Source organism: Pagrus major, chromosome 11 (genome assembly GCF_040436345.1).
Source record: "Pagrus major chromosome 11, Pma_NU_1.0".
Classification (NCBI taxonomy): Eukaryota; Metazoa; Chordata; class Actinopteri; order Spariformes; family Sparidae; genus Pagrus; species Pagrus major.
In genome coordinates this window covers 32,109,252-32,181,340 of record NC_133225.1, presented here as the reverse complement: position 1 = coordinate 32,181,340, position 72,089 = coordinate 32,109,252, and the positions used below count along the sequence as shown (strand labels likewise).

The 72,089-nt window shown below is 40.2% G+C and overlaps 1 protein-coding gene across 1 annotated transcript; it reads left to right on the top strand.

Annotated features, from left to right (window-relative positions):
* Positions 1 to 33,550: 33,550 nt before the first annotated feature.
* LOC141004314 (desmoglein-2.1-like) lies at positions 33,551 to 64,333 on the top strand. The gene is made up of 16 exons (XM_073475745.1): positions 33,551 to 33,741; positions 33,862 to 33,947; positions 37,820 to 38,007; positions 50,519 to 50,647; positions 52,681 to 52,836; positions 53,046 to 53,187; positions 53,636 to 53,816; positions 55,690 to 55,813; positions 56,022 to 56,207; positions 57,885 to 58,234; positions 58,351 to 58,493; positions 59,364 to 59,585; positions 59,774 to 60,016; positions 61,879 to 62,003; positions 62,187 to 62,432; positions 63,353 to 64,333. Exons 1-16 carry the CDS (start codon positions 33,551 to 33,553, stop codon positions 64,331 to 64,333), a joined length of 3,693 nt encoding a protein of 1,230 aa, XP_073331846.1.
* The last annotated feature ends 7,756 nt before the right edge of the window (positions 64,334 to 72,089 follow it).

Here is a 72,089-nt window from a genome sequence, read left to right as displayed (position 1 = left end):
TGGGGTAAAATCAAGGTCATGGGAACACCAATTCAGAATCTTTATCTCTTCAAACAAACCACTTTTGTTCATAACATTTAACAAAGTTTTCAGATATAAATTAATCCATTTATTACCCGTTTCCATGGAGTATTCTTAAATACAGAAAAAGCTCTTGAATTTCTAAAGATATATCACTTTATGTAGAAATGTTCTATGATCTGAAGAAGTGTTGTATGTTTTTTTCTTCAGCATGAAATAGTTCATGTTATCAGTACTATGAATTATGTGATGCTGCTGCATTGAGCTGAGCTGTCATCAGTGACAGTCTGACCCTGCAGCCCCCGCAGCTCAGACTGCTTAAAATATAATCAAATCAGATATGAGTTGTAACAATTTTGATGATTTTGTGACCACTTGGTCTTGTGCCATCGTCAGCTGTTTGGGAATTTTCCACATGACACAACTGTACTGTACTGTAGTAGTGACCAAAATAGTATAATATGAAGACATGAATCACATGCAGGGTTAAAAACTGTTTTACACATAACTTCTAACAGCCCTCATTCAGAGCTCAAGGCTCAAAAATACAACAATTCTACTTTAATTTATGCAATACACACTTTAAAGGATGGCATATATAATATTGTCACCCTGTGTGCTATTATGTTTGGAACAGCTCTCCGATTTTGAAAAACAGCCAGGGGGTAAATTCATATTCACATGAGAAAAAACAATGAAAGCCTGCAGAGGAAGTGTGATTAGAGGCATTTTTCACTGTCCTCAAACACATCATCTCCTCCCAGCTCCTGATGGAGGTCCTGACTTCATGAGCAACATTTTGATCATTTATACCCTTGTCTTTCCACACATTTACAGATACATCAGTTCCATAAATTCAGGAAAACAACACAAACAGGTACACAAAATGTGAATAGTTACTGAGGAGCGAGTGAGGAATCAATCAGGAATGACTTGAAAGTCAATGAATCGTTAATAAGTAATTCCTGAATAACTAACTGTTCTGGACTATATAGTAGATAATGATGAGTTACTGGAGATACTACTAAATGATTCATTAGGTAATAATCTGTGAACCGACATACTGACCACTTTCTTCATGAGTCTTTCCTGATTAAGTATCAACCACCTGCTGATAGGCAGTATTTATGACTCATTAATTACCAATTCCTGAATCAATAGTTACCATTTTTGTAGACAAGACATAATATTGAGAAGTCACCCATTAGACTCCTTTAATACTATGTGTACCTTCAAGTAAAGTGAGAATATACTGAAGAGTTACACAATAGACTCATTAAATAATAATCACTCAATCAATCGTTACTTGTTTTTCCTGTGAGTTATCCCCCTTGTTAGACAACTTCCGGGACACTGCTCTTGTGTTGACCAGTGGCATAACGAGCAGCTTTTTTTAAATCTTTCTTTATGTGTTTTATGTCGTTTCTAAAGATTATTCTGGTGTACTGTCAATGGCTTTTTGTCCCTTATATCTTGGACAACTTGCGCCTGTGTAAGTGACAGAAGTTTGTCGTGTGCTGTTGGAGGCTGTGTGAAGCACAGAAGCTAACGAGGCTAGTGCTAACTCCGTCACACGGAGGATGGATTACACTAAAATCCTGTGGATTTCGGTGTTCCTGCTGCACTTTATGGACTACTGTCTCTGTCTATCAAGCGGATACAGTCTTCCGGACACACAGCGGATCACATATTCCAGGGGCCTGCTTCTGCAGCTGCGGTTGCTGTCCAACCAAGTTGTTTTCACCAAGAAGCTGCCATAGGTGTTACAACGTAAACACATGCCTGGACATTCAGACACGTCATAACACAAAAAGAAGGTAACACGGAGGGGGAAGAAAAAGGCAGGAGTCATAGCTAGACTGAAGCGTGGGAAAGTGAAACTCCGGACTCTTCCTTCAGTTATTTTAGCTAACGTACGCTCACTTTGCAATAAGACTGATAAGGCTCCACTGGATCGACTGCTGTGCAGCCACTGATTTGGACTATATCCCTGCTCCTTCTCCTCTGGGGGTCGTTGCTCTCCAGACAGGTTCTCTACCTGTCCCCAGAAGAAAAGCTGTAAAAGCCAAAAACTAAAATAATCAATTAAAAGTAAAATGTATATTCAACTAAGCTAAATATAGGCCTGTCACGATAATCAATAAATCAATTAATCGTACGATAAATTAAAATGAGCTTGATAATTTTGCCGGCCTCGATAATTTCCATTTGCATGCTTGTTTGTTTTCCTCGTGTCAGTCACTAGCCCCATTCACACTGCCGTTTGCATGCGGGGATCCTGCGCCAATTCTCAGCATCCGCCTTTGTGTGAAAGTTTCAGATGTGGCGAGGGGTGAAATTTCGCTGCGCCTCCAGAGGTATCAGAGGCGCAGTATTGGCGAACTGAGCTGGCGGCGCAGAGCGAGGGTGTGTCGATCTGATGGTGTTGGTGTCTGATAACTGTACAGATCCTTCACTCAACAAAATAAAGATAAATGTCCCACAAAGCAACGTTACAGGACCAAACAACAGTAACGTAGTAACTGGTCGTGTCTTTGGCAACTTATATGAGGCAAAAAATACCGCAGTTATTCGTGGATAAGTGTCTGTCAGCCTGCCGGTCCGACCGACTCTTCGTCACATTTCTGGCCGAAAAACAGCGTCTGTCCCCGGCAAAAAACTTTAACTCACCAAGTGTTTGTCGCAGTGAAAAAAATCACTGCGATGGTCAGTTACTGTTGTCATGGTGACGGTCAGCCCTCCCGACCAAGACTTAGTGAACTTCATGAACCCCACAAGTGAAATAGTCAGACAGCATCCAGTTTACTGATGGCGATTATGTAATTATGTAAATTATAGAAAAACGTAACTTTGTCACTTTCCAGGATGTTTGGTGTGTCAGGATCTCAATTACAACACATTATAACAGCATCCATATAATTATAAACAGACAGCTGGTACATGTTTAGATTAACAGGAGGACACCGGGGAAACACCTTGAAAAAAAACATACGTCATCATCATCACGTGTACCGTCACGCCTCCACATCACTACAGACAATGGTGCTAACATTGATGCTGCAGTAAGGAACCGTGGCTGGCCATGGCTTAATTGCTTTGGCCACAACCTCCATCTTTATTTATTTTGGATATTTAAAATGTCTTCTTCACATTCCAATATTAAATATTCTTTAGAAATAAAGGTTTATTGATCTTTGAAAGGGTGTACTTGCATTATTTTGCCATTATCATTATATTAGTTGAAAAATGGTCTCAAAGCGACAATATTATCGTTTATCGCAATAATTTCTAGGACAATTTATCCTCCAGCAAAATTTGTTATCGTGACAGGCCTATGGAGGGGACTCTCCAATTTCATTCAAAAGAAATAGGATGTAGGCAATTTAATTGTTGTTTTTTAATCTGTGGTGCACACTATTTGAAAATTGTTTAATTTTTAATGAATTATTCAATTGTTGTTAGACGCAAGAACATTTTATTCCCTGGAGAGGAAAATGATGACGATGACAATGATGATGAGAATGATGAGAATGATGAGATGAAAGGCATCAGGAACATGACAAAGTCAAGAAAAGGGTAAGAATCATCAATCCCTATTTAAATCATGATCTATTTTGTTACAACGGATAGTACTAAGATTTGATTTGATTTTTTTAACAGATTGGATTCATTGCCCAATGCTCCAATGATCCCTGGGCATATCCACCCCGCTGGCACTCATGACCTCCATCCAAGCAGCCGCAGCACTCGTGCCCTCCATCCAAGCAGCCTCAGCAGTCCTGACCTCCATCCAAGCAGCCGCAGCAGTCCTGACCTCCATCCAAGCAGCCGCAGCAGTCCTGACCTCTATGCAAGCAGCCGCAGCAGTCCTGACCTCTATGCAAGCAGCCACAGCAGTCCTGAGCCTGTGATCCATCCACACAGCCGCACCAGCAGTGAGATCCATGCACCAAGGCGCACCAGCAGTGAGACACATACACCAAGGCGCACCAGCAGTGAGATCCGTGCTCCAAGGCACACCAGCAGTGAGACACAGCAGACATCCAGCTTGCAAACTTGTGAGTATTCACACATGCTTTCTCTGCTAAGATTAGATAAATAGATTATCAGGTCATCTGTAAGAATGGTGACACTATTATCTTGTGTACTATATACTTCAGTAGATTGCATTAGATTGAACATGGATTTTATACTATGTTTAATCTGTCTTTCTTCCTCATTTTATCCACAGCCCTCTTGTGTAATATTTTAACGAAGCAAGAAATGATCATGGAGCAAATGAGAATCATCTTTAAGACCCTATAGGGCATGAAAGCCACCGATGAGGCTGAGATGGGCCTTGATCGAAATTTGCTGCCACTGCCAGATGTTGGTTCTCTCCAGAGTCTGGAGGAACAACTACAGAGTAGCCCCGACCTTCAGAAACAATTGGTATGTTGACCACATTTCATTGAACTGACACGGCTTCCATAAATGCACTTTCTTATCTTAAAACTTTAACAACTTTTCCAGTGTCTTTATTTATTTCTCTGAAAAAAAGAAGAAAAAGTTAATAAATATGGGATGATATGATTTCAGGTAAACACACTGGCTCTCAAAGGTGGAGTGGACATTCTGATCATGCATGCAATGATCACAAACTCCCTGGCAAGAACTATAAACATGAGAGGGATAAATGGAAAAATTGGTTTCCAGCGCTTACTGATAAGAAATGTTGTTATTGGTAAGTTGGCCTTGATACCTGTAGTGTCATACCTATGTTTAATTAAAGAGTCTGATAGGATTTTCCTAAAATAAAAAAATATTGACTTATACAAAAGAAATCCTGTTTAATCATCAACTATGGGCTTCTACTCATGTGTGGTGGCGACTGTGTCTGTAGAGCTCCCCCCTCTGCCTGTATTTTGATGTTTTGGTGTGTTTTCCCCAGCCAATGTCAGAGAGCAGGTAAAGTTGGGTGTGTGGCACTGTGGCCTTGCATAAAACAGTGACTGGACGCTGTCAAGCGTATGGCAGATACACACTTACCATTGAAGGAAAGGAAACACAGTCGGAGTGAGCTGCTGGAATGTTGGGCCCATACACAGACGTCACTGGGAACAGGAGCCTCAAGAGCTATGCCACAAGTAGGAGGGCTGCCACGGTGAGCACAGGGCGTGGGCCCTACTCGTCGCAGCGTAGCCCAAGTACGAGCCCATCACTCCAGCACTGCACTCAGACTGTATTTCCTTTTCTCCGCTGTTAAGACTGTACCTGCCATTTCTCCCGGCTTCATGGCGAAGTAGAAGTAGAGAAGGGTTTAATATGAACAGCAGCTGAACATGGGTCAGTCCTGACAACTGCTGTCAGGGGCAGGGGGGGTGCACAGTTGAGCCAGAGAGGAGGGGCTCAGTTTGACTGTTGTGTTTACAAATTGCAATGAACAAACCTACAGACTCTATTTTTAAGAATCTTAGAGTTATTTTTATTGATTACATATTGATATTGACTACTCACAAACAGTTTGTGCACTGTCAATCCTTGTTTTTACATGTACATAAATTACAAAAAAATGCATTGAAATTTCTTGTACAAAGCAGTAGATGTAGGGGAAACACTTGAGATCTGACACCAGAATATTGTCATCAGGATCAGTTTTACTAGAATTACAGTAGCCATATTACCTAATGATACAAAATGTTAATTTCAAATCATTTGTGCTTTCTGCATGTATGTTTCAGCTGCTGTAAGGTGTAACCGCCTAACATCTGGGGCCACGGATCAGGAAATTGACTCAACCATTAAAAGATGGTTACAGCTGGCTCCAGATAGAGATGGTGGCAGAATGGAGAGGATGAAGCGAAAGCAGGGAATGGATAGCACAACAGGTTAAACTCCTGGTTCATGGACTCACATAGTGAGTGGACTGGAATGTGCAGAGTCCTGGTTCATGCACTGACGGTGCTCATAAATGTGCAGAGTCATGGTTCATGGACTGACAGTATTTAAATGTGCAGAGTCCTGGTTCATGCACTGACGGTGCTCATAAATGTGTAGAATCCTGGTTCATGGACTGTTTTATAAATGTATTTATAAATGTGCTGAGTCCTGGTTTATAAATGTGCAGAGTCCTGGTTCATGGACTGACAGTTTTTAAATGTGCAGAGTCCTGGTTCATGCACTGACGGTGCTCATAAAGGTGCAGAGTCCTGGTTCATGGGCTCAATGTTAAAAAATGTGCAGGTGTGCATGTGTACTGCGTGTGTTGACATGAAATAAATAAACATTTGTACTTGTACTTGATGAAGCTTTTTTTGAAATCTGGATCAAATATGGCACATAAATTAAGTGGCTGAGTTAAGGTTTAATCAAGGCTGATATCAGGAACCACTTCTGAAAATTGTTTGGTCCAACATAGGGCCAGATTAGGGCTAGCTCTGGTTGTACAGTTTGGCTGAGTTATGGGCCTTATGTGGCCCACATTTTGGATGCCAGATGTGGACCACTAAAGGACCGTAATTCATTGCTGTATGTGGGCCAAGTGCGAGTGGGTTATGTGGCCCATCACTGGGCCAGACCAGTTTTGCTATGTGGGTGCCTTGCATTGCCACGTCTTAAAGCCCAGTACCTTTTCCCCGACAAACTGCCACTGCTGACAGACAGTTTATGGATGGAAATAAAAGAGGAGTATGGTGCGTTGATGCTCAGTGCTGACACTGCAGACGTGGAGCTGAATCTATGGAGGCAGCACAACAGGCCGAAGGATGACACACCTGTCACCTGAGTGTGACATTCTCCAAGTTCTGAGACTAACTGCAGACTTCTATCCTAATGTGCATACTGTCATGAAGGTTCTCCTAACAATGCCCGTGTCCACTGCCAGTGCTGAGTGTTCATTCAGCTGTTTGCGTCGCTTGAAAACATACCTCTGGAACACCATGACAGACAAGAGACTGAGTGGACTTGCCCTGATGAACATTCATCATGATATTCCTATCGATTCTGAGGCCATTCTGTGGGAGTTCAATGTGACAGGGAGGCGTTTCTCTTCCCACTGAAGGATCTTCAACCTGCACAGGCAGAAGAAGAAGCACTCACTCTAAGTAATCAAACTTGGTGAGCCGAGAAGCCCAGACACTGTTTGGTGCGATAAGCTAGCTAAGCTAAGCTACGTGCTATGGCTACCTCCGTGCCCCCTGGAGATGACTCTCAACTCGAGATAGCACAAAAGAAGATTGCTAACCTGTTGGAGGACATCCACCGCCTCTCCGATGAACTGAAGAGCAAAGAGGCCCTCACTCTCAGCAGCCCTCCAAGACACCGTGCCCTGGGATCCCTCCGGCCCACGGCCGTCCTCCTGCTCCACTCCCCACCTCCAGCGATCATGGGCTGAGGTGGTTGCTCACGGCCGTAAGAGGACGTCACTCAGGGCCGGCTCGCCTGCCCTCCGCCTCTCCAATCGCTTCGAGGCTCTATCGCAGCTTGGTGAGGACCCGGGAGATGGTCAGCGCTGGAACTCGGACCTGGCTCCAGTGGCTGCTGCGGCTCCCTCCGTGCCACCGATCGGTGCGGTCCCTGCAGCTCCCCGCTCCGGTGACCCGTCTCCCACGGGCTCCACGGCTCCATCTCCACCACCGGACGGCGAGGCGGCTGCGGCTCTCCACTCAGCCGGATTGACATCTTCACTGCTTCCAGGTGGTGCGCGGAGTTGTTCCGCTGGAGCCCCGGATCAACAGCTGTCCTCCCGGACCACGACTTCTGTCTCGCGTCGGAGGCTTCTGAAGGAGGCAGTGCTGAGGCGCTCCGGGGGTCTCCTCGGCGGGCGGGCTCATGACACTCCTCTCGGGGATGAGGGCGCTCCTGACTCCGGCGGCCGACACCGCCCGGAGCTTTCGGGGTCCCCTTCCCTCTCCCCCGGCTCGGCCGCTGCTACGCACCCGCGGGGCTCGTCTACCTTGACGCACACCGTGGAGGGTGTGTGTGTGAGCCATGGGAGACCGCGACCACTTTTCCCACCCTCCGCTGCAATTGTAGGAGACTCATACACCCGAGATATGCGCTTCATAAACGCCATCACCCACTGCCTCCCTGGTGCTACTGTCCCATTAATTCTGGACAAACTCCCCGGACTGCTGCGCTCACTGCCATCCTCCATCACCCGGGTGTTGATCCATGTAGGATCAAATGACACGGCCCGTCACCAGTCCGAACTGACAAAAAAGAACTTCAACAGCCTTTTTAGTCTTTTAAAAACTTGTAACAGGGCCGTCTTCATTAGCGGGCCCCTCCCGGCGCGTATCCATGGATCCGAGCGTTTCAGCAGAGTCCTTGCCCTCAGCACCTGGCTTCAGTCCGCATGCAGGATCCACAACTTTGGTTTTATTGACAATTTTAATTTGTTTTGAAACCGCCCGACTCTTTTTAGCAGAGATGGAGTCCACCCCAGCTCCTTAGGTAGCCAGATGCTTGCGGCTAATATTCAGCACGCCGTCCAAACAACTCCACATGCGTGACTGTTTACCTGCCAAACCCCCTCATCACCTTCCTGTCCCCGTCATCCTTCTTCTATGGTTCTCTCCCTCTGTACTCCCTCCCGTAACAGCTCCCCCTACAGGCACCAGCAGCCCACTTCTTCTCACCCAGCATCACTTTCCACCACAGACCTCCACACCGCCGCATCTTCTGTTTGCCATCCGCCACATAACTCTTTCCCCATTCCCCCCATCATCTCCAATAGACTCCAACGGTACCGGACTGGCGGTGTGACCAGTAAAAATCTGGTTAATATCAAACCGCAGACATCCATCACACCATCATCCAAGGACCCCAAGCCAACACAGACCATTAACATGGCACTTCTGAATGTGCGCTCTCTTTTAAACAAGACTTTTATTATCAATGACTTGATAGTAGATAATAAGATTGACTGTCTATTTTTAACAGAAACTTGGCTGGGCACTGATGCACCGGTTTTTCTCACTGAGGCCTCTCCTCCTAATTTTAATTTTTTATTTTCTACCAGGATGGGCAAAAAAGGTGGTGGTACTGCCTCAATTATTTCAGGATCATTAACATCCAAGGAAATTTCACTACACCACTACACCACCTTTGAGTACCATGCCAGTGTTTTTAGCAGACCTCCTATTTTATGCCTCACAATCTATAGGCCACCCAAGCATTCCACTGGTTTTATCAGCGAATTCTCTGACCTACTATCACTTGTGCACCCTACATACAACAGAATCATTTTAACTGGTGATTTTAACTTACACATTGATAATAAGTCGGACTCCATTTCAAATGATTTTTTAAACCTTCTTAACTGCTTGGATTTTAAACAACCTGTTTCACAGCTCACTCACAACAGAGGACACACCCTGGACCTGGTCATAACACATGGTGGCCTGTCCACCAGTGTGTCCTCTGTTGTTGACTTGGCTGTTTCCGACCACTACTGCATCTTTTTTAATGTCACCAGTTTTAGCCATGAGGAGGCCCCAGTGAGAACCGTGAGGAAACGCTATCTTACTTCTGAAGTGGCTGCAAATTTTATTGAGAACATACACAACTCCCCCGCTGTCACTGTACCTGCAACCTGTGATGTTATTGTTGACCATTTTAACAGTAAACTGAAGTCAAGCCTTGACTCAGCAGCTCCACTAGTAACTAAAACAGTTAAACACAAACTCATACCCCCGTGGAGAAATGATGACATAAAACAACTGAAAAGAAAATGCAGGAGTGCAGAAAGGAAATGGAGAAGCACTAAGTTAACAATCCATCTTGAAATATTCCGTGAACAACTCAAATCCTACAATAACACTGTCAAACAGGCAAGAATATCCCACTTTTCAAAACTCATTACAGACCACCAAAACAACCCCAAAATTCTTTTTTCCACTATTGACCTTTTAACCAACCCTGATTTTAAACAGTCCTCTAGCGTCCCAACAGTCTCTCTATGTGAGGACTTTGCAGACCACTTCAGAAGTAAGATCGGTTTTATCAGATCCAATCTTTTATCCCAACAGAAGACAGTGAGTGACATTTCTGAACCGTTCTTTTTACCTGAGGAAACACTGGAGCGTTTTGTCCTGGTTGATGCAGGGATGCTTGGTAGAGTTTTCTCCCAAGTTAACCCAACAACCTGCCTTTTAGATCCCATTCCAACATCACTTTTTAAGACATTTTATGGATTTTTTGAGGCTGAGTTGTTAACCATTGTGAATTGCTCTCTCCAGACTGGTGTATTCCCTACTGCCTTCAAGACAGCAGTGGTGAGGCCCTTTCTGAAGAAGAGTAACTTAGATCCCAACACTCTTAACAACTACCGACCTGTATCCAACTTACCTTTTTTGTGGGGTCCCCCAAGGCTCAATTTTAGGCCCAATACTTTTTAATCTATATATGCTTCCGTATGGCGACGTCATCAGGAGACACGACGTAAATTTTCATAGTTATGCTGACGACACACAGCTCTATATCGCCGTGTCTCCTGAAGACACGAGGCCAGTTGACATTCTTCTTAACTGCATTTTAGATATAAAATCATGGATGGCAGAGAATTTCCTGCAGCTCAACCAGGACAAAACAGAAGTTTTAATCATTGGTCCTGAAGCCAAGAGAGAGAAACTTTTACCAAAACTACAAGACTTTAAACCTTCACAGTGTGTCAAGAACCTGGGCGTCATTTTTGATTCTGAGCTTGATTTTATTCCTCATATTAAAAATATTACAAAGATAGGGTTTTATCATCTCAAGAACATAGCCAGAATCCGCCCGTTTCTCTCTCGGTCAAACACGGAGGTGCTGATGCATGCTTTTATTTCATGTCGCATTGATTACTGCAACGTCCTGCTTTCTGGTCTTCCCATAAAGAGCACTTCCAAACTCCAGCTACTGCAAAATTCAGCCGCACGTGTGCTGACGAGGACCAGAAGGCAGGAGCACATTACACCTGTTTTAAAATCGCTGCATTGGCTCCCCGTGCGTTTCAGGATCGATTTTAAGGTTCTTTTGTTAGTTTTTAAGTGTCTTAACGGTCTTGGGCCTTCTTATCTATCTGATCTGCTTTTACATTACCAACCCTCGCGGACCCTGAGATCCTCCGGCTCCAACTTTTTAGTCATCCCAAGTGTTCAGACAAAAACCCACGGTGAGGCATCCTTTTATTACTACGGCCCACGTTTGTGGAATGGCCTGCCGGAGAGCCTCAGCGCTGCAGAGACTGTTGATGTTTTTAAAAGCAGGCTCAAGACACACCTTTTTAAGTTAGCTTTTAATTGATTTCTTCTTATCCTTTTTATTAGTCATTTCTGGCATTTTACTCAGATCTTAGGTTGTTTGTTTCATTTATCTATTTACTTATTTATTTATTTATTTTTTAAGGACCTTTTAGAATACAGTTTTAAGAATGGTATTCTTAGCTTTTTCCTTTTAGTCTCTTTGTTATTATTCCTAACTACTTTTAACTTATTTTAATTTTGATTTTATCCTGTTTTCTTTTTATCTGCTAGCTACAGTGTTTTCCTCACAGGGGGCCCTCCACGTTGGGAGTAGTTTGATCCGCCTGTGGGGGTGCTGCCCTGGGGGCTGTCCGGGCCTGGAGGGATGGGGGTGGCACTGCACCACGGCCATCTCCACAGCTGTGGTGTGGGCTCCTCTGTCTGTCCTGGTTGGGCAGTTCCTGTGGCGGTGCCCCCTTGTGGCCACATATTTACATGACCTCCCGGCGTGGATGGCTCCCCAACGATGCTTTCCTCACCTGGATCCTCAGTGCCCAGCCATACCATGTCTTAATGAGTGTATGTTTGCGGCTGTGTGTGCATGCCTAAGTGAGTGAGTAGGTGCGTGTCTTGTGCGTATGTGTGTGTGTGTGGGGGGGGTCGGGTCGGGTCGGGTCGGGTCTTTTAACCTGTAAAGCACTTTGTGTTGCATTTCATATGTATGAAAGGTGCTATATAAATAAATAAAGTTTAAGTTTAAGTTTAAGTAGGCTTTATTTCAAATAGATAGGAACATTATAAGCCTAGAGTGTGTTTTTACCATGTGTTTCTGGTGCGCCGTCACCATAATGTTTTGCTGGGCTGTTTTCACCTGTGTTTCTGTGAAGTGACTCAATAAAGCCTAACTTGATCTTCATTTTTTCGTTGAGTAAAAATCTACTTTGAATTATGGAATTGATTAGAGTCGTTTCTTGTTGATATTTTTTTTTGTTTGGACTTTTAAACATCTGTAGTCTGTGTAATTTCCCTCTCCCTCTTCTTAGCGGGAAAGCTATAGCCTGTATCCCTCTCTGCACAGAGATGCATTTATTTTTCCAGGAACAGCGCAAAAGACGCTTCATCTGAAGGGCCCCATGGATGATTCACACACAAACACTTTGAGCGTGTTTCCGTGTCCCAGTGCATTACAGGCGCACACAGTGACAGAGAAATACAGTACGTAAACTATTAGAACTCAGTCGCGGGCCGGATTGGAAGGTTCGGCGGGCTAGATATTTAAATTATGCAAATCAGCGGGTAACACCAAACAACGTCTGCCCAAGCAAGTCAGAGCTTTTCTTCCTCTCACACAGTGACCTGGAGAGACGCAGCCGCATTTGAGTGGACGATCGCGCGTGTGTGCGCAATTGCGCATATCGTGTGTTGCCCCTTCTCCACTACACAATACAGCTCGGCTCTACTCGAGTCAGTTTAGGTGCTTTTCCATCACAGTTGAGTTCTTCATAGTTCCTCCTCAGCAGGGGCGATGTCGTCATATCATGGCGGCTACAGTCGCGTCATATCATTCTTTTCTCTCCTCTGGTCAGCTCCAAACTCACTCGTCTGCACCGCGATTACGGACCACAGCGTGGTTTTCCACACAGCAGCCATTTAACTCGTGTCAGAATAACCACAGTCTCACAGATCATGTGAGCGCTGCAATCTGTTATTTCACTGATACTGAAAACATTACATTTTGTCTTAAAAAAGTATTTTTCCATTTGTTGTATTTGCCGTTTCTGTGCATACTTTGAAATTGAATCCTGGCGGCGCCACTGCTGCAGGTGAGCGTGTGACAGCAGCTCCAGTAGTGGAAAGATCCGCCCAGCCTCTCGATGCACCTCTGTAAGCACAAAACAGAAACAAGAAACCAAACAAAGTACCAAAATACCCACCACAAATATTACAGGACATGACATAGACACAAAATGTCTAACAGATATTTTAAGATGCACAAGATTAAAACTTTTGTTGATCTACACAGATTTTATTGTGGAAACACAGTAGAAGCTGCAGCTGGCGTGTGAATGGGCTGCAGACTTAGCTTGGGATCCTGGTGCAGGTAGATGTGACTCAGGTAAAGCTCGGACGAGCGTGCGGTGTGGAGGGGGATCCGTAAGGTGGTTTGGCTGGAGGCTCAGGTGAAGATCGGGTGAGCATGTGGCGAGGAGGGGGATCCGTGAGGTGGCTGGTAGCTGAGTCGAGTGTCTGAGTGGTGGAGGCACTGGAGCTCATGGTAGCAGACTCTAGAAATGACGAGGCAAAAGGTACACGTTAGTCCCAGAAAGAACAAGGTGAATCTTGGAAAAGGTTGCTAGAGGTAACTTGAAGAGTGAAGCCATCAATACCACTACGTGGAGAGATAAACAGTCTAGCAGTCAGGGAAGAGGAGACTACCTCTTTTGTGCTGGCGCTGATGAGTAGATGAGTGTCAGTCTTGCCAATAGAGGTGGGGTGGGGAAGAGAGCACAAAATCATCAAATTATTGTGAATAAAAGCAATTAAGGTACAAGTGGACTTCGAGTTGTGATTGTTTTGTCAGACTTAGAAATAGAAATAGCTGGATCAAATCGATAAGTTTTCAGTCACCCACTATTTTCAGCTGCGACACATCATCATACTTTAACAACAGAACAGACAGCCATCAACTCCCAAAACGACATATATCACGGTTCACAAAACAACATGACCACTGTGGTGTACTAGCTTCAGGCCTTCATTGTACATTTAAAGTTTGGTTAAGTTTAGGCAAAAACATAAACAAACAAAACTTGGTTAGCAGAAAACTTGTCTATTGCCAGTTTAAGTTATGCATGTACGTATGTTATATACTTTGTGTCTAGATGGACACAAATACCGGTCTCCTGATTTAAAGAGAGTTAACTTGACCTCCTCCTTTGCAGCTGTAATTACTATGCCCACTAGAGGTTGGAATAAACAAGAAAGGTAACATGAAACTTAAATACGAGTCTTAATAGAGTGCCACAGGAATGAGTCCTAAAACCCAGAAATATGTTTATAGAAATATATTTTTCCATTTCCCTCGTCTCAAATTCAATTGGTTTGTTGTTTTCAGTTAACTGCCTGAAATATAGTGCAAGCTAAAAAATATTTCATGTTATGTTCTATGACATCAAATATGCCAGTTAGTACTCATGTTTGAATACTTTCCTTGTCTTCAAAAAGGCGGTTGCTAAGAAGTGACTAAATGACATTAAACGTCATCAAGCCGAACTCAGAGACTCCTACTCATTCGTCGATCTTTACAGACGGACTTTAGTTGCAAACTAAAACTTAACAACTTGTAGATTGATCAGATGATGGTAAAGTGTGTATAGTATAGTATAGTATAGCATAGTGAGATGCTTAATGGTGGTGTAGTGTGTAACATTGCCTTTTTACTTTGGCAATATCATATACACTTCAAAATCATAAAAGTGGTGTTCATATGTGAAGATTATCTTGCTGAACAAAACATGTAAATATCATAAACTCATGTTCACCACAAAGCTTATTTTCTGCAATAATCCAAAATATAATTGAAAAATCCTACAGGCTTTTATCAAGGAAACCAGGGTGATGCTAGCTTTCGGGCTAGCCTACAAAAGTATGCATCCGTGCAGCACTCTGTAAGCTGCTCGCACAGTCGACCTACAGTATATGGTTAATTTACTGTACAGGCAGTCCACAGTATTCAGAGTTTACTTCCTTCTGAACTTAAATGCATTCATCATTCAACTAATGTCTGGATAACCTTGATAACATAGGACCAGGAAAATGGTGAAAATGCATTGAGAGATTAATAAAGCCTCTTTTCCACTGTTGACCTAAAGCCTTTTTTTTCATTATTTCTGTCACAACTGCTAGCCCTGCTGCTCTTTGTTTAAACTCATCACTTTGCATGCGATTAACAGTGACCTTTGTGGTGTGCGCTCAGAAACAAAACTCTAAGAGCAAACAGATTGAGCTGCACACATGCCAACAACCATTTCAAAGAACGATAAGTAATCCAGCTCTGTTAAATGAGTTATGCTTACTCCGATTACAACCTTAATGCAAGTAAGATAACCAGGTGCTAACTTGAGTTCCAATAATCACAGTATTGCCTTACTGTGGTTGTAATCAAATTATTTAAGGGCACACTGTCTGACTCTGTCTGATAAGCCTGCTGCTAGGGGCTGGGGAGTGTGGAGAGCAAGCTTCAAATTTATGAACAAATCACACCACATGATTTACGTTAATGGTAGCATACTGCTGAGGCCAGCAGTTACACACACACACACAGAGAGAGAGAGAGAGAGAGAGAGAGAGAGAGAGAGAGAGAGAATACAGAAGGATTAGTCAGATGCATTGGGTTGATATTTTCCCTAAATGAGAATGGAACGTGGTCCTGTGTGATATGACAGACATGGGTTTAGAGGTCTGCAGTCTATTGTAAAGCCTTAAATAATAAAAATCAATGATTGTTTATTGGAACTTATTTTATTTTCATACCATCATTTCTGTTGGTTATAACATTGTACATACCAAATGAATTGCTGTAAGATCAGGGACCTTCAATGTCAAGCAGGTCAGAAATATGCAGCACATCCTCATTTCTAAAGAACTGAAAAGGTCAGTTGCCAGTGACTTCTGCAAACTATATATCACCGTTCCCACAACAACATGACTGTTGCAGCATACCAGTGAGAGGCGAACCGGACCTTCATTGTACAGTCTAAGTTTGGTTAGGTTAAAGAAACCCTAAACACGATAGTCTGGGTTAAAATAAGAGAACATTACTTATGTAACTTCAGTTACTTAAGTCACTTTATGTACGTGGTCTAATTAATTTATTAGTTTTTTATTATTAATTATTATTTTATTTATTAGTTAATTTATTAAGTTTTTAAAACTCGTTGTTAACTTGTGGTTACACACTGGACACAAACAGTGGTCACCTGTGCTTGTTTATCTCAACTTACCATCCCTGACTTCTCTATGTGGTCTTAATCACTCTTTGTACTTTACCTGACTTCCTTCAATGCTGCTGTAATAATTAATACGACCACTAAACCACTACAAAAATTGATATTGGTCATAATAAGCTACTTTTACAGTCAACCTATATGAACATAATTTTTCTGGGCTGGAAACACTCTGCTGATACTTCTCTTTATTCTGAGTGATATTACACAAATCAATAATTAAAAAAAGATATTAATAGCAGTTCCATCAGGAGCGACATCACAAGAGTAAAAGATGCAGGAGCTTCACTTTGATAAAGCGATAATGGTTTTGACACTGTGTATTTGACCAATTCTATGAAAGGATGCCTTTAATAACAGCCAGTCAGCTATGCTCCTAGAGGGAGCCAAGGCCATAGTAAAATCATTAGACAATAGCTGAGAGGCTCTTGACAATGTTAAAATGATTATTGACTTCCTGTGTGAACCTGGAAAAACCCTGTAAACACAAGCAGACACTACCTCTGCTAATCCATCTGTCCATCCATCCATCTTTAAATGTAGGCTAACCGCTGTAGGGTCTCTCACACCTCTAACAAACCTAGCCTGTCATGTCTGTCATCTGACCTGCCAACCTACGACCAATTGGACTGGGTTTGTTGGAACCTGTGTACCTCAGATAGGGAATCTGTAGTGCTCTGTCCACATCTAGTGGCTGATATGTGAACTACCCAGAAAGTAAACGTGGCTTCTGGCAGAAATGTGAAATTAATCAGATGTCAATTCCAGACAAATGGGAGTGTGAATCCTAATAACTTTTGTTATGTTAGCAATACATTCCTCAAGATGGTAACACTGCAGATTAAAGTGGCACCACAATCCAAATGTCAGCAGCAGAGGAATGAGCTGTGACTGTGTTTTCTGTAGGATCCCCTTCATTTTTCAAATCAGCCATCTTGCCATATTAGAGGGTTTAAGTGAAGGATGATCAAATTCATTTGTATGTGGGTGAATATGATTAGTTTGAAGAAACCCACACATTTGGTACACCCAATATCTACCAATATCTGCACACTTGACTTGATGATCAAAATAGTGCCCACAATCTTCAGACTGAAAAAGGTTCGAATGCAGCTTTTTTCACAGTGCTCCAAACCCTTTATGGTGTGACCACTCTCAGTGCTTTTATTTGAAATTATTAACATTTTCAAAAGTGCTGGGGCCCCTTATTGTGACTCTTTTTCAGGCAACCAATCTCTGACCATTTAAGCCCGTGCTTTGAGTGTACATTTGTTTTCCAATAATTTGTTTTTTCAAATGTATCTATGTGCATGAAAGGTGATATTGTGCCCTTTAATACCGTTTGGATAGTTTTATGAGATGTGCTCTGATGGAAAACCTTCTGGAAAGGTAAGGGGATATTGTATAAAACTGCTCAATTAGTTAGTGATCAGAATGAAGAGCTGGCCAAGTTAATGCAAACCTTTGTGTGGACAACCAGAGGTTGTATCCCAGGTGGAAGTACAGTTTTGTGTTCTGGCTTCTTACCATTAGACTTTGTGAATTTATTGTTTTCAGTTTACTTTCACAATAAAACTACTTGTTTAGGTATAGTTAATATAGTTAATACTATTTGGTTAGATTGAGACAATAAAAATAGTTGTGGTCTGGATTAAATTATTAAATCAGGGTTCACTTCAATGGTAACCAAAAATAAAAACCAAATCTGTTTCAAGTAATAAGACACCCAATGCAAGCCGACAAGAACGTGCATCAGGCACATGACACTTTGTGTGATGCAGGACTTAAAGCGCTGCTCCTGGGCAAAATATGATGTTTTTTAGGGATTCCCTTGCCTACAAGTGGCAGGGCTTCCTTACTTTACTTTATACACACTTGATACATTGTAGTGGAATCTCTTTTAGGGGCACTACCTCCGAAGAGGAAAATTGAAATCAAATCAATAATTTCTAAGTTATGAGTCAAACATCCAAAGTGTGACCTCTCGATTAAATTGTTCTCCGTTTTCCACTTTAAAGGAATACACAGAAGCATGACTGGGTCTAAATAAAAATGTTTATTAACTGAGTAAATACTAACACAAGTGACTTGAATGAAATGATTATCGGTCATGAATATTAGCTGTGTATAAGCAGTCAAAATGATGATAGTGAATTGGGCAACGGTGGAGGAAATAATCTATTCAATACAGATTCTAGTAACTAATACTGAAGGAAGATGCGAAATTTGGAGGTTGAATTATTGTCAATAAGATTATTCTTATTATTACATTGTAGCGTTTGCAACCCAACAATGCGGGCTAGCTAGCAGAATGATGAGGACACCGTGACTGAAGTTTTAACCGGAGGATCAAGTTTTATTTCCCTTTTGTACAGGCTAACAATAGGGTTGGAGGAGTGCCCAAAACAACAAAAGCTGATAGCTGAAAACTGGCTAGCTATCTAACTATGGTGTGTAGCAGCATCTCCTTACAGGGTTTTTCCCCAAACTCCTGCCTTTTTCCCTCCACTTTTCGTCTACCTCTCTCACCCCTCCCCAATCCCAAACTGGCCTATCAAGCTGAACTAGGGGCAACTCCTTCCCCCCATGAACTCCCCATCATTCCATCCCATTACTCCTGCAGGGTCGCTACAATATTATTTTGACATCAACCCAGTCATGAGCAATTTAACAAGATGGTTTGTCCTACTTTGAACTGTGCAGGCCAGTCTGGAGCTGAGAGCTTGGTTAGGACACAGCAATAGAATGCAATGGACCGAACCTGTTCACAGCGACTCTGGGTGGTGTTTCCCGGATTCAACGTGTGGTTTGGTCGAAGGGTCCCACCAGTCTCTTTCTCCTGCAGTGCCAGCCGACTTTCACTGGGCACAGTTCAGTGACTGTAGATGGGCTGTCTCTTTTGGGACTCAGCTAGTTGATAGCAAAATATTATAATGTTTAATGATATTGCTGTACAACCTTTATTTTGAAATACCTGAACTGGAAATGTATTGTGTGCCAGCGGGAAATAAACTAAGCAAGCTAAAGTGAAGCTCCCGGAAGCACTGGGTCTACATGGATTTATTAAAGAAAAGAGAGTTACGACACCAGTGTTGTTGGCTATGCCGGATAAATTTAAAAGAATTGGCACTGGCCGAACGTCACAAAACTTTCAAAGTCTTCAGAAGAAAACTGCAAAGTTGTATAAAAGTGGTGGCAAAGTTATAATAGACTCAGCTGGAGTTGAAACTTGGCTGTCAAATCAAAAATAAAAACTTAAAACAGGTAACATTAATCGTAAGTAAACAAATAGAAGAAAAAAGAAAAGAAGAAAACGAACTGCAAAAGCAGACGGCTGAAAAAGCAAAGAAAGTTGTTTACTGTTGGTACGTGCTGGAAAAACACATCATCCACCATAAACCAATAAGTATGTGAACTGGGAGTACACAAACAGACAGGGAAATTATTGTGTGGAACGTTAACTTTATGCAAATAACTGTAAATCATTTCTTACTTTGTTGCTAAACAGAATCTGGATTCGACAGCATTTCTTTCATCAATTGTAGTAGGACATGTCCTGACTACTCTTCATCATCATACATGGTCAGTAGATGGCAGTATTGTCAGTTGTTAGAAATGCAATGAAAACCTTGAGTGACTAACTCAGGCTTGGAAAGTGTTAGAACAATGTGGTTTTCTTAACCTAGAACATGAATTTCGACAGAATGTGATGAGCATAATGACGGATGAATAAAACAGTTACTTCATACTGATTTTAAAGGGTGCTGCAAAGGTAGAAGCACTTCTAACTTGGAACGCAGGCAGCTTTATAATGCTGGTTATCTGCCCAGGCTCCTCTGTAAAGAAAAAGGGGGGAATCCTCGAAGCCCCATTTGCTTGTGTCAGAGCTGTTGCAGATAGGAATTCCCACTGGAGTGTCACTTGTAGTCCATTTGATGTCAGTGTTTACTACCATTAACCAAACAGTCAATACCAATTTAAAGATGAGGTCTGAATTTTCCCAACTGTAGGACCGACTGCATCTCCATCCTGTGGGTGTCAATTGTCCTTTTTGGCCTCGGTAATCCTAGCAGATGCCTATTCTTTTAGAAATGTTAAAAGCTGTCCTTGGAAGTAGGAAAACCTCTCCCTTCTGGATAGCCTCATTAATGACTGGCTGCTAAGTGGGGAAGAACCGGTTTGTTTGAATGTACCTAAGATGACCTGGCAGTGGAATGCAATCCTGCTGAGGTGGGTCCACCGACATGCAGCATGATTTTGTTTGTTTTGGGTTAATACAGTGTGTGTGTGTGTGTGTGTGTGTGTGTGTGTGTGTGTGTGTGTGTGTGTGTGTGTGTGTGTGTGTGTGTGTGAAAACCATATCACTGCATGTGGTCAGGGGGGCTGTTTCTACTAATGGAGTCAAAGCACCTCTAAACGTTTTGAGAATGACATTTCCTGTGTTGGCCATGACATTTGTGGTGACATTTGATCCTTAGAGGTTGGCACTGGCCCAATTCAGTCTAATATGCAGATCCTCAACAGTCGTACCATTTTGACCATCACTCTTGAAAGAGCCTCAACTGAGGAGTAGAATGTAACTAGAACTTTGCCTCAACGGTGCTGAAGAACACAAGATATCTTGCTTTCCTAGAATTATAAGTTATAATAATATAATGTTTTTTTGTAAGTAATAAGTTTATAAATCATACCTAGGGTTGGCACAGTAGGAAGCTATCTATGTTTTTTAAGATGTCAAAGGTTTATTTGGTGCTTAGAAATTTGTTATGCTGCGTTCAGACCAAACGCGAAGAAAGTAGTTGTTGCGTTACGCAAGTTTGATTGTGGGGTTATAAATCTAATATTTTTCTTTTTAATTTGATTAAATATTTTTTTTTATTTTTCATGAGTAGTAAAAATAACCACAAAACCACATTAGTATGACTCAAAACCGAAGAGATCTGACTGCGATAAATGGGTTTGAAGATGCCAAAATAACAACATCATAATGCCGCCTTGTAAAAAGCCTGATTATCATACAGCTCTGGGTGTCTGCAAATGGCCACAATTAGTGAATATTAACCTCTCCTCCATTGTTGTTAATGAATGTCTGGACATCAGTAACGTTAACGTCATGATGTCAGTGTGAATGCCAATGCCGATGGGCTATCATGATTTAAAATGTAGAATTTTGACCTGATGATAGCAGTAGATGAAAAGCCAGGCGATGTTACAGCTATTAAGGTTCACAAAACAAAAGCACCACTTCAGTGATGTCATGTCACTTACACATCAGTTATCCATAAACTGACAATCTGGGGGCTGGGATTGCATATTTACCATCAACTTTTTTCTCAGATGAGATTTTTCAGTGTGATGTGAACAAATGAACAGAAATGAGCATTCCTGTTCTGACAAAAGATGTCTTGCAAAAGGGGAAGTAGCATTCTCCTCTTCATCTTCTGAAAATCATGAATGTCTGCAAAGAATGTTGTCCAAATCCATCCATCAGATGTCCAGATATTTCACATTGAGGTTGTCAGGTTTCATCATCAGACGTCATCATGTCAAACTAGGCCCGTAACATGCTTCCTAACTATATCTTTATGTAGACCACATTTCACCCACCAATGACTGTGGACAAACACTTAAAACTGTTCCACCTCTCTCAACCAACAAAAGGAGCAAATTATGAAAATGATAACACAAAGTTGTGCTTTGTGACACGTTGATGTTGTAACCGCATTTTAGCTGGTTGCTGCTAGTCTAAATCAATCAGGGCTATAGCCAAGACATTGTAATTATGTTCATTATATGCCTTGATTTCACCTTATAATCACTGTTGACTTTTTTTTGTGATGAAATATCATAGATCCTGCAAACAACAAAATCGGAACAATTTCAAGACCCACGGATAGTTGACTAAATTAGCATCCAAATTACATCTTTGCTTGCTGAGATATCTTTTACTTTAATCTTAACTTTATGTTGTGCACTTTTAGTGTTTGTTTTACACCCCGCATTTCCTTCAGAGTTCTGACTGGGCATGAATCATGAATCATCAGCATCATGATACTGTGGTAGCTGATGCTTCCAGCTGACGGAAACGAGTAGGCGTACATGTCTTTATTTTCCTCATTATTTCCATGCATTTGCATCTTCTGCTTTCCATGCTCGTGAAGATATCTGTAATTTTACGATACTTTCCCTCCAGGCTTTATTTTGTCACTTTTATTTGTTGTTGTCATAAAGAGGTATAATTACCTGCAGTCAATGCCACTCCTCTCAACATTTAAAGTTTTTTTTAAAAGGAAAGAGACGACACACCTCTTCAGCAGAAACGAGTTCCAGTGAAAAAAACAAGTCACACATTCGTCTCCACAACAATTACAACATAAATAGCAACACATCAGTTCATACTCATAACAAAACCATTGAGGACAGAAAGACATACGACAGACAGACATATAATCTAGATGTTCCATAAACAGAGAAGTACAGTAGTAGAGTCACGCTGCAAAGAATCACTGAAAAACTTCAGAAACAGTGACATGGTTATACAAAGTTCAGTTTTACTGGTTTGAGCAGACAAGTTTCTCTTCACCTCCTCTGGACTGAGTTGGCAGCAGAAATCACAGAGAGGGATATCCCAAAACCTGGTTTATAAAAAAGGCTTAAAAAAAGAAAAAAACAACCACAACAGTAAGGGGAACATTTTTGGCGACAAATAAGTGGGTTTAAAATGTTTAAAGATGTGCACTTATTTTGTTTATCCCACTTTGTGAGAGGCAGTGTTGAAGAGTTGAGGAGTAAAAACTGCAACAGGACAACAAAAATGTCCTTTTTCAGAGCAGTGATGTACACAATAAACACATACTGGTAAAAGGTAGTAACACAATACAATGCAATTAAATACAATAGATATATGGGAGAATAAATGTTGGCAGGAGTGGTGTGGCAAGGCTAAATGAATGAGGCTTGGTTCTGCATTACTAGCAAAGCATAGTCAAGGTTGTGACAAGACTCCCAGGTAATGATGATGAATCCACGGCAAACATGACAACTAAGCAAAGACAAATACTGTATGACAAGGCATATCTCACCTTCTGCTTCACCTGTAAAAATGTTCTTATTTTATCTGTTCCCAGGGAGTTTAGAAGACGCATGCAGCATGCTGCTTCCACTGTAATGGTGACTTATTTAATTTTTCAGTGAGCTTTCACACTGAAGTCGCAGTTCTGTATTAATTACAAAAACTTTTAAAAATCATGTATGTTTGCAAGCGAAAGATGCAGATGTGTGTGTGGGTGGAAGGGGTTGAAAATATTATCTCCAAAACAGGGGCCCACAGAACAGTTTAGAACCACTGTGTTAGTTAATATTGTATATATTACATTAGATCAGAGGTGATTGTAGAGGTCGAACCTCGTTCAAATGTATAAAAGAAGTAACACAATGTAATCGTATTTTAATTATATTTTAAAAGGAGAGAAATTTTAAAAAGGAACCTTTTCATATTCCTCATTAGAAAAAGCAACTGCATATGTCAAAAATAAAAGCAGCTCATTACAACCCATATTTGTGGTCATTGATAGGTGGTGGCCTCTGGTGGCTGTAGTTATTGCAGTTGGAAAAGGAGGAAGTTAGGATAAGTAGTATAAGAGTGAAAAGTCTGTATATGGAGGAGGTTGGGATGGACAGTCAAGTTAAACAAGCACAGGAGTTTGATCCAGGAGACCGCTGTGTGTGTGAAACCAGCTGAAACCAAGTCAGCAATGAGTTCCTAACTTAGTAACAGAGTTAAGTAACGTCACGTACAGAAGGAAATGTAAGTAACGCAGTGGAAGTTACAGAAGTATAGTAGTTATTTTGACCCAAACCACAATGTTTTCATAACAGTTTTATTGCCTAACCCTAACTAAACTGCGACCCTACAATGAAGGTCCGGTAAGTGTGTCACTGTTACACTGCAACGGCCAGATTGTTTTGGAAACAGTGACATGTGTAGTTTTAGGAAATGCTGACAATCTACCTATTCAGCAATATAGGTATGAGAATCTGATGCATTTTTACAACTTGTTGAGAAGGTTTAAACAGTAGTTCAATACTTAAGACATTTTGACTCCAGATTTTTCTGCTACAAGGAGATTGGGTTCTTAAAACTATCAAGATATTGGAGTAATCTGTATCAGATTTATCAGAGAGAAGTTGATCTACGCAGTGTCTGATTTTTGTCACCTTCTATTCTCAATACAGATGCAATGACTGAGAGTTGATTTTGGTTTTGATATTTATTTATTTTATTTGTATTCATTTTAAACTTGTGTCAGAACCACTGCCAGGCACATGCAAGCTCATTTAAGCTAAAGAAAGAAGTTTTTACACACAGTATGTTTTTAAAATCACCTGTATTAACACCATATGTCAACATCAATCTATTATAAGTGTACAGTGCAAAAAGTACTAAAAATAATAATGGAGTTCCTTTTTAACGGCATTTCTTCCATCCAATCCACGATATGCAGCTGCAACTGCAACCAGCAACTTTCTTCCAGTCACATCGTTTAACAAAGCAGTAACATTGAGGGCCTAGCACTATATCTCAACATGGTCATATTTTCTATATTTTCTATTCTGATGTCTAAAAACAAGAGTCTGAAAAAGTTAAAATCGTCAGTTCATTTTCATCTTTTCCTCAAAAATCTGCTCCTCAAATTCAGTTCTCTGGTTAATGGACTTTGTTATCAAGTTGACCAAAGATCATCACTACTGCCATGTAACTCCAACTGTAACAAGCATGTGTTAAAAAACGCATGCCAAATTGTGCAATCATAGCAAATCTGATAATAGACACGTACACGTCAAACAAGTTTTGGAACAGGAAAGAGAACTACTCACTCTTTCCCACTCTTCAAAGTTCCAGTGAAAGAAAAAACAAAAAAAATAAAACATGTTTGACTCCAATGGGATAACAATTTGCACAATAATCAACATGTTAGTTCAGATAATAAGAACTCCATCACTAAACCTTAGAGGACAGACACACATACGGTAGACAGACACAGTCTAAATGTTCCATGAACATAATAGACAGAAGTACAGTAGTAGAATCAGTCCATAAAAATTGTATAACCATGTCAATCTTTCTTAAAAGTTTTACAAAGTTCAGTTTTGAATCAAGCAAAAGAAGAAAAATCTGTTCACCTCCACTGTAGTGAGAAAAATATAAGATAAAACAATCTCTCCACAAAAATCTCTGAATTTACAGTGCTCAGTATACAGCATTTGAGTAAACTTTGTTAACAGCATTTCAAAGACAAGGACATAAAATACACTGCCTTAGAAGAAATTTAAAGATTAAAAACCATAAAATATGAGGTAAAAAAAAAAAAGCAAGACAAAGCCACAGACAATACAGATACAGATACAGATTATACAGATTTTTTTAAAGATGGACGGACGGACAGACAAACAGACAGACAGACAGACAGACAGACAGACAGAACCTTAAGGTCCGGACCAAGAGCCAAACCAAGTTTCTTGTTTTAGTTACATTGCATACATTTCATCTGGTTAGTTTTGGTTTCACACCGCAATGGACCTAAGAACTTCACACAGTACCTATGTCCTGTTGTCATCAGTCAGTTTTTGGACTCAAATCAAAGTTGAAATTTTCTCAACTCTTCAGAGGAGTCACAGAGCTGCACTACTCCACACTTTGCCCCTGCAACTGCACACAGCCCCGCTTTCCACAGGCAGTGGTTGAAGTGCTGTTCAGAAAGATATTTCTCTGTGCTGGTCAGTTCTGCTCCTCCTCTACTCTTTTTTCTTTTCACACATAAGTAGAGCCACGCATACCATCAGGGCATGAAATGGTGGAATGAATAGACAAAATTTTAGACCATTTGTAAGAGGACGGATGGAAATTCATAGTGTACCTGTGTGTTTTGCATTTTAATGCTGTTTAAATGTACACTACACAGCATATAGCTATCACACCTGTAAATTTGGTTTGGATTTCTCCCGTCCCTCAGGGAAAAAACTAGGTGTCATATTAATAAAGAATATCAGTAATGATCACAACAAAGTCCAGTTCTTTTTCATTTGATTTGTTGTCAAAGCAGAAAGCAAAAGCACCTATTTGGCAATATATCAACATATGCAGGGCTTAAAGTACTCCGGCGTATGACTATTTTCTAAAGGACAAAAAAGTCCACACAAGATGTGTTTTTTTGATGTGGTTTAAGCAATCATTTTCCAATCACAGTTTTTTAAATTGTGCAAAGCACATACTGAGACATCATACTGTGCAATTGTTCGCCCAGAAACACCAGAGTCAGTTGTTCATTCATTGTTCATAGAGCATGTGTCATAAAACTGTCCAATCACAGCAAATATGATAACAGACTAGTTCAGACAGGCTTTCACCAGCATGACAAATGTGTTGCTGTGGTAACAAGAATTTAGGATTATAATAACTTGTATTATCATAGAGCCTTTCTAAGTACCCAAGCACCATGCTCTCTAACGTGTCAGATGTGCCTGTGGCCTGCTTTGCCTAACCTACATCACACTGCACCACACTCCACTTTAACTACTGGTGTTACCTACAGGCCTTCTTGATTCATTGGTATTTGCCTGTTTCATGCTAGTAGCTGGGCTATTAGATACACCAGACTGCATACTCTCTATACTATACAGCATTCAGAACAATAATTTTTATTTTCATGCTCCTAATGTTCTGAGCAAAGTTACTATGCATCAACCACACAGATATCTTTGACCTCTCTGCTGGTTTTTTGCTTCTCCTATCAGGGTCAGTCATCTTTTAGAGCTGGTCTTTGTTGCAAGAGTGTATCTGGGCTCACTGGTTAGAGTTGACAAGCTGGCTGTCTACTGCCCCCTAGCTGTCTTGCCCCTGCTCCGCCACACAGGCTATTCGCTCTATGATGAGCCAACAACACCGTTGGCATGTACTGTGTATTTATGGCTCACAATTCGCTGCATCAGTTCTGCCACATGCTTAATAGCAAATTATGATTAAACACTAAATTCACCATGGCCCATGACTCCCTCCCTCCCTCTGGTTGTACATTGGGACCACCTGGGCGCTGAGGGGGGTTGACACAGGAGGACAGCCTAGATCAGGCACGTACCTGTGGGCGAAGGTTCCCCTGATCTCCCTCCCTCTTTTCCAGTGGACTAACAGGAAATCTCTCTCTGGCTGATGCATTATTATTTCCTAATTCTTGTCTCTTTTGTGGTGTGACTAAACACTAAATTCATTGTGGCCCACTGAGCTCCTGCCCTCCCTGGGTGTACAACGGGACAACCTGGGCACCCAGGGGTGTTGACATGGGAGGACAGTAGAAAACAGGCACTCTGTTGCAGGTTCCACCGATCTCCCTCCCTCTTATTGTCATTACCAGGGCCACAAAAATCTCTGTCAGTGTAACTAAAGTGCTATTTTTTTCAGGTAAACACTCTGACACTTTGGCTGTCACAGATGCAGTGTCTCTGGGCTTATTGGGACGGACAGGCTGGGTTCAATCAAACCAAGGCCCTGGGTATCACTGTCAATTAAACTTCATAAAAAAGGTAAATGTTTTTGCAAAGATTTAGTCCTTATTTATAGAAAACAGGACATACTGATGTTGGGACCTCGCCACATTGTCCTAAAAATATTGAGGCCTGCATGCACTAACAAAGCCTGTAAACAAAACTCCCTTCTCCCATTGGCTGGAAGCGCACCTGAACACACTGTCATTTATTTGTGAGTCTTGGACTGCTTGGACTGCCGAGTCCTATTTGCTGCTGGTTTAACACAGTAAAACTTGCTTTTCTTTGTGTTCATCACAAGCTGATCTGAGCCTCGCCACTTTGTGGAGCTAAGTGTTAGTTTTGCCGCCATGTGAGTGCGCAAAATCTCTATCAGCGGAAGGTGATTTGAGTCTGAGTTTGTTCACCAGCTGCTGAGTGATAGAAAGGCGAGTATTGTGTCTCTTGACTGCCGTTCCCTCCTCCTTGCTGCACTCTGAGTGTTAGCCCTTTTCTCTTTTTCTTCCTTTACCAACCCACACGTTCACTCACTTGGGTTTGGGTAAAAGCACACACATTCTCATGAGTGGCTTGTTGGAAACTAATCGTAAACAACCCCGCCATAACATTAGACACGTGTGCTGTGGTAGCACGTACACCAAATTCAGAAGTCTAGCTCTGTCCAAACCACACTGATTAGATGCACGTTTAAGGTCGGCAGACACTGTTCCACCATTGTTTTGTTCAAGGTCAAGGTCAAGTTTATTTCTCTAGCACATTTTAAAACAACCAAAGTTGGCCAAAGTGCTTCACAGGCTCAAGAATCAACAATACACAAATAAAACGTCAAACAAACAGGACACACAAAACAACAGTATGTAAAGGCAAGATGGCTAGGTCTAACTTGATTTGCAAAGGCAAACTGTTCCATAATTTAGGAGCAGCCACTGATAAATGGGTGTTTAGCTGAGCTTTCAGTGGTTGCACCCTAACACAGAAAATCAGCTTAAGAGTTTGTGTGTCACAGCTGTAACTCTGGCAATAAGTACACATGTGAATCAAACATAGAGCAAATTATCATACAGTTATATTTGGCAGTAAAGGCTCTGCAGTCAGAGGAAGCTCGCACAGAATCCACAGCAACATACAGGAACATTACAGTCTTATTTAATTGTTAACATGCTCTGTCCTGTCCTGTGTCCTGTTTTCAGATTTTAGATATATGGAGGATGTTGTTGAGATGGAACAGCATGTTACATGCTGGTTGAAGTAGGTGGAGAGGCAATAGATGGATAAGAGAACTTGTTGCTGCTCTGTGTCTTGCTTTAGAAAGAGGAAAGAATCCCCTCTTCTGCATCTGAAGTGCTGAACAATACAATGCCAACCTCTGCACTTGTTGTTTCGCAGAGTCTTTGCTGCATTGCTACACGCCTACAAATACTTTGTTGCAACAGAGTTTGAGTTGAAATAGTAAGCCACTGCCTTCATTCCTCACGTATGGAATCCAGTAGAACAGAAAGTCCTTGAAGTCTGCGTTACACGTTGATTAAATTGTCAACCACAAATGGCAGGCAACGCCCAGTGAACAGAGACCGTGGAAACTTTCTCATGTGAGGTGTAATGCTGAAGGCACACCATCAGCCCTATTGTACAGAGAACTAATGATATGGTAAAAGATGTCCTGACAGGGCGGTTGATGACAGATTGAGCTGTTGACACAAGACGATGGCGTCTGTTGTGAAATAAAACAAGTAACGCAAGTTTTTAGGATTATGAACTGTAATTTACTGGTTCAGAATTCTCTCTCTTACTTATACTAACACAATAAAAAAGGCTGTTTCTGTTCAGCATGTGACTTCCAATTTTTTATCTAGTAAGATAAATGTGGGTTTCGTGATATGATGAAATCCAGCCCTCCACTCCTGAATGATTCCACAAACTACTTTTCTGCTCAGATTCACTTTTCCTTCTGTGATCAGTACTGCTGCTGAAAATTATTTAAAAAGCTTCCCTCTATTCTGTGAACAGTGTGGACTTTGTTTGAGCCACTGACATGAGCTATCACGTTACAGTGGCACAGGTTTCCCATGACTAAAAGGGTCATGTTTCAGTCAGGTGAAAGCGGTGAGGGCGGGACTGAGGCTGGGCAGAGAGACAGAGGGAGGAATTTGGAGGAAACTGCCTGGAAGCACACGGAGGCCGCAGTGACCTGGCAAGCTCTTGTTCTTTCTTTCATTTCCACCTTATCTCCCACACCCACACCCACACCTAGTACTTTAACTGAAATCTTTTTGATCTCACGCAGTTTTCTGATGTCACTGGTTAAATTATTGAGAAATAGATGACGATAGATGTCTCCTTCACTGAAACAACATGAGTCACAGCTTCACCTGTTTGGCAAGCATATTGTATGGCTATAAGTTAGCTACAAAGTTTGGCTTAACCATCTTATCAAGCATATCAATAAAGGACATTTGGTAATGTTATCAATTTAGTTCAGTGAGGAACAATTGGCGATGACAAAATAACATTAAATCAATTAATTAATGTAACATCTCATGTCTTTAGTAAGTAATTTTTAAAAACTGTTGAAGTAAAACAACTTGAAAACTATTGGCTACTTGGGGAAATGTTGTATAAGAATATGGCTTAATTTGCTGATAACAAAATATGATAAGATTTTCTAATAGAATATTCAAAATCTGCCCTGCCTGTGTAGCAATGAATGGAATATTGTAAATATTTTAGTGTCTCATTATTTAAAGTGCTGTATTGAAAGAACAAGACAGTTATCACAGATGCACGCCTATTTTTTCAACTACGGAGAATAAGAAACTTCCCCATTTTAAACAACCTTTGTGGCCATTTGAGTATATATTTCTGAGTTTATGAATGCACCAACTTGTGGTGTGTCTACCTCATGAGCCATGTGGCCTTATGAGCCACCACTTCTGTAGCAGCCGCATGGTCATCTCAGTCCATAATTTTGAGATTCTATCCAATAACCTGTTTGGGGGACAGATGCAGAGAAAAACTGTTTTCTCTTTTAGAAAGATAGTTTGGATCTCCTCAAGGTCATGTGGAACCACCCTGGCTGGAGCTGACACTAGCCATGAGGCCTATCACTACTTCAGACCTGGATGTAACATAAAATAGGAAAGATATAACCACCCTCTTATTATATTGCTTTGTATTTTATCTAAGTACTTTATAATCTTGCTTTTTTGTTATACCTATAGAAGCTTTATAATTCCCCAAATAATCTGCTGTGGAACCCTTCCTGCCTACTTTTGAACAGCTTACTAAATCCCCTTTCTGGTATAAATAATGAAGAATGAATGAATCATCATGAAGCTGGTTCTAAAGAAGACAATCTGTCTCATCTGCATGGGTGAACGATCTCCAGATATGTCTACAGAGTACAACATGTCTATGCAACCTTGTTTACAAGAGAAGACGCCCATTTTTTTCTTTTTTTTTTTTGATGTACACTACTCAAAACTAGTTATGGATATTGGGATATATTTAGGGTCTACACAAGGTTGAAGAAAGTGCTGAGTTTGGAAGTTTGGTGGACCCCATCCACCTCCCAAACAAGAATGATTGGTGTAACAGGGCTGTCCTGAGCTGTGGTTAAGCTTAGACAACAAAAGCTCATTAGGTTAGGGAAAGATGGTGGTCTCTCTTTTGCATGAAAAGTGTAAACACCTCCTATATGGGGTCCAAGTCATTGATGAATTTCAATACTAAATCACAGTAACCACTACCACCATCAGTCCATAACCTTCACTGAGTGCTATAAACAGAACAAAAAGGTTTAATAATGGTTGAACTATTACAGTAGTTGTGTATTGTAAGAGCAGATATTGTACATTAAATTGTCACTTGTTTTAATGAATGCACAGCTTGTTTGTACAATTTGCCTCAACCCACATACTCATACACTGATGGCAAAGAATGATTTGTAAATTCATATTCATTCTTCTGAGAAACTGTATGTTCACAGCTATGTTAACATAAGATGTTATGACTGTTGATACAACTGCTTATATCTGCTTACAATTTACGAACAATTTACCAAGTGTTTATATGCTACTAATTACAGGTTGTTTTTTTCCCCATGACTAACATTTATTGTTCAAGACTGAAGTCACATTGTCAAAACTCTTAAAAATAGTCAGTGAAACAGAAATCTATGTGGACCAAAACTGTGAATATTTTTTTATTGCTTTCACACAAAAATGCATTCAATGACCACATTCTCTAAAATCCACAAACTATTTCTCATTCATACTGCACCACGTGCAAAAAACTTTATACTTGTGGCACTTTTTTTTTTTTAATGTTACACACTTTGCAAAAATGTGTATTTGAACTGAATTAATTTTGATTATCATATGGGAATCTGCGTTGATATCTTAACACTATGTAAACACTAAGTAAAATGATCTTCAGCATGATGAATCAGTATCAGATATAAATTGCATTTTTTAAAGAAATGAATCATCATTATCATGAAATATGCAAAAGTAGAGTAAAACCAGTTCCAGATGTAATAACACCAAAATATTATCTATTGGATGATAGTCGGTGGTCTGTTTCAAGTCTCTCACAAAAATTAACCCTTTTCTAGGTGACAGTTTCAAGAGTCTTGCCTACCTGTTACACGCTGGGCACTCCATTGTGGTTGAAATCATCCGTGAGACCTGCAGTGCAATCTACAGTGTTTTAAAAGGTGACTAGTTAAAGGCAAGTTCCATCCATTTTAAATCACAGTATAGACAGATTTTAAAAAAGAAAATTCCGATATCATGTATCGGCCAATATATGCACATGTTGTTATCAAGCACTTCTGACAAAGACATGTAATGGAGGTGACATATTTTACAGTACAATCAGTTTAACAAGTAATATGTCAGTTCACTGAAATAGTAAACTTCACTGGAAATTTAAGAGTTAAAAATCACCCAAAGCATCTCTCTCTGAATTGTATTTGTTGAACCAAAAACTTTTCATGTTGGCCAAAAACAACATATATGCTGATACCAACGTATCCGTGAAAGGCCAATATCGTAATGGTCTGAGTTTGTGGTTCAGTTATTTCCTCTTATTTTGCAGGTTTCTCCTCATGTCTCATGTTTTGCTTTTCACGTTCTCCCTTTGTCCTCCTGCTTTTTGTCGTGTTCACGTGTTTCATTTGTTAATTAGTCCCTGTCTATTTAAGCCTGTGTTTTTTCAATTACTCTTTGTAAGTTTGTCTGTTCTGTTTTCCACGTCAGTCTTGGGTCAATATTGTTCCTTGTGTTCCTGCCCATTATCCTAGCGCGTCCTTGATTTGTATTTTCATTTAGTTTTTGTCTTTTTATAGTCCTTTGTTCTGCCCATGCATGCTCCTTCTATTTTTGTTGCCTTTTGTTGCCTGCTTTTGTGCTTGGACTTATTTTAAGGAAGCTTGCTTTTTGTTCCTTGTGCTGCCTGACTCTTGAGTGTCTTGCGTTTGGGTCCACCTATTTTTGCCACAACCCTGCGTGCCTGTATGCACTCATCTGGGCATGCTCCTGATGCGTCACCGGATAGTGTGCAGGGGAATCTCCAGGAACTGCCAACACAATCTGGCCACATGAGGCATTGTTCTGCACCAGGAGGAACCCAGGGCCCACTGCACCAGCATGAGGTCTGACAATCGCTCTGAGGATTTTGTCTAACTGCAGTCAGGGTACCCTTTACTATGACATGGAGGTCTTTGCGACATTCCAAGGATATGCCTCTCCTGACCTTCACTGACCCACCGCCAAACCGGTCATGCTAGATGATGTTACAGGCAGCATAACTTTCACCATGCTGTCTTCAGAGTCTTTCACAGTTGTCACATGTACTCAGTGTAAACCTGCTCTGATCTGTGAAGAAAACGGGGTGCCAATGGCAGACCTGCCAATTCTGGTGTTCTCTCACGAATGCCAATCAAGCTGCATGGTCCTGGGCTGTGAGCACAGGTCCCAATGTCACCCTCATGGAGTCTGTTTTGACAGTTTGGTCAGAAACAGGCACACCAGTAGCCTGCTGGAGGTCATTTTGTAGGTCTCTGGCAGTGCTCCTCCTGTTCCTCCCTGCAGGAAGGAGCAGATACCAGTCCTGCTGCTGGGGTTGATGCCCTTTTACGACCCAGTCCAGCTCTTCTCGTGTTACGGCCGGTCTCCTGGTATCTCCTCCATGCTCATGAGACTGTGCTGGGAGACACAGCAAACCTTCTTGTTACTGCACGTATGGATGTGCCATCCTGGAGGAGCTGGACTACATACAAAACCATTCTCTTTTTGGGGGTTGTCTTGCTTTTGCCTCTCCGTTGCACCTGTTGTCACTTTCATTTGCACCAAAGCAGGTGAAATTGATTCACAATCACTTGTACTTCCTAAATGACAGACTGACATCCCTGAAGTTTAACTGAAGGTGTTATATTGTGTGATAAGTGTTCCCTTAATTTTTTTGAGCAGTATATTCCTTTAACTTAGCGGGTATGATGGTGAAAGAATAATAGGTAAAGCATTTTATTCTGATTAGATTTATTTTTCAGTTAAAAATTATGTATTAAAATGCTGGCAATAAGTATATTCATATATTTGATTGGCTGAAAAAGAACAAATTATAAATACAAGTTTAAATAACAAATTAAGTAATAATAAATACACAACCAATATTGAATTTTTAAGTAATTATCTAAAAATCACTGTGGAACATGGTTGGAAAGTGCTTGATGTTCTAATTTAAACAGGATGTTCTCATAACAAATTTGCCTCATCTTCTGTTCAATCCACAATCCTCGAAGGGGGATCCACTCCTGTATGTATATAAGCAAGGGCGATTACATCCACTAACCAATGGGTCAGCGATACTCGGGTGCCAAAGCCTGCCCTGCACCTGGGACAGCATATCCCGCCTGACTGGAAGCTGCCCACGAGTGGCCCTTCAGCATGTTGTGGACCTCTGCCATCCACGGTCTCTGTGGCCAATTTGGTGCCACCAAGAGTACCCTGGCGCACAGTAGCCTCACCTTCCTGAGCAAAGCCGGCAAGAGAGGAAGTGGAGGAAATGCATACAGCCTCACATGTGGCCATTAAAGGGTCAGGACGTCTGTCCCCAGGGGCCCTGACAAGCAGTGCATAGATGTCTACAGAGGACAGCGAGTGTTCTCCGCTGTTGCAAAAAGGTCCACCTCCACCTGACCAAACACTATTAAAAACACTCAATAACCTAAAGTGGTTTATAAACTATAAAGGATCGTTTGTGTCATTATACTAGCAACAGGGTCAGGTTCAATGAAATGTCAGTTGAAGCCTCTTCATGCTACACACTCATAGAAAGTAATGTAGGTAATGTAATGGTGGCCACAGCACTTCACTCTAATTAAGAGTCATAAAACATCTCCATATACTGTAGTTGGTTAGATTTAGGAGAAAATTGTTGACTTTTGGTTTTACCTGGGTGAGAGATTTGGGTGAGAGATTTGTCCCATCCTGGGTGAGAGATTTGTCCCATCCATCCACCCAGAACTACCATACAAGGACTTTGCTGCTCTTTGTACTAAATTTGGTTAATATTAGAGTGAATGGACTACCCGAGCAGTTGTTATTGAGATCATTATTGCCATTGATGGGTTTACATTGGTGTTAGTTGGAAGACCTCATTTGATTATTGTGGGTTTCTTTCAGTGTTTTGATGAAAAAAAAACAAAAACAAAAACAAAAACAAAACAACAACTGAGAATCAAAACAGGAAAGTCCTCAGTATGAATCAAACATTGCCAAGAATCTACAGGGCTACCTGCCCAGGCTGGAAGCACACCGCTGGTGTTATTTTCTAAGACAGATAATAAATCATAATAATTTCACTTTCTGGCTGCATGACTCAGAGACACACCTGCATTCAACTGAAGCAAAAACATCACACCCTACCTGACTGTTTACTTGAACTACACACACCCCTCCTTTGTATCACGTAAAAAAAAAAAATAAATCCTCTTTCTTTCCTCCTTCTTTCCCTCTCAGTTCACAGTCGTGTGTTGACAAGCTGTGTTGACTCATCTCAGCTTCAATCCATAAAACACATCACCTTCTGACATATGATCGTAGAAAGACAATAATCCATATTGAAAATTTCCACCTTATTTAAACAAATAAATTCATTTAAATGACAACTCTAAGGCTTTTGTTCAGGTAATCTCTACTGAGTGAAATGGGTGCAAATCCGAAAATCCCCTGTAAATACACCCTACATAAAGAAACTAGTTACAATGCTTTTTAACTTGGTATGGCCACAAAGCAACAGACACAACAGTGATAGTTTTGGTGGCTATTTAAAAATGTAGTCTTAGACGAAAATGCTTATTAGTTTTATTAATAAAATTAAGGCACAATGTGCTCAACTCCGGTAAGGGCGGTTAGTCAAAAAGAAAAAACCAAGGACAGCACTTCGACTATTAAACTATTGAATTTTGCCACACAGACATTCCGGGCAAGATGCCCTTTTTCAGTGTTGTTCCTCGCAAATTTACTAAAAAAGGTGTGTAATTAGAGGTTACCCCAATCACAATTAGCACAACAGGTACATGCAGTTCACTTGAACTGCGGTTATGACTGTTAAAGTCTAGCCACCAACGTTATAATCATGGTTACGAATACAACACTTAAATCACAGATAAACCACATATTTAGTATTCAATTCAATTCAACTCAAAAAACTTTATTTGTCCCCGGGGAGCAATTAAAGGCACATGGAGAAGTTGTACACAGACACAAACAAGTCAACACGTTCAGTACACAAGTCAGCATGTTAGTGTTTGTTGCGGCCAGGCTCATTCATTCTTTATTTTGTGACCGCAAACTTAAACCTTTTTCACAAGAAAAACTGGCTGCCAGCCAGGCTGAGCCAGCCTGCTAGCAACTGCCAACTACCTAGTAACACTGGATCAAAATGGGCTTTGTATTAAATCAAAGCTAGCTGAGCTAGCACTGCAGTACAAACACAAAAAGCATCCAACCTACTACTAATCATATAGTTAGCTTCAATAGTACAACATTGCCCCAGACTGGAAGAAGTCAAATTTGCTGAGCAACAAGCTAACGGCTGATTCAACAGGCAGACCTACAAAATAAACAGCAAAAACATAGCATAACTTACAGATGTTGCTTCGGCCTGCTCAGTCGTCTTCCGTGATCCACACACTTTACATATATTATAATTTATATCAGATATTCCGTCAATGCAATTTGTAAATTGCATTGACGGATAGCAAGTGTCAACGAGCAGGTATCGGTGGTTAGCAGGACAGCTAACCAGCCTCGGCACTCTCAATCCTGCCCGTATCTCCTGCTCTTGGCTTGCTGGATGCCCGACACGCTTCATACTCTCCGGTCTCGACTTCAACGAGTACAGAGACTCACTACTTCATCCAACATTAAAATCAAATTTTTCAATGTCCAATCCCTCGCAAATAAATCATGCCTCATACATGATCACATACGGGACAAGTGTTTGGATATAATGTGCCTAACAGAAACCTGGCATCAACCAGATATATTTTCTGTTTTAAATGAGACCTGTCCTCCTGGCTACTGTTACCTCCAACAAGCCCGCAGCTGTGGTCGTGGTGGTGGCTTGGCTGTCATCTACCGCAATCACTTGGTCCTGTCTCCCTTGCCCCTCCCTGAACTGTCCTCTTTTGAATGTCTTGCATTCAATAGCAAGCATCCTCTCCCCATGACTGTTCTTTTAATCTACCACCCACCTAAGCCAAATCCACGTTTCATCCCAGAGATGTACAATCTTCTTTCCACCTTCTGTTTAACTACCCCCAACATCATAATTCTTGGAGATTTTAACATCCATGTCAACACCCCCTCCTGCCACCTTGCCTCTGAGTTCCTACAGCTACTGGACTGTTTAAATCTGCCAATCAGACACACCCCTCTCATCAAGTCAACTCCACTCACCTGTGCTCTCTGCTCTGCTCTGGCTGCATTTAAGCCCCAGCTCCACTCTCACTCATTGCCAGATTGTTCTCGATGCTTGCACCAGACTCTCCTGCGTTTCTCTGCCTGATCTCCCGGTTTCGACCCTGCTTGCCTCCGACCATCCTGCTTGACCAATCCCCTGGAAATCACCTCAGCCTTCCGTCCCCGACCACGATCCTCGCCTGTCCCTTTCTGGATTCTGCCTGTCTGCTCCCTTGGCTATCTGGTGATTACCGGATTCAGCTCTACAGAGTGAGTGTCACTCTCGTCTCCTCTGTGGCTTCCTGCAGTTCAGTGACTCTGATTATTCCTTCACTGAGTGAGTACAAGACTGAGCTTCACGGACGTTACTCACCAGTATCCTGGTTTGGTTCGGCTGAACCTAATCTACAATCCCCACCAGAGACTGTTAAAGGCCAGCGGCCAGAAGACAGACTGTTTTGCCTACTGCCATTGATTCCTGCACTTGTGCAAATAAAGTTTGTTACCAACGATACCTGCCTGTCTTTGTGCTGCTATTGGGTCCAAACCAAACCCTTTACACCACAGCGCGCCACAGGAAATCATTCCTGCCTGTGCAATAACCATATTTCAACTGTAGCATTATTTATTACACTGGATGTGGTTGTTGTTGTTGTTGTTACTATTACACGGTATATATGGATAAATTCTAGGAGTACATTTCTTGTATTTTTGTTCTGTTTTTGTTCTTATATATCGTTTTTATTCTTCTACATATTTCTGGACTTTGAATGGAAGCAGCTGTAATGCATGCAATTTCCCCTCGGATCAATAAAGTATTTCTGTTTCTGAATAAAATAGATGGATGAAGATGAATTTTCATTTCCACATTTTACTCACACTGGTCTAGCCTCGGTCTTGACGCAGTCTCGCCTTGCCTTGGTTTTGGTCTTGATTTGATCTCAACCCCTCAAAGTCTTGGTCAACCAACATTTTTATTTATTGAGTAAATGTGGAAGACTGCAAATAAAGCCAAGTGTTTACTGCAATTCTACTTTCTTCTTTTAACCGGTTTAAAGAGCCTTTAGAATTCAGTTCCTTTAAATGTATGTATTATAAAATGGTTAAAGCTGCTATAAGGTGTTATTAAATCTTATGTTGTTATAAAATAAGTGTTAAATAGCTCTGTGTTACAACCGTAATCACTGTTAATGGAGCGTTTGGTTAGTAACCCATGACTCTCTTCCCCCTGCTCATGCAGTGAAAGAGAAAAGACATTTTCTGGTATCCCTGGCCACTTTGTCCCATCAGGACAGAGAACCCCATGACTAGGTGGTACTATCTGCTCGGTGAACAGCAGGACTTTCCTGCTCTGGAACCTACACTGGCAATGGCGGGACAGGGAAACTTACCAATTCCAGCGCTACTGCTGACTGCATATACTTCCAAACATGCCAATCGATGAAAACCACTTGAAGAAAAGAAAGAGGCAAAGAGAGCTGTGCATAGAGAGGAGGGAGGGAATTACTAACTGCAAAACGGACAAGAAGTTAGCTAAAACGACAAAGCTTATAGCAGCTTAATGCACCTTTTTGGCCGATGGCACGCGCGAAATGTCACCTTGTGCATAAATATTTTGATGTAATCAGGTATTGGAAGGGTAGGCTGAAATAACACATAAAGAAAAATAATTTAAACTCTCAACAAATACACATTGAGCATATTGGCAAATATTATAACAACAATAATTATAATAAAACCCAAACATAATCGGCCTCTCCTTAATCGTAGTTGTAGGTTCAGGTTAGTTGAAGATGAATGTGTAGCCTATATTAATCATGACTGAGAGGTAGTCATTATCTCATTAGTGCTGTGTCAAACTAGTGTCAAAAGCAAGATGGGGGTGCTCTTGACCTGAGGCAAAAATCTAATACCAACTTTGGAGGGGACAACTAGGCTGTCATGAAATTTTCTCTAGACCAATTCCTGAAGAGGACACCAAAGGCAGTACTGTAACACTGCCTACATTTCTACATTTGCTCAGCAGCAAAGGACTTTATATAAAATCTGGACACAGCCATGGAGGCGAAGCCCTGTTCATTCCTACAAAAGTTGCTCAGTGGCTTTTTGAAGCCCAAAAAGCTGGACTTGTACCGGCTATGAAAATACCTGGAACATCTGTGTTGTGTGGCCCATTGTTACCACCTGGCTCAAGGATGGCAACAAGAAGGGAGGCCACACACAGACATCTTAAGCAAAAAGTAATTTATTTAACTCAAACCAAGATAAATGTTAACTAATTAGTGGAATGTGTACAATAGGATAGGCATCAGTGGTGTTAGCAGTGTGTGGATGAGTGAAGATTTGGTGTATTGTGTGTTTGTCAAGTGCATCAAACCAAACAAAGAAAAAAGAGGCTGAGGGTCCTGCTGTAGGCCCAGGTGAGAGATACTCTGGAAGCCCAGCCCAGAAAGTCAGGCACAGGCAGACGCCCCTCCCAGCTCCACCTATATCTGCAAAAAACAGAGCATATCAGACCACCAGGCAGAGTGGGAGGGGTCGTCACACCCATAGAGTGTGCCAACTAAAGACTTCCACCAACCAAGAAGGCTGACTTCTGGTTTAGCACCCGGCTAACTTGAATGGGGATAGCATAATTCTCTTCTAGACTTTCCAAATTTAATAGGACCAAACAAAATTCTGATAGTGAAATGAGTCGTTTCTCAGGGGTTGTGAGGCTAACAGAAAATAATTATCCACCATTTAACAGATGCTTCTTTCACAAAGTTAGCTTATGGGAAAAAGTCTTTTTGCATTTGGCCACTACAAAAACTGGCTTCAAAGCCTGGCGGTCATCCTGAGGGCTTGTCAGCAGCTAGCTAGCAAAGGTAAGCTTACCACTTGCTAACAAGAGTGATCTGCATTTCAGTGCAGAAGAAAAAAAGACTGGTGATGCTTTTATTGAATTCAGCAGGAGAAGTAAAGAAGCGTGTCTTTTGTTTTACTAGGCCTAAAGATGCTTACTGGAGATCAGCCACCAATGACAGACTCAGGCCTGCATCATGTGCCACTGCTGAGGGCTATAGCGGCACAGATGCTTTTAATTTTTTGTGTTTAATATTGGGAAGACAAATCAATTTTTCCCCAAGATAGGATACTGGGGGGCCATGTCCCCTCTATGCTCCTTAGAATTTATACCTATACTAATGGGCGTGGCACCCACTTTTTAAAATGTGCGGTTTGGACCCTCCCACTTTTCCCATGTTGAAAATGCTTCGGTCTATCCACTCAGTGCTCTTTTCAGAGCACTGCATCTGTGTTTTATCAAATCCATTCCACTTGCTTATTGAGAATGACTAAATTAATGAAACTCCAATACCACATTTTCACTGCTACCTTGCACCAAGACAGATTGATACACAGACTGACACGTTATCATGGATCCTACTGATCTTCTTACAAGACCCGCCCTTCTCTACCTCTATTTGGTTGGCTTTGTTGCTTTCGTTTTCTATGCTTGACTCAAACTCACACACAGTACCTCTAATAATGTCTGTTTTTGGCGGTTTATAAGCTGTCCTTTTGTGGTTAATCACACCCGTCTCTTCAGCCTCTCTTCCAGTCTTCTGTTGCACCTCTCAGGAGCCCCATTCACACTGCCGTTTGCATGTGGGGATCCTGCACCAATTCTCCGCATTTGTCTCTGTATGAAAGTCTCTGATGCAGCGAGGGGTGAAATTGTGAGAATGGATAAGCCGGCGGCGCGGAGCGAGGGTGTGTTGGTCTGATGGTGTTCACTGTCTGATAACTAAACAGGTTCTTCACTCAACAAAATAAAGAGAAATGTCCCACAAAGCAACGTTACAGAACCAAACAACAGTAACGTAGTAACTGGTTGTGTCTTTGGCAACTTATATGAGGAAAAAAAATACCGCAGTTATTCACTGAGAAGTGTCTGTCATCTTGTCTGTCTGACCGACTCTTCGTCACATTTCTGCCCGAAAAACAGCGTCTGTCCCCGGCAAAAACTTACTAACTGTTTGTCGCGGTGAAAAAAATCACCGCGATGGTCAGCCCTCCCAACCGAGACTTCAGTGAACTTTCCCCCAGAAAACAGCCTCCCTCCCCGCAAGTGACAGAGTCAGACAGCGTCCTCTCTTATGTAATTATGTAATTTAGAGAAAAACATAACTTTGTCATTTTCCAGGATGTTTGGTGGGTCAGGATCCCAATCACAACACATTATAACTGCATCCATATAATTATAAACAGTCAGCAGGTACATGTTTAGATTAACAGGGGGACACCAGGGTAAACACTTTGAAAAAAACACACACGTCATCATCATGACGTGTACCGTCACGCCTTTTTTGGAGCCGCGGCGCCGGCGTGCTGTATGAATTACACTCTGGTTCATCTTTTATGCCGGAGCTGTGTGAACAACCAATGGCAGAGAATTGGCGAACCGCTGCTGCAGCGATAATGCGGCGTCTCTGTGTGAAAAGGGCTAAGGTCACTCATCCGCCAGAGCCGCTCTTCAAGAGCAGACAGGCAGGCTGCAGCCAGGCTGCCTTGCCGCTGCTCCCCCACCCAGCCTGTTTGCTCTACACAGACACACACACCACCAAGACTGGCTGTTGCAGCTGCAACAGTCAGCTTACCAGGGAAACTACAGCTCAGCATCCACTCCTCGCTCAGGACACTGACACAGAACATACAGTTCAGAAATATTAACATGTCAGTTATACTGACAGAGATTTCCATGACCCTAGTAGTCCACTGGACAAGAGGAAGGGAGATTAGTGGGACCCAAGGCCGAGTGCCAGTTCTTGGGTGTTCTCCTGTGTCCATCCCCCTTACCTGGCAGTCCGATGTACAACCAGTGAGAGGGAGGGAGCTCAATGGGCCACAATGAATTCAGTGTTTAATCAGACTACAAAAGAGAAAAGAATTAGTTATCTACTGTGCTATTTCCTGACAGAATGTTCATTGGCTGTCTGATGATAATGGGTTGATGTTGTGTTTTATGAGGGGTGGATGTTCTGAAAATAAATTGAAAGCTAATAGTGATCAATTAAATACATTTACTTTTTAATTAAGATATAATTTGATGGAAATTAAATGCAATGTAACTTTTAATATAACAATATACTCATTAATGAAATGATATTAATTATTTTTAAAAAGTATTGCATCATTTGAGTCGATATATTGCAATCATAACTTCATTCAATGGACATTTCAATTGAGAAGAGCATTAACTGTATTTTAGTGCCTTGCAGTTCAACTCACTTCATTCAAGAAGCTATTTAAGCTATTAGAAACTAGTCATTGTCAATTTACATACTTTGAGCTTTTTAATATATTCAAATATGTGATCTGGGGTACTTCCTCTGGACAAATTTTTAAAACGTAGGTCTACCGATAATTTTTCTCATGCTACTATAGCTAGATAAAGTATCAAAGCACCTGTTAAAATGCAAACATGATATGACAAATACAATTTACACAAATACACAAGGGTGGATATTTCATTTCACTGTTGGGGAGACAATAAACAGAAATATTTGTGTCTCGTCATGTCATTATAGGCTACATTATAGAAGGTATAGGTCTACTGTGTTTCATATGACTGAGCCTACAATTAAAAATGTTCATTCCTATCTCTGAACTGAACATGATGATGAACTGAACTGAACATTCCTATCTCATAATATATCAGACTTTGATCCTTTGTCTGCCTGCTCGTCCTTGTGTTTGTTTATCTAAAAAGATATTAGCTATTTAATTGTTCTATGTAGGTCATTTGGGCATTTTGTTGAAAGTAACTAAAAAGTAGTGTAATAACTAATATATAACTCTACACAGACATTAATGTTATAATGTAATATGTTACTTTAAAATGAAGGTAACTAGTATTGCATTTGAAAGAAAGTTGCCCAACACTGTATGACAAATACACTTTATACAAATACACAAAAATTCTAGGGGAGATCACTGAAACCTCTTATAAAAAATAGCAGCCAGAACGGTAATAATGACTTTCCAAATGTGTATTTCCTTTGAAAATACAGTGTGAATGCTGACAGCTGAATGATTTTGAAAAAAACTGCTGAATATACAGTAAAATGATGGCCTGAAACGCATAAAACTATCATGCATTGCACTACACTGCGGAAAAACCCTCATGTAGTAGTAGTAGAAGTAATAGTACATAGTTGTAGTAGTAGTACAAGTATTATTATTATTATTATTATTATTATTATTATTATTATTAGTAGTAGTAGTAGTAGTTGTTGAAGTAGTAGTAAGAATAGTAGAAGCATATTTTAAAAAGCTGAAAAGGCAGAAAGACAGAGGAGTAAAAGGCTGAATGGTTCTCTAGCTGAATGAATGCTGGAGCAGAAGCAGAACGAAATTTGAAAAATTCCTCATAAGAACGAATGGGCAAAATTTTGCAGGAAAAGATGTATGTTAAAAACAGAAAAGCCAATAGTAGAAGCCATAATGTCCCTTAAAAGCTGAATGCCTTCAGCAGCCACACTAATAGTAATAATAATAGTAATAAGGACCTCCATGCCTATGCTTTTTACCCTTACATGATCATTTATGCAGATGTAGGACATGTACAGTATCAGGCCTGTCCTCGTTACAGTTAGCCTTTGTTTGGACAGTCTGCTGCCGCCAGGCAAGAGCTGACTTGTCCAACAGAATTGTAGCTAATTATTTAATGTGTGGATTAGAGGCACTGTTACCAGCCTCGGGTTATGGGTTTGTCTCACGGGGACAACAATGGGAAGCAGCCGTAGTTAATGCAGCCTCATGTGTTACTCTTCTTTTAAGGCTAGTATCGACTACTACAGAAGTAGCCTAGCGGAAGCTAGTTGCCTGCCCACCCCCTCCCCTCCCTTCCCCTCCCCTCCCCTCCCCCCGTCTCCCTCACCGACACACACCGCTTGGAACCTGTCTGTGGGAGTGTATGTGTGTGGTGGAGCACACCTCCTCCTTCAAAAGCCCCGTCACGTCACCTCCATCAGCCCACAGTCTGCTCGGAGCTCGTCAGGATTCCGTCGGGACTCTTTCACTTCACTTGTTCCACATCCCGGAGCTTTTCTTCAGTCATGTTTTGGGTTTCTCGCCCCGTGTTTGTGTGGTTACTGTTTGCGGTGAGTGCTGTGTTTTTTTGTTTTTTATCTGTCATCTTAACTCAATGCTGCTGGATAAACTATTCAAACTCTATGTCTGTCTGAACGTTAGACTCCATGAACATGACTTGTTGCGTGTCTGGAGTTCCTGTAAGCGACCTGTGTGATGGAAGATGGTTTGTTTCAACAATAGTGACAGAGTTCCCCGGTATGTTTTCAGCCAAATGACCTGTCCTATGTATAGAACATGAACCTGAGGTTGACTTCCTCACATAGGCTTATTATCTTGTTCCTGTTGACACTAACACATACCTGGCTGTCATGGCAGAAGTGGGCTGTGCTGTCAGACAGACATCATCTTTCACCCAACAACCTGGTACATTTCTAATCACAACCCATTCAGAGCTTGTTTCCATGAGGCAGTGTCAGTCTTAATATGGTTAAGCTTATAAACTAGAAATTAGATAATTTCACATAATTTGAATCATACTGAACACAGCTTTCTTATGCTTGTTTACATTTGCTTCGTATTAAATCATGATCTTATTATAATTATCAAATGAAGAATGTGTTTATAATGGAGATAATACATACAAATGTATTATTAAACATTTCCATCTGTTTTCGGGGTAACAGCCTACGTATTAAAGTAATGTATGACTTTTTGCAGTAACAGTGTAATGTAATGCCTTTCCAATGGTAATATTACAATCATCTCCAGTAACACATTACCACCCAAAAGTAAGTGTTTTGTCAATGATTTATTTTTTTCAAAACAATTTATCTACACCAATACAGCAATTGTGTTGGTGAAATGCGTGGCCATGGAGTGAGAATCCACTTTTTTTTTTAATGGTATACTCCCAAGTTGATCAGTGAAAAGGACAAAATCATCATAGTCATGTGCAGTATATTGAAGTGAACTATGTAAAGCAATTTTTCAAGTACTCATAATTTATTAGATTTTGATCCATTCCTGTGTCCAAAGTTATTAGTTTATTTTAAATGGTCTGGGCTATTTAATTGTTCTATCATTATTAGACTATTGTAATAGCTTAAAAGTTGGCATTTTTACAACATAGTGGTAACCACTGCATGTGAATGCATGAATGGACCAGATCTACGCTTCGGAGGACAACCTTCATTTGGCTATACGATATCTCTCCCCACTGAAAGTGGAATGAACTGCAGTTTACTTGAGTGTCTGTGCTTGATGACCCAATGTGAAACAATGTTGTCCTCTCCCGCTAAAAACAATATTAACCTCTTCCACTATGAACGACTTTAACCTCTCTCTGACTGATTTGTACAGTTTGCCATGTGCAATATTACAAGCCTGACAGGAGGCCGTGGAAAGGTTCATGCACATTAATATTAGAAGAAATATTAATATCATATCAAGTGCCCAAAAGAACAAACAAATATCTCTCTTGCTCAGTCTTGATGCACAAAAAGCATTTGACAGAGTCAAATGGGGCTTCCTACATGAAACACTTAAAGTATTTGGATTCAATTCCATCTTCATTAAATGGATAAAAAATATTTATAACAACCCAAATCCCGCATTAGAGTGAATGGGTGCTGCTCAAACTTTTTCCCCCTTGAAAGAGGGGTTAGACAGGGCGACTGTCTTAGTCCCTTATTATTCGCGATTAGTATAGAGCCTCTAGCTGAGACTATAAGGAACAATAAAGATATAAGCGGAATAGCTGATGATGGATATAAAGAACACAAACTATCGCTTTTTGCGGGTGATATACTTGCATTAATTAGTAATCCTTCATTATCCATCCCCGCTTTAATGAAGGATCTAAATGACTATGGAACAATTTCAGGATTTTTGATTAATGAAACAAAAACTATTGCAATGATGCTTTATGGGGAGAAGTAGGTTGAACTAGAGGAAAAAGTAAAGTTTCAATTGACCAAGAATGTGTTTAAATACTTGGGAGTGGTAATAACACCATTATCATCCCAATTATTTACAGCCAACTATGAAAAAACTGATGAAGGAAATAAGACAGGATCTGAAAAAGTGGGAGATCTTACCTCTGTCATTAATGGGTAGAGTAGAAACTGTACGAATGAATATTTTACCACGCCTGCTTTTTATGTTTCAGTCACTTGCATTGATTATTGGAAAAACCACTTTCAAATCTTTGGAGAAAATTATTTCAAACTTTATTTGGCAAAACAAAAAGGCAAGAATAAATTATAGAAAGCTGCAATGTTCCAAAAGGGACAGAGGTTTGAATTTACCCAATTTGCAAAATTACTATTGGGCAGCTCAACTCAAGGCAATTATGGGTTGGATTACAGAAGATACAAATTTAATGTGGGTGGGAATGGAACAGAACTACTGCCCAGTCTCTCTAGGTTTTCTACCATTCCTGAGTCAAACAGATTGGAAAAAACTTAAAATAAAAAATGAATGGGTTCAGAATACCTGGAAAATATGGAATAAAATAAAGAACAAATTAAAAATGCAAAATACAATATCAAGACCTAGTAAAATTGACACAAATCCAGATTTCCATCTATCTAGTATGGACATTGGGTTTAAAAAATGGACAGAAAAGGGGCTGGTATATATTGGCCAACTTTTTGATGGGCAAATATTCAAATCATTCGAACAGTTAATTTAAGAGTTCACTTTATCTCAAGATTCTATAGAGCATTACAACATGATCTTAAAAATAAGGATTTAGAGAGTAAAGAAAGACGGTAACTTGAACTGAATACTGTAATTGCTGAAAATGAATGGAGTGAAACTTGCTTGTTAAGTCATAAATTAATATAGTCCAAATTAATAATCCAAATTGGAGGGAGTTTGACTGGAAGGTAAAAAGTAGGTTTTTTAGAACTCCGGTTATAATGACCAAATATGGTAAATCGACAGGGTTATGTTGGAGGGGTTGTGGCCAACATGGTGTCCTTACGCACATACTATGGGCTTGTCCAAATATACAGGGGTTCTGGGAGGATGTTCGGAAGGAAATAGAACGAATTCTGGGTATGAAATTGAACCTTGATCCGAAGTTAATTGTATTAGGCATCCAAGTAGGATGAGCAACTGAGAAAAATACATTTTACTTACTACGGATCCTTCTCCTGATAGCTAGAAAAAACATCACAACCTTATGGTTGCAGCCACAACCCCCCAATATTATACAATGGCAACAAAGGGTGAACAAGGTGTTCATAATGGAAGAAGTTACAGCTAAAATACAGTTGAAAATGAATGCTTTTGTTGATGTCTGGACACCATGGATGTTAGCCATACCTAAAACAAAATGTTAGATTATGACTGCTATGTCTTATGAGAGTATGTCTTTAGTTTTTTAGTTTTTTCTCTCTTTCCTTTTTTTTTTTTCTTTGTTATTATTGGTGTGTGTCTTTCTCTGTAGTTTTTGGCTGTTATGAATTGTACATGAATTAAGAATTTAAATGAATACATGAAATGCATGATACAAATAAAAAGTAAAAAAAATTATATAATTTATTAATACCTTAATAAAAAACAAAACAAAACAAAAACCATCATGCTACGAGCACCAGAAATAGATATTACCAGAAAATGTTCAAAGACTTAATAAATAAACACTTTATTTTCATTAGACATAAACTTCAAGCACAGTCTACTGACGTTATGGATCAGCAACACCTTTAATCTCTTTGAGACCCTTGAGGTTTTCCAACACATCTTCACACCTAAACAACTAAAAGCTAGATTAACAGTGACTCCCAAAATTACATTAATCACCATAGTTCATATTTAACAAGTGTTTTGTACAGTGGCTTGGAGACAAGCTGATCACAAAGACAGCTCAGTGTTTGATAAAAGGGGTGGCATCATTTCCAACATGTAGAATGTGGGCACTGACTTGCTAGGCTTGCTCTAGCAGCTCAAGTTTGCAACTCTTTTCACACCATCTGCCGCAATAGACACAAGTCAGTCAGTACTTCCTGGATAACAGGTCAGTCCCCCCCTCTGTCTACAACTGCCAGGTCTTATTTCAGTTTGACTGAACAGTGTACAGTAGGAGCTGCAGGAGGTGAGATCAGCAACAGCGAAGGCATCTCTCCCCCTTCTTTATTGTTGGGCATGTTCAGACTGTGCTCGATTGATATCTGAGTGACTATTCCATGTCTGTTTTGTTCTTGTTGGAACGGGACTCCTAACATGTCATTCTATATGGAGTTTCATAACGGCAATTCATTTTCTGCATAGTTTTCAAAGTTGTGTTATACCTCATTGTAAGGCTCCATGAAATGTTTATATCCACATAGACAAGATGCCCTAATTTTGGTCAAATGCAAAAAGAAGTAATGTCAGTTCACGAGATGCTGAAAATATGAAACTTAGATATCTCCATGTAACAGCATATGACTACGGCACATGTCAGAGCTTTATCCAAATGAGCCATAGAGATATTTCATTATCATGTTTTATTGCTTTTGTAAGTTGCTATGAGAATATTTGTCATTCTGTTTGATATATATGGACCAGAAAATAAACCAATAAAAAAATATGAAAATATAATTTGCCCTAATAAGACATGCACAAATACAAATAAAGTAAAAATAAGAGAGACAATTTCATCTTTCTGTTTTCTCTCTACCAACAATGTTATCAGTGTTCTTCCTTAGAAATACGTTTATACAGTTGGCCAAAAAACACACCTCGTGTTCAGGATTCTTTGTCCTGTAATTCTGTTGTCATAATAGCAGGTGAGTGTGTGTGTGGAGGAAGCATGTTGTTAAATATGTAGCTGATCAAAATCAACATCACAACAACCAGGTGCACTAGTAGGCTTACATTGAATAGTGAAAAAATAGTGTAAGTATAAAATGCTAAAATGAGTCGCCAAATATACTGTACCTGAATTGTCGTAAATACACAGTTGTGGTCAAAAGTTTTCATACACTTGTAAACAACATATTCCAATTCCAATGATTTCTACAGCTTTCATTTTTCTGTGATTGAATGGGTAAATTATTATATTATAAATTAATATATTATGGGTCTTCTGAAAATGTGACCTAATCTGTGTATGACAAACACTGGGTTTCTGTTCCACATGCAAACAATTTAGCATAATCTTTAGCAGATTTTATTCTAAAAGTACAATATTAGATATTAGATGTAATATTATTTTTTCTTTTATTTAATGAACATTAATTATGATTAAATCATATTTTGATTATACCATGGAAGTCTCAAACAATAAATCGTATTGATATCAGCAACAAAGAAAAGCATGAAACATTTGCAAATTCATTAATAATCACTGATATAAGAAAGAAACATGAAGGCCCTGTGATGGATCCTTGTGGTTCGCCACATGCCACACAGACTGAAAAGCGAAACCATTTTTCATCACAAATCTGATGTTGCTCCCTCTGGTGCTGAACCATTTTAATTTATGACATTAAAGTAGTTCCACTGAACATAGTTTGCTCTGTAAAATTATGCTTAAATTATCCTACGATTAATTATTAAGCACAATTTTTGTACTTTGTGGTACAGTTGTATTCTGTGCTAGGGACCTATTGATATGATAACCATTTAGATAAGCAGCTGACTTTACATGTTTGGATCGTAGACCATTCTATTAGGTAAGGATTGTGAAGTATTTCCATCTACTGTATTACAGCTGCTGGTCGTTGCTGTGGTGAAGGCCAACGCTGGAGAAAATGTGGTGAGAAAAAGAAGAGAATGGATTCTCCCTCCAGTACCACTGAATGAAAATGAAGACTACACTCAAGTAGAATATATTAGCAAGGTGAGACACTGATTACTGATTCACTGACACACTTGATTCTATCCACCAATTCTCAAGCAAAACCACCGGCGTAAGCCGACAGATTTTTGCTCCAGTGGTCCAGCTCTATAGACTATATTATTTTTCTATACTTTACTGTAACTTGCATCCAACCTACTCTTCTTATTTAGTTGGCTTCCTATGAGGCTCAACGTTCACACAGATTTTCTTGACTGTACCTCAGTACTACAACGCCAAGAACAGTTGGCTGCCCTCCAATTAAAACAGTAAAACAAAATGGCTAAACATACGTTACCAACCCTTGTCAACAACTTGTAGAGATGTTTTAATCACATTTACATAAAAAAATAAAATTAATGCACTGGTTCTTGACATCCTCAGATGGAAATGGATGATGACTTTTGTGTTGATTCTTACAGCCAACATCAGAGAAATGGTCTGCTTTGCTAGTACCTTCCACATTTTCATATAACAACAACTGACAATGACTTCAGCACAACATTTACCTAGGTGAAGGACAATCCAACATCTGGAGGTTGTGCTGTGTTAAATGGTGACATAGACAAGTAACAGAAAAATAGGGTGAATCACTGCTGCAATGTTTTTAGCAGGATAGAATTACTCCCTTTTGATTGGACTTTGTAACTTTGCAGATGTTTTACATGCACAAAAAAAGCTTTGTATAACACTAAGGAAAGGAAAAACTCTGTGTATATTCAGCTGTAGAAATCTGTGTACACACGAAACAGCAAACATGCATACGCAGTCTTTTCGTCAGATTTAGAAAACCCCTACGTACACTTGTCCCCACGTGTCTTTTCCTCATACATCAACGCTCCTGAAATTTTATGCGCGTGCACAAGCTGTCTGACCTTCCCCACAATTCACTATAAGTAGCTCTAAACATGCCCCAAATGACCTTGTTTGCATATAAAGGACCAGAATTTAGTTTAGTGTTGAGGAGAAATGTTAGAAGCAAAGAAGCAGTTGAAGAACAGGAAGTGTAATTTTATGGACCATGAACTTGAAGTAATGATTGATCAGACTGACAGATGACAAAGAGTATTATTTGGGGGTTTCAGTTCTGGCTTTAGCAACAAAATGAAGCAAGTGACATGGAAGAAAGGGACAGAAGCGGTGAACGCGTGAGTTCAGAGCCACAGATCTTGGAGGAGTTAAAAAAAGTGGTCTGATTTCAAGCAAGAGGCCCCAATGAGAGTGTGCAAGCTACTGTAAGTGGAAAGGGGATCCCCGCGCTCTCTCTGCTTGAGCCTAAATTGCGCATTGACAATGTCCTCTAGCAACACCAAAGCAGCTTTTGTATCATGTGGCACAGCCATTATGCAAGGCTACAGCCCTTTATATAGTGCCGGTTACACCTGAAGGTATTCTTACTCCCCACTAATACAGGAAAATAATCTTGATTTACGTATATGAAGATCAAGTATTTATTTGTTTATTTACATGAGGATCATTATTAATGAAATATAATTACAGAAGACAGTAAAACAATGTTAACAACTCATTCATCACTACATAACCATAGTGAAGGGTTTTTAAACTATAGATGTAATCCTAACAACCTTTATTGAATAAAACAGCTCTAAATAAAATGTCACTCTAATTCACACTTATCATTTCTGCAACTCGCAACATCACAGTAATCAGACTGAAAAGACTGTGTGCATGGTATGCATGGTGTTAAAGATGTGTACCGGTACGCACAGTTTCACCCTCTGTGTGGATTTTTATACAATTGGAAATTTGCGTGGAAGTACATTTTTTGTGTAAAGCATAATATACACATCAAGCTACAACACAAACATTGATTTTGATAAACTTCAGAACAGTATTTGGATGAAATCCACAATTAGACAAAGAAGTCCCCAGAGGGGACCACTGGACCATGTATCTGCAGAGTGCACTTGTTTTTCTGAAACTTGTTTTTTGTCGTTATTCATTTTTTCTTCCAGTGCAAATGCTTTTGAGTTTGTTTTTGTTGTTAAATTATCATCTTCTGCTTTGTGTTTCAGATTCGATCAGATTTTGAAACCACGGAAGACATTACGTACTATCTAGAAGGCGCTGGTGCCAGCATGGAACCGTACAATGTGTTTGTGGTGGACTCTAAAACTGGAAAGATTCGTGTGACCAGACTGCTTGACAGGGAAGTCATTAGTGTGTACAACGTGAGTGACACATGACAGATTCTATTCAATTCTAATTTACTTTTTGACTTTGATGTCACTTTCCCCTTGATATAATTCAATAATTGCTGCTTTGTATATTTAATATTGAAACATTTGGCAGCCATTTGCTACACTGTCAAAGACTACAATGTAAATGTGCCTGCTAAGACAGATGACAAAGACGACAACTTTTGATTTTCCTTTTTCAGCTTTCAGGTATAGCTAAGAAATCTTCTGGCATAGAAGTAGAGAAAAAAATTGACATACGCATCAAGGTTGAAGATGTGAATGACAACGCTCCAGAGTTTCCAACCACCCAATTTGGGGAGGTGTTTGAGCTGACTGACAAAGGTTAGTGTTTCTGCTTTTATGTCCAACTTTCACATATGTCTATCCTGTTATGTAATGACCTGGCAACTTTGCATAGCTTTGTAAATAAAAGAAACATTATGATTGTCTATTTTGTTTCTCTTTCTATTAAGTGTAGTTGCTAAGCATTAAAAACACTGGGTTAAAACTGATCCAATTTGGGGTCAATATAGCAACAACACAATACTAGGCAGTTCTGGTAAACAATGGTGTTTTCAACCATGGGGCAAGTCATCATACAGTCGTACATTATACAACATAAATGAATTGTTTTCTGAGCTCAGTTTTCCTGTTGCCTCTGAACTAGTACATCAGGCAGGGTGAAATCTAATACCTTCAGTTTGCTTGAATCAGACTGAAGATAGTAGGATGTATCTAGATTAGAACTATTAAGTTTAATGACTGATTTCTTTTAATGCTGTATTTACAGATACTTCAGTTATGAAAATAAGTGCAACTGATATAGATGAACCAGGGAATGAGAACTCTCAGATCGCCTATACTATCAAAGAGCAGAGTCCAGCTGATGACATGTTCTACATTGCCAAGGATGGGAGTGTCTTCATCAAAAAATCCACCCTGGACAGAGAGGAAAGGACTACACAGACAGTGTTTTTCTTTGTTTTTGAGAGTGTATACGCAAATCCAGCGACGTACCGTATGTAGACACGTTGCCATTACAACTGTACCTACAATATCCACGCGTTCGAATGCAAGCTGTGCTAAGAAGTGAACGGTTTTCCATTTTTACCTTTACTCTCAATGTAATGTTAGTGATGTCCGGGGCATCAAGAAGAATCTGTGCAGCTCCTATGCTGCACCAGTAGTGGCAAACCTAAACTGAATGTGAAATGCACAGGCCTTTATTTCTCATGCAGTGTCTCTGTCTGAGACCATATACTTTAAACACTTTCCCTGAGCGTGCAGAGGACAAAGATGTTCGTGGATCAAGAATTTTTATAATTATTACTGATTAATAAATACCTATAATAGAAATAACAAAATGATTTTTTATTAATAATATAACTGGTCATTAATGATTAAATGCAGCTCATGATTGATTATGCCAACTGGCTAGTAAAGTAACAGTTACGACATAATTTGAAATGTGGCGGATGGTCAAATTTTTCTCTATTTCTCCTTTAGCTACTCAACTATTGTCATAACCAATGTTTAATATGTAATATCTAAATAATGTTAAAATTGCCATCAATATAAGAGAGACTGAAGTAAAAGATATTAGAAAAGTAACCACCATTACAGTGTGAGTAGCCTCTATGTCAGTACCAGCTCTTTGCAGGCCTGAACGGTACTGCGCATTTGCAACGCTCAACAGAGAAACAGAGTGCGATGTCTCACTATGATGCCATCCATCTAAGTTTCCTTACAAACATGAAAAGGAAACATACAAAAAAATTAAAAACAATACAAACTTGTCCACTGGCAATGCGAAAGGAGGTTAATGTCTTTTTTAAGTGAGTTTACCTGCGCTTAAAAATGCCTCACACTTTTGGTGTAAAAAAGGTACACTACTCAAAATTAGTTAGTGTTTTTTTAGTGTTTTTCGTGATTGCCCATATGCTTTTATGCACCCATATCCCAATATCCCTAACTAATTTTGAGTAGTGTATTAGACTGATAAAGGCTGCAAACAGAGTTTAAACCCTGACTCCAGCCAGTGTTACTTCCTAACGGTTAACAATCTTTTTTTAAACAGACAATGGGGGCAAGGGTAATGGTCAAACATAATCCATTACCATCACAACCAGACTCTCATTCTAGCAAGATCAGCATGATTAGCATGGATAGCAGTACAGTGAATATTAGCATGGATAGTGATAGTGGTCTCTCTTACATAAATTCTTCTTGGGTAGTGAGGAGCTGCAGAGTTTAATCATGGTCAAAATGTAACCTGTGCTGTACATTTACTGCCACTAGACTAGACTTCTCTGCTAAAGTTTTCCTCTGCTCCGATCGCCAACACCTGGCTGCTGTCAGCTCAGCCACCGTCTCTCTTTCTCCCTCAACCACACGCAAACTAAGCACTGAAATTTGTGAACGTTTGACCACAAAATTAAGTAATTTGTCACAAAAATAGTTAGCGAACAGCTTGGCTAAGTAACATTGTCATGACTAAACACCTTCCCCATAGGATGTCTCATCACATATAATATTGTATTATTTCAGGCACTGAAAACATCCATGACATAGTTTACCTAACAGTCCTATTCATTATGTAGGTTGATAATATTCCGTAGTATTAAATCTTTTTGGGTATTTTTTCCGTCTGAAACATACAGCAAAGCGAGTCCCTGCTCTAACTCTGATTGACTGTGGCTCAGACATTTGTTCAGTGGCTTTGAATCTTATATGTTTTCTGCTATGCCTTTTCCATGTTGCACCCAGACAGCAGACATTAATCATACTTCACCTTTGAATTGTATACTTAATTTCTAATGTTTTCTAATTTCAGAAAGTTGAAAGGTACACTCTAACAGTGATGGGTCAAGACTTAAATGGCAAACCAGGGGGAAACACAGGAACTGGCACTGTTAACATTAAGATCCTTGATGTTAATGACAACCCTCCCACTCTGGAAAAAGATGCGGTAATTTTTTTTCTTATATTGGGTTAAAGTTGAAATGTTTTTCAATGAAAGTTTTCAGAGTTGCACAGTTTAATTTTTTTCTTTAAATGAAAAAATACAATTAAAAAATGTGTACATGTCACAACTTACACATCAAAGTCAAAGACACAGAAAACGAATAATGCAAAAATGAACCCTGTTACTGTCATCCTATGATTCCAATTTGCAGTATGAGGGCAGCATTGAGGAGAACACACAAAACGTTGAGGTGATGAGACTCAAAACAGAGGACCTGGACTTGAAGGGAACAGAGAACTGGGAGGCTGTGTTTGACATTGAAAAAGGCAACGAGGCAGGATACTTCGAAATTAAAACAGACCCCAAGACCAACGAGGGCATCCTAATGCTTGTCAAGGTAATGAGCAACACAACAGTGTTTCAGTGTTTAACTTTTAATGGAGAAGTATATGTATATGTTGGTCTCCCAGTCTTTTGTGGGATAGTTGTGGTAAATGCAGTGATCATGCTTCATACACAAATAATTAAAAGAATAATTTGCTCATCATGAAAGGAGTAGATGTAGTCATGACTAGAAACTACACTAGAAAAAAAAGGAGTAACTCACATAAAGAACAAATGTTTACAGACAGACAGCAGAACCAACTGGTATAAGCTTTTGTTGAAAAGCAAGGAACCTAAAAAAGAAGGAAGGGACATTACGTCACTGAATCATGCTTTGGTGCTGTGGTGAGAGCTGTATTGAAGTCTATGAGAGATGCATGAAGAAACACACTAAAACCTAACATCTATGTCATATGACTCCAGAAATGCCTCCGGTAACTCAAAGGTAAACTTCAGAGAGTAGTTTAACGACTGATTTTCTTATCGGCATGTTGTTCATCCCTCAATTTAATTTGGGAAAGGTTCCTGTTCGCAGTGTAATTGCAGTCTCATCAGTAGTATTTGGTCAGACCCACCCCATTTGGTCACGATATTATTAGCCCCGTCAGTTGGGGCAAAAATCAGCCGTTAACCTACTCTCTGAAAAGTGTTCTTTCATTTTCATTTCATTTCATCATTTTCTTGCATTTCTTCATCAATAGTCATACAACGTAGTTATGTTGGGTTCAAGTGTATTTCTCCATGCATCTCCCATAGACTTCAAAGCAGCTTTCACTAAAGTCTGGCACCAAATACAATACAATACAACAATACAATACAATATTCAAATAGTTACAGGTTATTTGAAATCAAATAAAATGGTGGGGATTACGCACCAACTCCTGCTCTAAGTTTACTGGTTTCTGTTCCACTTTCACACCCTGACACTGGGAGGTGCATGTGGCCTCCTTGGAGCTAAGGACTCTCATATTAGCCAATGATCACACTGATTAGTAGTAATTCATTTACACACAATATAATGCAAACCAACAAAAGTATGAACCTGAAAATGAGTATAATATTGGACCTTTAAAATAGATGTCAAAAGTAAATAACAGGGATGACATGATTCATCACTTTCCGGGGATTAAGTTTTAGCTTTAGATTTGATCTCATTAACATTTCCAAAGGGGTTGTTACATTATAATTTATTATATTGAACTGCCAATCTTCTGCTTCTTCCAAAAGGGTTGTTCATTTTTTATTGAATTAATAATTTACTTCTCTATGATTTTAGACACTTTGAGGGGGTCTCTTTAAGACATAAAAGGCCTCAGATGGCGAGTCATAGCGTCAACTTAATGTGTCATAAGGGTGGATTAACTAAGCTCTATCAAGTTTCTGTTCTTTTCAGGAAAAAAGGTATACAAACAATAATTCCACCAAATGGATGCAAAAACTTAGCTATGACTTTAAGAAGTTTAATTGGTATACCTATAACTCAAACTGTAAACTTGCAATAAAGTCGAACCAGTGAAAATGTCTCATCCATGGTACGTGGCCTTTACACTGTGGACATACATTAAGACACTATCTGCATTTTAGTTCTCATTTTACGGAATCTTGTGAGCATGTATTGACAAATACACACAAACAGGAAGGCTTTCAATAAAGATTTGTGTTCATTGTGTTTCTGTGTGTCATTTCACAGCCTGTGGATTATGAGGATGTGAAGGATCTTGAACTAGGACTGGTTGTGAAAAACAAGGCTCCACTACACCCTGGATCTGGGGCAGGTGTTGGAGTTGGTATAGGTGGTGCAAGTGGTGCAAGTGGTGCAAGTGGTGCCAGTTTTTCGGGAGGATCATCATGGCAAAGTGGGAACAAATTCAAAACCTATCCAATCAAAATCAATGTCAAGAATCAGCCTGAGGGGCCAGCTTTTATCCCCAAAGTCAAAGCTATTCCCATCTCAGAGGGAGAAGAAATTGACATTAGTAAGGTTATTGTCCACTACCCTGCAACAGATGTAGACACTGGGAAAACAGCTGAGAATGTCAGGTCAGTGCATACTCAAACACACACACACACATGAAAGCCTCTATAGATAAAAACACTCTCAGCTTAATTGTATTACTCTCAATGATAACAACTGACACTACTTATTTCTGCTGCAGGTATGCCAAGGGCTCAGACCCTGACAACTGGCTAACCATCGATCCAAAGACAGCTAAGATCAAACTAAACAAGAAGCCTGACAGAGAATCTGAATTCCTGGTCAATGGGACCTATTATGCTAAAGTGCTGTGCATTACAGAAGGTACACTCTTCACCTGTGTGTCTGTTCCAGCTCTAGATGTTTTACATGTCAGACTAGGACTCTTAGTGAAATAGCTGTAAAAATTTACTAAAACTCAAAGCTTAAAATGTAAACTCTACTAGACTTCTACAAGCCACAGTGTTTACCTTACATAATCCACAATATGAAAGTGATAGATAAAACAAACACTCAAAGTTGGCTAATCTTACAGCCTTGCCAAAAGCGGTAAAGTAAAATGTAAAGTTTGCTCTGAGAATGGCTCTACGGGAAACGCCATAGAGTCATTAGATTAGATATTATTCTTCAGGAACATAGATGACACCTTTTCTGCATGTTGATATTAGGTCATGCAAAATGAGTCAATTAATCAATGTAAAGAATACACAGTAAATGGAAAAATGCAAATTTGCTTTAAGCAGCACAAAGTAAGGTGAAATAAAGAATTTGCGCCTATGTTAAGGCTTAGTGACTCCACTTCATGAATGAACTGAGACAAGAGGAAAACTGAACAGCAAAAATAATTCTGGTCGATTTTGAGATCTGTGCTGTAACAAAAACATTCTGTATGTCTAGTAAAATACTACCTAGCTTCTGTTAACATTGGTATAATCAATGCAATGGCCACAATGGCGGTGAATGAACAGACATTACAAACAGCCCAGCAGTCAAAATAACATAAATGAAAGAGAAAATTTGCCTCACATTCAATCTGAGAGCACCATAAATTCTCACCACTAACAGCAAACAGTGTACACCTGCTGTCCAGCAGGGGGAGTTAAGCGCTTGTCTCTGAACTTGTCTCTGAAGAATGGAAATAGTAACAGAGGAAATGCTGAATGATCTGATCTTATTTCTGTTTTTCCAACACAGACATGCCAGCTAAAACAGCCACCGGCACCATAGCCATCCAGGTGAAAGATTCTAATGACCACTGCCCCGAGCTGACCAGGAACCTCCAGACTATGTGTAATACAACTGATACTGTTATTGTGAACGCAAAAGATGAGGATGTTTTTCCTAATGGAGCACCTTTTCGCTTTGCCATTGTCCCAGAGGGCACTAAGGGCAAATGGAAGATGGAGCCTCTCAATGGTGAGGAGAACACTGCCAATTATTTTAAAGTTTTGAGAGATAAATGTAGATAGTTTATATAAATACTAGGGTAAGGCCTTAAAAATATTACCTCTGGTGGAATATGGAAAAGCAAAATTTAATCTTGAGTCTGTATTTTAGTACAGTGAACGTCAGAATAAAGCATATGTTTTTCTTGTTGCTGGCAGACACTGCAGCTATCCTGAGGGCCCAGGAGTCCATGTGGCCTGGTATTTATGAAGTGGAATTGTTGGTGAAGGACCAGCAGGAAAAGGCCTGTTTAGAACCACAAAAAGTGACCATCCAAGTTTGTACCTGTGAGAATGGAAATCAATGTAGAACACGAGGTCCTAATGGTCAGATCAGCAAAGGAGCAGAGTTAGGACCTGCAGGCATTGGACTGCTACTTCTAGGCCTGCTGCTCTTACTGCGTAAGTATAATGTGATGCTCGTTCCTATGAAGACACAATCATTCACGCTCACATTTACACCGACAGGCAATTTAAAGTGTCTGATTAACCTTGCATGTGTTTGGACGCAACAGTGGTAACCACTGCGCCACCATGCTGCCCAGCATGCACGAGTCTCATCTCATCTCTCATCGCATTTTCTTAACCGCTTTATCCGTGAGGGTCGCAGGGATGTTACCGCTTTATCCCCTCCTTTCAGGAGGTTGCGGTGGTTACTGGAGCCAATCCCAGTTTTTCATATGGGTGGAGGCATGCACGAGTGTGAACGTCAAACTTTTAGGGGGCCCTATTTGGGTTAACCACCATCGCCACGTCGCCCCAATCTTTAAAAAATGAACAACTGTTTTGGGGACCAAAGGGATCACTGACTGCAGCCTCAGTTTCTTTTCAACAATGTGGACAGTATGATCACAGTTAGTGTAAAATGAGTAGATATTTGTCACACTTAAAGTCATGGTCGCAAACCTCTGAACAATTCATTTTTATTATAGTGAAAAATGAGAATATTAATAGTCGTATAATTTTTTAACAGACTTTTCATTCAGTTGTTTTAAAAAAGCATGGTAAAATGAGTCCAAATTTGTCATTCTTATAGTCAAGGCAATCCTGAACAGGACATTTGTGAAAATTTTAGCAAACCTCTGAAGGATTATTTTTCGATAGTATAACATAATTTGATCCGACTTTCCCTTTAATTATGTTGAGAAATGTACAGTCAAATAAGTCACACTTTTTAAAGCTTTAAATATTTGCACAAAGGGCAAGGCAAAAATTGATGGCGATGCTCTGTTGCATCACTGGGATTGCATAACTGAACCATGAGCAGGATGCACACTTTTACTTTCTCTAACTGTGTGGAAATCTGATGTTTTCACATCACGGATGAGGAAGAAAAGTATTAAAATAAGTCTAGTGTGGTGCTGAACTGAAAATAATGACGAATCTTTTCATTGAACAGCAAAATCGGATTCGACTGAAAAAATCTTGAGCCGGCTACAGCCCTATCACATCCTCACAATGCTGGTCTTCCAAATTTAAATAAACTAAAGTAGTGAACTAGTAAGCTAGTGGTTTACTGCTATGGTTTCAACATGGTAATAACGTGGTAATAATTATTGACTTAATTAGTTTATTTATCGTCAAAATCTGTGTGTCAAGGATCAGCCATGTTGCCGCAGAAAGCTGCATATCACGATGATATGTACACAGTGTGCTGATGGTCAGAAATGGTTCACCAGCAAATTTTGTAGTTTTCTTTTTTGACTGCAAGTTTTATGACCACACACATTGAAACCAGGCTGTGTATTTAATGACCACACCTGTTGTTATTTTTGCACAAAGAAGTGTTCTTATTTCTATTCCATCACTCACAGTAAGAGGCTGCCTACAAAAACAAATAATTTTTCAGGTCCTTATAAATGCTCCAACCATCACAAGGAAGTGGTTGTGGTCAGAAAATTATTCATATCAGTCTCTAACAGCCCCTCTTCAAGAGTTATTTTCAGTTTTAGATGTGATTGTGAGTCTGAGCAGCAGGTAGCAATCGGCCAAATCTGACGCTACACTGAAGAGGCCAGACAGTCAGACAATAACAAAATGTCAGATGTATTACAGCATGCTACGTGCACCAGAAGAGTTATAGAAACAACATGTGTTGCTAGTAAAGAACTACATGGTTGCTTATCACAAGAAGACATAACCATATTGTATTGTGCCAAGGAAATTGAAACTGCCCTTCCTTTTTTGGAGGACACACCACCACTGCAGTCCCCACATCACAGCTTTCAAGTTAGACTAAAACTTTGTTGTTGTTGTTTTTACAGTCATTCCTCTGTTGCTGCTCTTCTGTAAATGTGGGGGGGCTGCGGGACAGAGTTTTATTAAGATGCCTTTTGACCCCACATCACACCTCATTAACTACCACACTGAGGGCCAGGGAGACAATACGGTAAGACCAACATATTTACCTTTAAAACACATGACACCACTGTTGAGGACAGGAATGTTTCCATACATACTGGTCACCTGCTACTGAGGTGCTGCTTGAAAGACGCATGAAGTGACGTTTGACTGCTAGGCAGCAGAATAACTGTGTATCTGCTCTAACATTTTGATCACTGGCCCATAATAGGAGGTGCCGTTAACTTGTATAATGCCTATTCAAGTTGCACAAGACCTGGTCAACGTGGGTTCTGGCGTGACTGGAATACCTCCTATGAATGGGATGCAAGTTGATGGAATGTTTTACCAAGACAAGACATGTGGGTACGGCAGTGGCGTCTACTCTGAGTTTGAGGGTAGAGAATCAAGAGTCGGTGGAGGAATTTATGACGGCATGGCTCTGCCAGACCACTTTCTGGCACAGTACTATTCTCAGGTGAGGATTAATTTGAAGGCTTTATATCTGACATTCACTGTCACTAGATATTGCACTAAATGACCAGCATTGCTTTGTTTATTCAATAAAGCAGCATCTTAACACACTACTCACAGATCTCCGATCAAACTGTCAAACAACGCTGATCAAATACGGATCAATATTCTGTTTGCCAAATTTGTCTGAAATGTTTTCAGAACCTTTTTTTTAGCTTACTGTTCTGTAGTATGTTCTGTAGAAAACTGACGCAGGGAGGACAGGGAGGGCCTTGCTTACACTAACATGCACATGTGGCCAGACAGGCTACCTAAACAGAGAAACACAGATGCTTTGATTAAACACACAGCATTTTCTGAGCATTCTCTGCTCAGGACACCATTACTCCACTATATCTTAACATAGTAAATGGTTGTTTGCTGCTATATTACTGTTGAAAGTATCATATATTAAACCTTTAAATATTTCTACTCTTTACTTTCTTTAACCCACAACCTTTCTTTTCACCCTGGTCAAAATTATTTTGATGGTCGAACATGATAAGAGGTATAGCTGGAAAAGGTCAATTGCAATTTCTTTGCGTAAGCTGTTCAACAACAAAATCATGTTGTGCACTTGTCCTGCCAGATAAGGCAAAGGTGAAGTTTGGCCTTTACTCTTAAGAGCTCTTTAAGCAAGCTTTAAAGAACATGCACTGCTATTGTTTTTTACAAGGATGAAAGGCATTAATTTGTGAGTGTGTGAACACACACACCACTGGTGTTTTCATTTACTAATAATGAAACTTTATTTTATTTAGATATATTTTGATCATTTTTTAAAAGTTAAATCAAACACGGTTTGCATTATGAATGCCAAAAAATGCTTTTGCTCAGTCATCAAAAAAGTTAACCTTAGGGATGATTCTTTTGCTCTTTCAACAGAAGGTGAACAGTGGCAGTGAGAACCAAGGAGTAAAGGATGGTCTTTTGGTCTATGACTACGAGGGTCAGAGCTCTTGTGCTGGCTCAGTGGGCTGCTGCAGCCTCCTGGAGTCTGACAACGACCTGCAGTTCCTCGATGAACTCGGGCCAAAGTTCAAGACCCTGGCTGAGGTGTGTGGCGGCAAAAAGATCTCAACGGAAGTCAAACAAGTGTTAACTCCACTACCCACTCCCTCTGTTAACACTAAGAGCTCCGTATCAAGTGTGGTGACTACCCAGCAGCTGCCCCCTCCACCCCAGCTGCAGCCAGCCATCCCCAAAACAGTTCAGAATGTGGTCAGGGAGACATCTGAGAGCTCTCAGGTGGTGAAGGAAAACACAGCTACGATGAGACAAGGGATGACCACAGTAAAGCAAGGAATGGCAAATCAAGGCCAGATGCTCCTGCTGCAGCAGCAGCAGCCTGTCTACTACACCACCACCCCTGTGATGCAGCCAATGCACTACGTAGTCCAGCCACAGGTTCAGAACACCATGCTGCTGGCTGAGGCACCGGCCACCAACCTGCAGGGCATGGTACTGGTTAACGCCACTCAGAGTGGTCCTGCCCAAGGCATGGTTATTCAGGGACAGCCACTGATGTCCACCGGACAAGCCCAGGGTCCTGACATTATGGTGGTAGAGAAGAGTGGGGTCCAGGGGGGCGGTGCCAACCTGATCCACACTGGCAACCTCCCTGGCTCCCAGACAATGATGGTCGTGGAGGGCAATGTCCCTGCAGGGTTAGTGAAAGTGATGAAGGGGAGCCAGACCTCCCTTGTGAGGAGTAGTGATAGCTCTGGCTCTCAAAGAGTCCTCTACAGCAATGGCCACACATCTGCTGCCTCTCAGAGCAGCTTATTGGGTTCATCTACCACCACAGTGGGCACAACGCCCACCTTCAGCAAGGTGGTTGTGGAGGAGACCAGAGAATTTCACTGAATGAAAGATTGCCACGACAACACAGAATTTTTTCAGTAATGCCAATAAGACTATCCCTCTGGCTTGCTTCAGGAGGTGATGGGATGCTCAAGTAATGCAGGACAGCTTTTGGAAAGACAAGTTCCCCATACTCCTTTCTTTAAATTTAACAATGCATTTCTCCCCTGAAGTTTGTTAATCCCACACTGCCTTTAAACAGTGCCCTCCAAAACACCTGGGGAGCGAGGCAACATTACAGTACATGGTCATTACTACCAAACAAGGAAGGAGGAAATAAATTAAATGGAATCAGTAAAATGGAATAACAACAATGGCAGCTGACCATCTGAAACCAGCCCACCTACTGTATCTATTGACTTTACACAGCCCTGCATCTCTACTGCTATGCACTTGGCTTGGACATAAAGCACTGCAATACAGCAATCTATATTCTATTTTTATTTTTAAATGCCTTGAAATATGAATATTTTTTTAATACTTTTGTCTTCTCTTTCTTGACTTCTCTTAATAGAATGAATCAGAATATAATCAATATAACAGGATCATGTTTAGTATACAGTAGTACATACTTAGGTTGTGTTTTATGTAGTGTACTTTTTTAGATGGAATATTCGATTTCTTGACGTTCATATCAGCCATCCAAAAGGACAATAAATATACTTGGGTAAGACTTTCCCTCCCTTGTTGTCTGTTCTCAGTAAAGTAAATGGAGAGCCCATTCTTCAAAAGTCTTGCTTTTTATTAAATCTTACAGTCCATGGGACAAACGTAGTGTGTTTTATCTCCAATTCTAAATGTTGGAGATGTAAAGAACATGTATATCATGGAAGTCTTGATTTCCAATGATTTCTATAACTAAAAATTTTTCTGTGATGGAATGAGAGGAACACCTCCTACTGTGCCATGCACTTTGTACTTGTACTACAACAAACAGTTTGCACAGTTGATCTTGGGACCTGTTGAAATGGGGCCAAGTGACTTTCCTGAGTTGTTCCAATCAAAACTTTCTTTCAGATCAAAGCTGAGCTCCTTAGACTTTCTCATTGTAGTCTTTTTGGCTGAGTCTAATGGGTGTATCAAACAAACCCTATTAAAATGGGCCCGGAAAAGTAATCAGCTGTCATCAATCATAATCACTGAGAAGTAGATAGGAGGCCATGTTACAAAGCAAATTAGTAGAAATTTGACACAGCTTTCTACATTGGCAAAATTGGTCATTCAATTTGTTGTATGTATATTTATGACCCTGTAGATTTGGTCACATTTTAAGAAGACAGTTCATAATAAATTCATATTTGAACCACACTTCATTAATGTTTTTTGTAACAAAGTAGTATACTGTATGTTCCACTCATTCCAAGGTACATGACACTGTAGGGGAAATAGTTCCAGTATTAGGCTCCGCCACAGATTCCACATGCTCAATCAGCCTGAATGCCACCAATAAAGGCTAAGGGCCAATGGTGCATGATACACCATAAAAACTGCCCCAACACTGGCCATTGGCCTGGTGGTTCAGGGCCCTTAGCATCACAAGTAACCATTAGCTGCATTTTAATGATCCTGTGAGAAAGTAAGTACATCAAATTAAAAATCACATGACCACATAACTTTAGCATGACGGTCGGGGTGTGTTTGATTGTCCCTCAGGGGAGATTTGTTGCTCAGTAAACATTACTGGATGTTTCAGCTGCTGTATCTGTCTGTATTTGTCTGTTGTGAGTGTCTGTGCATGTGTCAGTCGACAGTTTCCTGTAGAACCTGTTTTCATCCTGAGCACAATGAATATAATCACTCCACCCTCATAGTCATCAGGGCTGACAGAAACTGACGTTAGTCTTTTTTGTTTCTCCCGAGACATGTCACATTAATCAGATGAAAAAAGTATGTTCTTCATGTTCAGTTGGTTGAGGCTTACAGAGAGCTGTAGGCAACAGTGTTGATGTTCACCCACCTGAACACTGCTGTTCCAGGTTTACTGTTTTAAACATGTGATTATCATTTTTTTCACTCTCACAACAACACAAAAGAAATCCTCAACTCTGTGCAGACCGTGACATTTATCCTAAAACCAGAGTGGAGTAAGGAGTCAGTATGTGAACACTATGACATTTTCTTTAGCGTAGTCCACTCATTCATCATTTATTAGACTTCAGTTTCCTTACTGGTTAATAAAGTGCCAGAATCCTACCTAATGTTAAATCCAGCTGTGATCTGAGAGCCTCAGAATGCAGGTGGTAGCAAGTAAAGATGTATATTGACCAGCAAGATAATACTGAACAAACAGATAACAGTTTGTGGTAAGGTTAGTGTCACAAAGACAGTTACCACAGTAGCTGACCCAGAATTTAAGTTACCTCTCTCTGGAACAGAAAACCTAAGTTTCCCCAAGTTTTTGAAAACATTTTCAGTTTCAGTTTTAGACAGTTCACTTGGGAACTTGAAAACTGTGTGTTACCATTAGACAGCAGAGATAAAGTTTCAGTGGTGTAAAATACTTTTTTGTTCACAGCTTATCAATTTTTACCAGCAGCGACAAGAAGATCTGTGTGTGTGTGTGTGTGTGTGTGTGTGTGTGTGTGTGTGTGTGTGTGTGTGTGTATATGTGTATGTGTATGTGTATGTGTTAGTTAGTGGACACTTATTCTAGTCGGAACTATCACAGAAGCAGTTTTGACTACTTTGCCAGGTGTTTATATGTCTCTCTGTCTGTGGACAGATGTTGTCACTGTGATAATGTCACACCTGTGTCAAATGCAGTCACAAAACTTTAGAGGTGTGTAGTTGGGTGTGGTGCCAGCCATGAGTGTACTCATGTAATGATATAGTAATTATAACTTATGTCCTGAGTATGTGCTGACTTCATGCACTGCAGATGTCTATGTTGAACCACGAGTAGTAACAGGGAGTTCTTAGTACTGTGCTGTTGACAAAGTTCTTTACAGACAGGCCTGGAGTGGCTAATCTGGAGCACCAGGAAGATTCTTGGTGGGCCGGGCTGGTTGTTGGACCACAAGGGCCAATGTCCAGTGACAGAGTTGGTAAACACAAATAGATCATGCAGGCTCCGCTTGCAGAAGCCCAGGAGGTTACAAATGGTCCCCTCATTGATGACATCAATACATTTGACCCTGACTCCGGTCGACTGCACCACCCTGAATAACACACTTCGATGAGGGGTGCATAGTGGTGATTTGAGTAACATGTGAGTAAGACATAAAAAGAACTAGACTGATAATAGAAAGAGCAAAGTGAGTACTGAAAGGCCAGAATGAAAAGGACAGCTCTATAAGCTCACGCTGCCAAATGTGCCAAACTCAGAACTTTTATAATTCAAACAAGCTCATGGTTTGAGAGTGAAAAGAACAAGCACCAGATTGAGACGATGAGACAGGTAAGATAGCAGTGCACGATCAAGATGCCAGGTGTGCAAAACAAAATAGAATGAATAACGTTGCTTGCAAACCACTGTTAAAGTTTATGAATTAAGTCAATAAATTGTGTGGCGTTATGGCATATGGAGTGCCATATATACAGTATGAATAAGTGCTTTGCAAATAGTGTGATATGATGCCATCTGTGTGAGAGTCCCCCCTCGCCTCAGCATCCCATTCACATCAATAACCAAACAGCTGAAGTTTTAGATACCTCGGGAGACACTGGACAATCAACTCAGCACACCAACAACATCCAAAAAAGGAGCCAACATCCAAAAAAGGAGCCATCAAATACATCAGTCATCCGCAAACTGAAAGGACTTTATTTTGCCCCCACATCTCCTCCTGTTGTTATACCATAGTGTTATCCAGCCCACCCTAGTGTACTGTTCCACCTGCTTCTTTAACAGGCTATCTGTTAAAACCAGGCCAAAATTACATGCATGACCAACACAGCTGCCAGAATAATTGGTCCCTCCACACCCAACCTTATCCAGAGCTAGACTATATGGCCATTAGATGCATTGCAGCTTTCGATAGAACAGGAAATCACACATCCACTCAACGTCCACCTCACCCCCCTGCCATCAACATAAACAACAGGCTTTGCTGAACAGGTTTGGTATTATATGTTCTGTCTGATGGATATGATGCTGTGTGAAGGAATTTACTCTTGGGATAATAAAGTCTAAGTCTTGTCTTGTAGCCCCTCAGCAGCAGCAGTATCAGCAGCTACTGGACCAGCATGCTGCTTGCAATGACAGTGAAGAGGAGCCAGTACTTTTGTAAAGAGGGGAGACTTGTACTGAAGACTGTAACATTTTAGATTTGATTTAGTTTCAGAAGCAGTGCCAGGATTGTGGGCACATTTACAATGTTTACAATAATTATAGTTGTGAAGGTGTACTAATTTGCACTGAATTGGAAATTATATTTTCCAAAAATACACTGAATAACAAGACTTTTGAGAATAGTGGACTTAAATAATAAGGCTATAATTATATATCTCCTATAAATTAGGTTGTGAACTAAAGTGGGCAGGTCTGAGCCAGGTCTGAATCTCCCATGCCGAAAATGAGTCCTCAGGAGTTTTAAGATTTAAATGTGTTTGATACGTATATGCTTGATTTGAAAAACTTCTCTAGATTTCCCAAACACTACCACAACATGAACCTGACCGAGCCAGAAATATCTGGTGTTTCTACATGCACCACCTAGGTGCCATTTGCTTTCTATCCAGTCAAATCTCTTTGAGGGCACATGTGCCACATGGCCGAAGGCATCAACAGACAAGCACTGACACATAAGACACTTTATTTTTTACCATAACAGCTCGTCTCACACAGAAACATGAGTCATAGACAGACACACCTGCTGGAAACACCACACCCTGCCAGTCTGTTTTCTATCAACCACTGTAATCTCACAGTTCCACATACTGTCTCTGTTGCCAATGCATTGTTTTATCTCACCTAATAGCATTAGCTCAAATAACTTCAAATGACTTAACATATCATGATAGGGAGACATTAGGTTGTACCATCATTTGGGAATATTTACAGATAACCTACATGACGATCACCATGACAATCCTCACAATGATAACAAGCTGTCAAAGAGGCAATGATTGAAAAGGCTTCTTGAAACAACAGAAACCTGATGTGTGAATTTTAAACAGTTCACAGAGAGGGTTGTAGTGAGGATTTTACAAAGAAACGCTGCAAGTTAGTTAAAGGGAATGTGATGATTCACTTTCTGTTTCTTCTGTTGCTTCTACTTTTCATCTAAATATATAGTCTATCCATTCACTATGCCCACTCAGAAGAAAATCCAAAAGGCCTCCAGGCCAGGCTCTGGGTTTAGCACTAAATGACCAACAATGGTATTGCACAGACTGTGAACAAAAAAGGCTGGGGAAAAGAAGGAAGAGCCAGACCACTACCTGTACTATAAGGACTCACATGGATTTTTATCTCCACAACATTAATTTTTACAACTCTACACTCACAATATGTTCAGATGTTTCAAAATTAAATCAATGTAAGGGAGGGATGGGATCTTACCCTCTGAAACAGTGATGGAGGATGTGTTAAACTCAGTGGTGGAAAGAGTACTGAAAATCTGTACTCATGTACAAGTAGAGCGACATTACTAAAATATTAATCAATTACAAGTAAAACTACTGGTTTTTAAATAATACTAAGCACTAAGAACAACATAGTTTTCTCAAATGTTAGGAGAGTTTTAGTTTTTAATTGCTTAATGTCTTTGTCTTGTTTAATGCATTATATATAGCAGCTCCTGTGCTGTTCTGCTCAGTAGAGTCATGGTCATCTCTCTATACCTGGACCTGCTGCAGAGTTATTTATTTATTTATTTATTTATTTATTTATTTATTTATTTATTTATTTTTACATCCACCCCTGGTTAAACTTACATAAACTCCAGGTAGAAGCAACAGCAGATTAACATGATAAATGGAAGCAGATCGGACCCAGAGAGGTTAAAACATCATAAACTGTGGGGAAGTTATTGAATTAGGCCTGATTCCCTTGTTAATTGAAGCAAATTAATGATAAGTTGAGGTAAATAAAAATAATGAAGAGACTGGGTCAAAGCCTTATGACAAGGAATTCTTACTGGTTGCCCTGATAAGACCTCTAACACCAATAGTATTTGTATTCAGAAGAATAGCTGTGTTGGGATGTAAGATTCAGAGCCAGAACTAGGCCACTTCCTATCCAGCTCAAGCCAACACAAGAGAGATTCACATCGTCAATCATTAACTCAAGTCACACAAACAACAACTGAACAACAGGATTGATATATGATACACTACTCACATAGTGTGCCATATGTACCAAAGGAAATTGTCCCAAAACTACTGCAGTGCCCGTTCAAAACATACTGTTCAAAAATATAACACATAATGCATTATTAATCATCAAACTATTCAGCATGACCTTAGAATTAAAGCTCCACCTTGAAGAGACATTTGCTTGGGGCCCACACTTCAATAATCTACTCCTGACACACCCAAGAACTTACACATCACCCATCACATCATGTTTGTTTTAAAAAATATTTTTCTTTGATCTGATTTGGACAGACCTGATCATGGATGATTTGTCAGGGAAAATTTCGATACCTTTCTGATCAAAAGTTAAGGTTAGGTTTACCCTTAACCCAGATGATGCTATATACAGACTCATGCAACTAACCATCCATGCGGCTACAGTTGCCATTCTGAATCCCAGCCACAATTGTCTTTATCGCACACAGACCCACACACCTGAATAAATTACATCTTCACTTTGACTTATTGTGTGTTTTGTTTTTTGTTTGTTTTTTAAATAAATGCTTTTGAATGTAAATGCTGTCAAATTTATGTTGTACAAGAGTGAATGATGCCAAACTCTACTTTACTAAAAACTCTAAAGTTTACTAGGTGTTGATATGGTAACTTTGATTAATGATCATGTTAATAACTGCAACCAGAGGTCCAAATTGATAGTTTAGTATAACTTAAGAGACTAAATCAATTACACAGCCACCTTTTCTGTTCCTAAAGGATAGTACTCCTGAGGTGATCTGATCTTAATTGGATCTTGTTTTTTAAAATAATTAATTATTTCTGATCATTATTAATACACAATCAAATCAAAAATCAAGTTGGACTCCTTGGCACACAGCGTGTCCTTGCATTGGCTCTTGGCTATAGCCCCTATTTCAATGTCTGTTAAATTTCTTCTTCTTTTTTTTCTGATCCTCCACAGTTGCCACAAATTTGAATTGGCAATCCCATGGCTAAATAAGTATCAAAGAAAATGTTTGCAGAACATCTTGTGTCAATCCTACTGTTCCAGCAAAGGATCAAAATCAGGAGTAGGATAGTTTTGGATAGGATTGAAAGATCTCCTTTGTACAGTGAGGAACCCATCATGCCATCATTAACCTGAAACAAAAAAACAAGATCTAAATTAGTTAGAACTCCTGTAATATGTGGTTGAAAAGTAGAAAATGTGATCAAACCATTTGTCCTTGTGGTAGCAGAGGCAAGAGCATTTTTATTTTCTGGTTTTCCCTCTGGTGTCCTCAGCTCTCCCTAAACTTTCAGTGATTTACGGAGTTTACAGAAGCTATCGATCAAGGTTCAATGAAGTGTGAATTTGTAAGTCACCAATCATGAGAGGGCCAGAGCCTACCTTGGCTTCTGCTCACAAATTCTCAAAACTCAATTTAAGTGAACAGAACGCAAGTGTGCGCTCAAACTCTCAAAACTCAAACTCTCTTAAGTGCTATGGCTGCTTTGTGCACTA

Bases quoted from the DNA above. Each gene is read 5' to 3' on its own strand.
- LOC141004314 (XM_073475745.1), top strand. From the start codon at position 33,551: ATGCTAGATGATGTTACAGGCAGCATAACTTTCACCATGCTGTCTTCA. The intron at 50,648-52,680 runs GTGAGACACTGA...TTTGTGTTTCAG, and splicing joins AAGTAGAATATATTAGCAAG to ATTCGATCAGATTTTGAAAC. The intron at 62,004-62,186 runs GTAAGACCAACA...GGCCCATAATAG, and splicing joins AGGGCCAGGGAGACAATACG to GAGGTGCCGTTAACTTGTAT.